At 46.5% G+C, this 67,283-nt stretch overlaps 3 protein-coding genes and 1 non-coding gene across 5 annotated transcripts; 2 read left to right on the plus strand and 2 right to left on the minus strand.

Annotated features, from left to right (window-relative positions):
- Nucleotides 1-6,635: 6,635 nt before the first annotated feature.
- On the minus strand, nucleotides 6,636-23,348 carry MCRIP2 (MAPK regulated corepressor interacting protein 2). 2 transcript variants are annotated; one of them, XM_087728673.1, is made up of 5 exons: nucleotides 23,011-23,342; nucleotides 22,659-22,767; nucleotides 11,802-11,929; nucleotides 8,957-9,058; nucleotides 6,636-7,057 (listed from the first exon to the last, which is right to left on the minus strand). In XM_087728673.1, exons 1-5 carry the CDS (start codon nucleotides 23,063-23,065, stop codon nucleotides 6,987-6,989), a joined length of 465 nt encoding a protein of 154 aa, XP_087584799.1. In that variant the 5' UTR covers nucleotides 23,066-23,342; the 3' UTR covers nucleotides 6,636-6,986. The 2 variants fall into 2 exon arrangements, with proteins under 2 accessions (XP_087584799.1, XP_087584800.1); XM_087728674.1 differs by lacking the exon at nucleotides 6,636-7,057 and adding an exon at nucleotides 7,610-7,644 and having other exon boundaries at nucleotides 23,011-23,348.
- Nucleotides 23,349-31,634: 8,286 nt separating this feature from the next.
- Nucleotides 31,635-31,705, plus strand: TRNAG-CCC (transfer RNA glycine (anticodon CCC)). The gene has a single exon. It is a non-coding gene; the product is annotated as a tRNA-Gly (tRNA).
- A 628-nt stretch (nucleotides 31,706-32,333) lies between these two features.
- Nucleotides 32,334-42,376, plus strand: METTL26 (methyltransferase like 26). Its single transcript, XM_087728778.1, has 6 exons — nucleotides 32,334-32,764; nucleotides 34,566-34,728; nucleotides 37,052-37,111; nucleotides 38,246-38,313; nucleotides 39,342-39,420; nucleotides 40,937-42,376. Exons 1-6 carry the CDS (start codon nucleotides 32,562-32,564, stop codon nucleotides 40,982-40,984), a joined length of 621 nt encoding a protein of 206 aa, XP_087584904.1. The 5' UTR covers nucleotides 32,334-32,561; the 3' UTR covers nucleotides 40,985-42,376.
- Nucleotides 42,377-45,237: 2,861 nt separating this feature from the next.
- Nucleotides 45,238-50,948, minus strand: WFIKKN1 (WAP, follistatin/kazal, immunoglobulin, kunitz and netrin domain containing 1). Its single transcript, XM_087728482.1, has 2 exons — nucleotides 50,730-50,948; nucleotides 45,238-46,737 (listed from the first exon to the last, which is right to left on the minus strand). Exons 1-2 carry the CDS (start codon nucleotides 50,889-50,891, stop codon nucleotides 45,244-45,246), a joined length of 1,656 nt encoding a protein of 551 aa, XP_087584608.1. The 5' UTR covers nucleotides 50,892-50,948; the 3' UTR covers nucleotides 45,238-45,243.
- Between the last annotated feature and the right edge of the window lie 16,335 nt (nucleotides 50,949-67,283).

The following is a 67,283-nucleotide window of genomic DNA, read 5'->3' on the forward strand; positions in this document are numbered from 1 at the left end:
TGGCCCAAAGTCACCCAGTTGGCTTTCATGCCTAAGGTGGGACTAGAATTCACCGTCTCCCAGTGATAGGCCCAAAGTCACCCAGTTGGCTTTCATGCCTAAGGTGGGACTAGAATTCACCGTCTCCCAGTGATAGGCCCAAAGTCACCCAGTTGGCTTTCATGCCTAAGGTGGGACTAGAATTCACCGTCTCCCAGTGATAGGCCCAAAGTCACCCAGTTGGCTTTCATGCCTAAAGTGGGACTAGAATTCACTGTCTCCCAGTGATAGGCCCAAAGTCACCCAGTTGGCTTTTATGCCTGAGATGGGACTAGAATTCACCATGTCCAGGTGATTAGCCCAAAGTCTCCCAGCTAGGTTTCATGGCTGAGGCAGGACTAGAATTCCTAGTCTCCTCGTGTCATAACCACCAACCTCCCTCTTATTGCCCAACCATTCTATTTACTTAAAAACAGTAAAGGGCATCAAGGAAAATCAAACTTCACCATCATGTACTTGGAAGATTAGAAATGGGAGCTGTCCATGTCCTGCTTTTATGTGACTGGACTTTCTATTTTAATAGATTAAAACAGCTAATTCCTGGCCATGAGGTCAACTAGGTTGAACTTTCAATTTAAACCACAGAGAATTGTTTAATGAAAAGAAGGACTTGGGGTGACATGATAGCAGTGTTCCAATAACTCAGGGGCTGCCACAAAGAAGAGGGAGTCAAGCTATTCTCCAAAGCACCTGAGGGGTAGAACAAGAAGCAATGGGCGGAAACTAATCAAGGAGAGAAGCAACCTAGAACTAAGGAGAAGTTTCCTGACAGAACAATGAACCAGTGAAACAAATTGCCTCCAGTAGTTGTGAATGCTCCAACACTGGAAGTTTTTAAGAAGATGTTGGATAACCATTTGGTGTAGGGTTTCCTGCCGAAGCGGGGTTGGACTAGAAGACCTCCAAGGTCCCCTCCAACTCTGTTATTCTATTCTAAAGAAATCAAGTCACTGAAAAATCTGTTATTTCACACTTTTATGCATCATAGTCCAGTCCATCAGCAGGCTATTGATTACATGCAGATGGCTGAAGATGATGAGGGAAACATTTAAGCGATATTTTTTTTCTTTAGAAGTTAGGAAAAGTTCTTTATATTTTTTCTGCAGCAAATACGTGGAATACGTTTGCATCACATGCTTCAATCTGGCTACTGAATTATTCCATTTTCTGGGATCCTGCAACACCTTTTAATAAAATAAAGAGGCTTATTAAGCTGCCCAAAAACCTCTAATCAAGGTTAAAAATAACCAAGCTTATCAGGTCATGGAAATGCCTTTATAAAACCTTCAATTGACCCACTTAAATATGGTGTCTGATTCCGATTTGCCCTAAGTGAACTGGAAAGGGAAATTCTACATCCTTTTTCAGAAGTTCCTGTATTTATGTATCGTATTTTTACCATTTTAGGGAGGTTCTGTTCACATTTTTTTAAATCTTCCAGAACCTTAAAAGAAGAAAGGCCGTATTAACTATGTCTAAGAAAGTCAACGGAACTTGTTTTTCATTATGCTGCTCCAATTGTTCCAAAATGCCCAAAGAACATTGAACATTCTCCTTTTAACTGATTGTTTAAGTCCGTGATGGCGAACCTGTGGCACGCATGCCCGAGGTGAAACGCAGAGCGCTCTCTGGGGGGATATGCGCCATCACCAGCTGCTCTTTCGGTTTCTGGTGCATACATGAATGCCATGGTCTTTGCGGGCACCGGAGCGCTAGAAAATACCCTGAAAAATGCCCCCAAAACAGCCTGAAAAAGGCCTCAAAACTAACCAAAAAACCAGCCTGAAAAACAGGCAAAAAAAAGAGTATTTTTCAAGCCATTTTTCAGGCTGTTTTGGGGGTCATTTTCCAGTCGGTTTTTTTGGCCAAAACCCAAAAATACAACCTGAAAACCACCCAAAACAGGCATGCGCACCCCTGCCAGCTGGTCTTCAGGATTCCAGCCCTCTGGCACGCACACATGCTCACACATGTATGCACATGCGTTCCGATTTGAGCACTCGGTGCCTAAAAGATTCGCCACCACTTGTTTAAGTGAAATCCCACACGTCCTCATGAATAAAACTCCTGCAAAATTATTTTCAGTCTATCAACTGAGATGCAAGTCATCCTTGATGTAACAAGATTGTTTAGTGGTTCATTCCAAGCGACAACGGCACTGAAAACCGTTGACGTACGATTGTTTTCACACTTAACGACCGTTGTGGCATCCCCATGGTCCCGTGATCAAAACTCAGGTGTGTGACCCATATTTATGATGGTTGCAGTATCCCGGGATCATGTGATTTCTCTTTTTTTTGTGTGATTGTCAGCCTCTACCTCGCTTGCTCGCTATCGGCTGCCATAGGAACGGGGAATGAGGCGGTGCGCATGGTATTTGGGAGGGGAAGTGTGCTGGTGGAGACATCTCGGGAAAAGGGAGTTTTGTTCTCCCCATCTTCTGGGCATGCTGTTTGGATTTGGTCAAGGCCAACCGTCTCTGCATACCAGCTGAATGAGGCCACCTGAAGATGCGCCCCACAGGACACCCTTGGGGTTTGGACATTGGGCCGGGGTAATTGCGGGCGGGGGAGGGATTTGGGTAACTTGATATGTACCAGTTCTTTTGCCTCGGATCTTGCTTCACTTTCGCGGTTTGCATATCCAGTAAAAGTACCTTTTCTCTAACTCCTTGGAGTTGAGGGTTTCCCTTCTTGGGTGTTGAATGAGGCAGGCCTGACAGTGACCTTCTAACAAAGCCAGCTTCACATAATAAGCATGTTACTAATGTAACGATTGCTATGATTCACTTAACAACTGGTTTTAGGCATCACGCCCATATTCCAACGGTTCCACCACAAATGCGCGTACGACAAAAGCGTGTGTGACTAAAGCGTGGTGACAAAACCACACCGTCAAAACCGCGCGACAACAGCGCGCCGACAACAGCGCGCCGACAACAGCGCGCCGACAGAAGCGCGCTGTAACATAACCCTAAACCTAACCCTAAACCTAACCCTAAACCTAACCCTAAACCTAACCCTAAACCTAACCCTAAACCTAACCCTAAACCTAACCCTAAACCTAATCCTAAACCTAACCCTAAATCTAACCCTAACCCTAACCCTAACCCTAAACCTTACCTTAAGTTAAATCGCGCTTCACTTGGCGCGCTGTTGTCGCCGCGCTGTTGTCGGCGCGCTTTTGACATCGCGGTTTTAGCGCTGCGGTGTTGTCGGCGCGCTTTTGACGTTCGCGGTTATGTCGTGCCACGTATTCCAACTTGCAAACCTTAACCTATCCCTCGGCATGGGTGAATTTGGCACTCGTGGGCCATCCAAGAAACCATGTTCAAGCAAACCACCATTTACCACCACATCAGCCAAAGGCAAAATACAGCTAGTCTGACTCAGAACCACAACTGAGCTCAAATTTTCTGTCACTAAGCAGGGCAGTTGAGTCAGCTTTGTCCCTTTTTACAACCTTTCTCGCCATAATTGTTAAATCAATCGCTGCCATCGTTAAGTGGGTCACCTGGTTGTTAAGTGAATCCAGCTTCCCCGTTTATTTTGTTCGTCAGAAGGTCGCAAAGGGGGGGGATCATGTGATCCATGGGCACTGCGACCGTCATAAATGTGAGTCAATTGGCAAGCGCCCGGATTTTGATCACGTGATCTTCGGGATGCTTCAACGGTTGCATGAGAAACGGCCCTAAGCTAATTTTTTCAGTGCCGTTGTAAGCTTTGAACAGACACTAAACGAACTGTTGTAAGTCAAGGACTATCGGTTTCCACTTATGGACAAACTGGATGCTCGATCCAGTTTTTGTGACTAAAACCTAAAAAGGTAAAGGCTCCCCTCGCACATATGTGCTAGTTGTTCCTGACCATAGGGGGCAGTGCTCATCTCTGTTTCAAAGCCAAAGAGCCAGCACTATCCAAAGATGTCTCCGTGGTCATGTGGCTGGCATGACTCAACGCCCGAAGGTGCACCTGTTCCCTTCCCACCAAAGGTGGATCCTATTTTTCTACTTGCATTTTTACATGCTTTCGAATTGCTAGGTTGGCAGAAGCTGGGACAAGTAACGGGAGCTCACTTCATTACGCGGCGCTAGGGATTCGAACCGCCGAACTGCCAACTTTTTTCATCGACAAGCTCAGCATCTAAAACTTACAGGGGGAAATTCAAATCCTGTCCAGAGGGGGGGGGAAACGACCCCCCACACACAAATACATGCACTCCATGCATTTGCTGAAGGTATGTTTGGAAGGTGGGCTCCAGGAGGGTTCGAAACCCAAGAAGTCTTGCTGCCAAGCCAACATCTGATTTACTTTTCTCACTTAAATGTTGGGACACCTCAGGGTTTAACCTGCACCCATACCTTTGCCCTAGAAATGGGCGAACCCAGCCCTCAACAGGCTGTTTAATTTCAGGTGAGGGATTTTGCAAGATGGAATGACACAATTCTTCCCAACAGTTTTGGCTGGGCTAGCTTTGCTCCGTGTTGTAAGTGCCAGCCAGGAAAGAAACTCTTCCTCCAAAAAGAACAAAAAAAACTCTACATTTTTGCATGCAAGAACCGAGGGAGTTGCTAAGAGCCACTGGAGGATTGGACCAAAGGACACACGCTGTGTTCTCACAACCCCCAAACCAACTTCTGGGCTAACCCTAAGCTAAACTCAACAGCTTTGGGTTATATTAATATTACATTAAGCCGTAATATAATTTGCAAAGACGGTGGCTTGTACACCCAGGTTTAGGGGTTCTTGTGTTGTTTGAGTCAAGGCATGGGAGTCAAACCCAGCTACCTCCTTGCAAAAATTCAAAGCACCAGAGACACTTTCTGAGCTTAAAGGTAAAGATAAAAGTTCCCTTCACACAAGCGTGCTAGTCGTTTCCGACTCTAGGGGGCGGTGCTCATCTCTGAGCCAGCGCTGTCCGAAGACGTCTCCGTGGCCATGTGGCCGGCATAACTAAATGCCGAAGGCGCACGGAACGCTGTTCGCTTCCCACCAAAGGTGGCTCCTATTTTTCTTACTTGCATTTTGTACGTGCTTTCGAACGGCTAGGTTGGCAGAAGCTGGGACAACTAATGGGAGCTCCCTCCGTTACGCGGCGCAACAGATTCGAACCGCCGAACTGCCAACCTTTCTGATCGACAAACTCAGCGTCTTAACCACTGAGCCATTGCATCCCACAAGCTTGCATTGGCCTAAAGGTTCATACAAGATACTGTATGAACCAGGATATTAGATTAAATCCCAACATGGTTTGCAAAGCCTGTTGTGGCTTGTTCACCCAGGTTTGCGAGGGTGGTGGTGGTCCTGTGCTGGGTGAGGCAAGGCACAGGGACCAAACTCAAACTTCCTCTTTGCAACTGGAATTCAAAGCACTAGAGAACCGAAGGCACAGTGGCGCAGTGGTTAAAGTGCAGTACTGCAGGCAAACTCTGCCCGCAGCCTGGAGTTCAATCCTGACCGGCTCAAGGTCGACGCTTCCTTCTATCCTTTGGAGGTCGACGAAATGAGGACCAGGATTGTCAGGGGCAACAGACCGACATTGTAAACTGCTCACAGAGTGCGGTAAAGAAAGCATTATGGGACAATATATAAAATCTAAATGCTACAGTGGTACGGTGGCCTAGAGGCAGAGTTCTCGCCTCACAATCAGGACTCTGTGAGTTTGATCCTAGGTAGAGGCAGATATTGCTCTGTCTGGGCACGATGAAAATATATCTGCTGAATATATGTAACTCCTCATCGGAGATAAGCAAGGCATCCGGTCAGTAAAAACTTCAGTTGCCCAGACTTCACCCTGCAAGGGATGATGGGGGTCATTAAAGAAGAGGATGACATAAAGTCTAAATGTTATTGCTATCTCCTGTGCCTGTATCAGAGGTTGTATTCAACTAGTTCTGACCGGTTCTGGAAAACTGGTAGCAGAAATTTTGAGTAGTTTGTAGAACCGGCAAATGCCACCTATGGCTGGCTCTATTCGCTGTCTCCCGGCTGATCGGCTCAGTCTTCTCCTGTTGCCCTACACAGGGAATGGGGATTTTGCAGTATCCTTCCCCCAGAATGGGGAGGGAATGGAGATTTTGCAATATCCTTCCCCTGGAGTGGGGAGGGAATGGGGATTTCGCAGTATCCTTCCCCTGGAGTGGGGAGGGAATGGGGATTTTACAGTATCCTTCCCCTGGAGTGGGGAGGGAATGGGTATTTCGCAGTATCCTTCCCCTGGAGTGGGGAGGGAATGGGGATTTCGCAGTATCCTTCCTCTGGAGTGGGGAGGGAATGGGGATTTTACAGTATCCTTTCCCTGGAGTGGGGAGGGAATGGGGATTTCGCAGTATCCTTCCCCTGTCATGCCCACCAAGCCACGCCATGCCCACAGAACCAGTAGTAAAAAGTTTGAATCACACCGCTGGGCTATATTCCCCATATCCTTGACAAAGCTGGGTCTTTGGATGTTTCCCCAATGCCTCATCTTGGCAGCTCTGAATAACAGCAAGCCCGAACTTCCCTCCCCTGCCTCTCCTTGGCATTTCGCTCCCAAGAGAAATGTCCTTGGGGGAGGGAGGCCAAACCCCTCCCAAGAAAACTCCTTTCAGGCAAGAGGCCTTTTGTACCACTGGCAGGGTCGACGTGTTTATTGTGAACACACAGTCTAGGCTCCGGGGCCAAAAATGGACTCGGCGCTGGGTGCCAGGCCCAAGGGAGGAGGAGAATGCCCCCCACGTGCCCCCCTCCCTGGGCACCCCAGCATTCCCACAATGTGTGATCTGCAGGCTTCTTCCAGGCAGTGGAACGGCTCAGCATTTTCAAAGGCCAGCTGAGCAGCCAACTTCGTGCCCCGCCGGCCCCCTCCCCCTCCATTTGTCCGGTACTCGCTGCACTCCGAGGCGCCTGCATTTTTCTTAAGAGTGAAATTGAAAAATTTCTCTTGTGGAGCAGCCTCTCCTGCCTTCCTTAAGAGCCATTCTTGATTTTGGCCAGGAATTGTTGAGCCCACCAATCTTCCAGGTCAATGGGAACAAAATCTAAAAAAAAAGGGGGGGGTGGGGAGAGGAAAAGTTAGACATTTGCAAATTTCCCCACAAAGCAAAGCTGTTTAAGTGTGTCATTTCTTTCCACCCAACCATCAGAGCAGAGGTGGCATTCAGGCAGTTCTCTCCGGTTCGGGAGAATCAATAGCAATAGCAATAGCAGTAGACTTATATACCGCTTCATAGGCCTTTCAGGCCTCTCTAAGCGGTTTACAGAGAGTCAGCATATTGCCCCCAACAATCTGGGTCCTCATTTTACCCACCTCGGAAGGATGGAAGGCTGAGTCAACCCTGAGCCGGTGAGATTTGAACCGCTGAACTGCTGATCTAGCAGTAGCCTGCAGTGCTGCATTTAACCACTGCGCCACCTTGGCTCTTCAGTAGCGGTGGCTGCGGGAGGCTCCACCCACCCGCCCCGACGTAAATGTGCGAGCACTGCGCATGCGCAGATGATGGTGCACATGCATGGATGTGACAGGCACACACGGGCAGACGTGGCGAAATGCGAGCGCGCTCACATTTGCGAACCGGTAGGGAAGATAAGTGAATCGCACCTCTGCTTCAGAGCCATGTTTCTTGACCTGAACGATTTTAAAACAGGTGGACTTCAACTCCCAGAATAGAGTTTTTATTGCTGGCTGGGGAATTTTTACAGGGGTGAGAAACTCTGCTTATGAAATGGCTGTGGAGTTTCTTAGGCATCCAGGTCAGGGTTGTCCCAAAGGTGCTTTTTTAAGAGGCAGCTGGATTTTCTGCAGGTTTTTTTTTAAAGACTTTTCGATTCTCATCCAAGAAGCTTCTTCAGCTCTGACTGGATGGTGGGGAATGGAAGGATTTGCAGACAGCTGGTCATTTGCATCCTTTGGGAGAGTCCTTGAGGCCACATGGAGGTTTGTCTGTTTCCTTAGGGTCACCCGAGTAGTGCAAATGAGTGTGAAGCCTTCTTGTGTTCAACAAGAAGGGACTCCAGGCAGAAAACATCCTGCAGAAAGCAGAGCTCCACAACACACTCCTTTTCAGCAGCTCCAGGCAGTCTCTGCAAAGTTTGCCCAACTCCCTGAGGATGTAGACAAACCTCCAAGTGGCTTCAAGGACTCTCTAAAAGGATTCAAATGACCAGCTCTGTCTGCAAGGAGTATAAATCCTTCCATTCCCCACCATCCAGTTAGAGCTGAAGAAGCTTCCTGGATGAAAAGCAAAACCTCTCCAACGAAAAACCAAAAAGTCCAGTTGCCTCTATTTCTGCTGACTGCCGGCGCTTGCAATTTGGCAGTCCAAATCTCACCAGGCTCCAGATTGAACTCAGCCTTCCATCCTTCTGAGGTGGGTAAAACGAGGACACAGATGGTTGGGGGCAAGGGGCTGATTCTGTAAACTGCTTAGAGAGGGCTGGAAAGCACTGTAAAGTGATGTATAAGTCTAAGTGCCATTGCTATTGCCCTTCCTTCCTTCCTTCCTTCCTTCCTTCCTTCCTTCCTTCCTTCCTTCCTTCCTTCCTTCCTTCCTTGCATCCATCCATCCATCCATCCATCCATCCATCCAGTGGTTAGAATGCAGTATTGCAGGCTAATTCTGCCAGCTGCCAGCAGTTCGAGTCCCACCGGCTCAAGGTTGACCCATCAACCTTCCATCCTTTCAAGGTCGTTAAGCTGAGGACCCAGATTGTTGGGGGCAAATACTCTTGATTCTTCTAGCTGTAAAGCACTGCGAAGCGGGATATAAGTCTAAGGGCTCTTGCTCTTGCTATTTCTCCTATGTTGTAGAGCACTTTTGCTCAACCTTAGCAACTTTAATGCGGGTGGAACTTCAACTCCCAGAATTCCCCAGCCAGATTGCTTCTTCCTGGATTTAGGGAGAAGTAAAGGCTTGGGAATGGATCGTTTCCCTACTCACCTTTCAATTCAGGAGTGGGTGTTTTCTCTGTGTATTGTACTGGGCCAGATCGACCGTCTCCCTGCTCTCGACTGTCCAGTTGCTGTTCCACTTGTTGCCAAGCTAGAAAAGAACGTACAGGATGTCCTCAACTTAGAACTGTCCATTTAGTGACCATGCAAAGTCACGTCGACACTGAAAAAAGCGTCATGCTTACGAATGTTGCAGCATCCCTTGTGGTCCCGATCGAAATTCAAGCGTTGGGCAACTGACTCGTAGTTACGATGGGTTGCAGTGTCCCGGGGTGGTGGTGGTTTGTCATGTGATTCCTCTTTAGTAACCTTCCAACTAAGGTTCACTTAAACCAGTGTTTCTCAACCTTGGCAACTTGAAGATGTCCGGACTTCAACTCCCAGAATTCCCCAGACAGCATTCGCTGTCTGGGGAATTCTGGGAGTTGAAGTCCGGACATCTTCAAGTTGCCAAGGTTGAGAAACACTGATTAACACACACACACCCCAAGTAACTAAGATATCGACCGCAGGGATTCCCTTGGCGAGAAAGCTCGCCAAATGGGGCCAACTCAACTGTCTTGCTTAGCAACGGGAATTTTGGACTCCGTTGTGGTTGTAAGTCAAGGACCCACCTGTTGAAAGGGTCCCCACGCTGATGGATGGTCCCCCTTCCATAAAAAAACCGTTAAGTCAAAAAAGTTTGATTTTGTCGCGCTGTGGTTGTCTTGGTTTCATTTGTGTCTTTTGGCAAGAAAAAAATCAGGGGGAACAACGGCTGATGACCTCTTCTTTTTTTTTTGCAAATAGTTTTTTTTTAAATCTTTTCCCTTTCAAATTCATTCATAGGTATACATTATTATAATTGCTATTTAACATTTGTCTATTCCTCGTTAATCTCTATACTCATTTTTACACACATATATAGAACACAGTTTGGATCACTTTCTTGCCACCCTATGCTGCAACAACTTTCTATCTTCTCAACCTCCTTTCTCTGCCTTCTTCTTTCCTCCTCTCCTTCCTTCATTCTTCTTCCCCTCTCTTTCCCCCCTCTTCCTCTCTTCTCCTCCTCCTTACCCTCTCTCCTACTCTTAGTTCCCCCCTCTTACTTCCTCTGCTTTATCCTTTCTTCCTTTCCCTCCTCATCCTTCCTCCTTTCTTCTTCCCCTCTCTTTCCCCCTCTCCTCCTCCCTTCTCCTCCGTACCTTCTCTCCTACACTTAATTCCCCTCCCTTATGTCCTCTGCTTTACCCTTTCTTCCTTTCCCTTCTCATCCTTCCTTTCTTCTTCTCCTCTTTCCCCTCTCTTTCCCCCACTCTTCCTTTCTTCTCTTCCTCTACATTACCCTTTCTTCCTTTCCCTCTTCATCCTTCCTCCTTTCTTCTTCCCCTCTCTTTCCCCCTCTCCTCCTCCCTTCTCCTCCTTACCTTCTCTCCTACACTTAATTCCCCTCCCTTATGTCCTCTGCTTTACCCTTTCTTCCTTTCCCTCCTCAACCTTCCTCCTTTCTTCTTTCCCTCTCTTTCCTCCTCCCTTCTCCTCCTTCTTACCCTCTCTCCTACTCTTAATTCCCCTCCCTTATGTCCTCTGCATTACCCTTTCTTCCTTTCCCTCCTCAACCTTCCTCCTTTCTTCTTTCCCTCTCTTTCCTCCTCCTTTCTCCTCCTTCTTACCTTCTCTCCTACTTTTAATTCCCCTCCCTTATGTCCTCTGCTTTACCCTTTCTTCCTTTCCCTTCTCATCCTTCCTTTCTTCTTCTCCTCTTTCCCCTCTCTTTCCCCCACTCTTCCTTCCTTCTCTTCCTCTACATTACCCTTTCTTCCTTTCCCTCTTCATCCTTCCTTCATTCTTCTTCCCCTCTCTTTCCCCCACTCCTCCTCCCTTCTCCTCCTTACCTTCTCTCCTACACTTAATTCCCCTCCCTTATGTTCTCTGCTTTACCCTTTCTTCCTTTCCCTCCTCAACCTTCCTCCTTTCTTCTTTCCCTCTCTTTCCTCCTCCCTTCTCCTCCTTCTTACCCTCTCTCCTACTCTTAATTCCCCTCCCTTATGTCCTCTGCTTTACCCTTTCTTCCTTTCCCTCCTCATCCTTCCTTTCTTCTTCTCCACTTTCCCCTCTCTTTCCCCCACTCTTCCTTCCTTCTCTTCCTCTGCGTTACCCTTTCTTCCTTTCCCTCCTCATCCTTCCTTCATTCTTCTTCCCCTCTCTTTCCCCCACTCCTCCTCCCTTCTCCTCCTTTTTACCCTCTCTCCTACTCTTAATTCCCCACCCTTACTTCGTCTGTGTTATCCTTTCTTCCTTTCCCTCCTCAGCCTTCCTCCTTTCTTCTTCCCCTCTCTTTCCCACCGCCCCCTCTCTTCTCCTCCTCCTTACCCTAAATAAGTGGCCGGGTGCCCTTCCTGTCGCCAGTGCGGAGTTTTTGTTCAGCAGATACATTCTCATTGTGCCCAGAGAGAGAGAAATATCTGTCTCTACCTAAAGCGAATTCACAGCCTCCTGATATATACAACCAGTGGTGGAATTCAAACATTTTTACTACAGGTTCTGTGGGCATGGCTTTGTGGGCGTGGCAGGAGAAGGATACTGCAAAATCCCCAATCCCTCCTCACTCTCAAAATTCCCACTCCTGGTTCTCCAGAACCTGGCTGAATACAACCTCTGCATACAACTCAACAGCAACAAGGCATCGGGGATCCATCAGTGTTTTTGCTTCCTCCTAGAACAGCATTTTTCAAACTTCAACTTCCAGAATCCTTCAGCCCACGTGCTGGGAGTTGGGGAATTCTGGGAGTTGAAGTCCACACTTCTTTCATTGGCCACCCTTGAAGACTCCTGTCCCAGAGTCCGCTTACCTTCGTACACAAACCGGACATTTTCTTCGTGAGCTACGGTGTAGTTTTCCTCTATGGTTGTGGGGGGCGAGATCATCAACGGGGGTCTCTTTCCATTGACCCTGTTGAACACAAGCTTGGGAAGGGGGCTGCGAAGACAAAAGAGAGGAGAAGAGGGTTTTATTTAATTCCGTTAGGAATGCGGGTGCTCCTGGACTGACGAACCTGTTGTTTAAGGGCTGTTCAGAGAAGAGAAGGGAAGAGAATAATGGAAATGGAATTGAATGGAATAGAAGGATAGGATAGGATGGGATGGGATGGGATGGGATGGGATGGGATGGAATAGAATAGAATAATGGAAATGGAAAGGAATGGAACGGAATAGAATATAGGATAGGATAGGATAGGATAGGATAGAATCGAATAGAAGAATGGAAATGAAAATGGAAAGGAATGGAATAGAATAAGATAGAATAGGATAGGATAGAATAGAATAAGAATAGAACAGAACAGAATAGAATAATGGAAAGGAATGGAATGGAATATAGGATAGGATAGGATAGGATAGGATAGGATAGGATAGGATAGGATAATGGAAATGGAATGGGATAGAATGAGAATGAGAATGAGAATGAGAATAGAATAGAATAGAATAGAATAATGGAAATGGAAAGGAAAGGAATGGAATATAGGATAGGATAGGAGAGAATAGAATAGAATAATGGAAATGGAAATGGAAATGGAAAGGAATGGAATAGAATAGGATAGGTATAGGTTAGGATAGAATAGAATAGAAGAATGGAAATGAAAATGGAAAGGAATGGAATAGAATAAGATAGGATAGAATAGAATAGAATAAGAACAGAACAGAATAGAATAGAATAGAATGGAAAGGAATGGAATGGAATATAGGATAGGATAGGAAAATGGAAATGGAAAGGAAAGGAATGGAATGGAATGGAATATAGGATAGGAGAGGAGAGAATAGAATAGAATAGAATAGAATAATGGAAATGGAAATGGAAATGGAAAGGAATGGAATAGAATAAGACAGGTTAGGATAGAATAGAATAGAATAGAATATATATATGAGGAAAGGTTGACCATTCATCATCCAAGCTAATTCTTGCACTGGCTGGTCCCAAGGATTTAACAGTTCGTTTATAATCTTTCCTAATCCTGAGTCAGATTAGTGAAAGAGCCACAATCTTTGGCACAGGATGGGTGGAACGTTGCATCAGCCTTCAAAGGAGACGGAGTGGAGCCGTAATCAAAGGAGAATCCCTGGGTTTAAAAATCAAAACAATCACACATCACATCGGAGGCTCCTTGCCTCCCACTCACTCCTCTTCTACCAGAACCATTTTTGAAGGGGCACGGAATTTGCAGAAAATCACTTTGGAATTGCACTTCCAGACCCAAACTGATTTGGAATTCCTAATGAAGCTCTGGATGTGAATCCGGACTGGAAGCGTTCGTGAGAAAAAAATGCAGAGAAGAGCAACCAGGATGATGAGGGGACTGGAGGCTAGAACATATGATGAACGATTGCAGGAACTGGGCCTGGCTAGTCTAGTGGAGAGAAGGACCAGCGGTGATAGGATAGAAGTCTTCCAATATTTGAGGGGCTGCCACAGAGAGGACGCGGTCAAGCTATTTTTCAAAACACCTGAAGGCCAGACAAGGAACAATGGATGGAAACTAGTCAAGGAGAGATTCAACCTGGAAATAAGGAAGAACTTTCTGACAGTGAGAACAATCAACCCATGGAACAGAAGTTGCCTTCAGAAGTTGTGGGAGCTTCATCACTGGAAGCTTTCAAGAAGAGACTGCACTGCCATCTGTCAGAAATGGTGTAGGGTCTCCTGCCTAGGAGGGGGGTTGGACTAGATGACCTATAAGGTCCCTTCCAACTGTGTTAATCTAATCTAATTCTCACTTCCTTTTGAGAATCTGCAAACTCCAACCTCACAGGTTTGCAGTTCAGGTCAATACAATAGGTATTTTCTACTCTACGTACAGGTCCTCGAACACAATCGAGCCCAAAATTTCTGTCGCTAAGCGAGACATTTGTTAAACAAGTTGGCCCCATTTTTTGACCTTTCTTGCCGCAGTCGTTAAGTGAATCTTAGGTTAGTCGCTTTGTTGGGAATCCGGCTTCCCCATCGACTTTGCTTGTCAGAAGGTCGCAAAAGGGGAACATGCCACCCCGGGATGCTGCGACCGTCATAAATACAAGTCAGTTGCCAAAAATCCTGTGGACTGTGGGGATGCTGCAATGACCATTAAGTGTGAAAATCACAGAAACAAGTCACTTGTTCCTGTGATGTCATAACTTCTAAGTGTCTCTGAACAAAGTCAACAAAAAAGCCAACACAGTTCTAAGCTGCATCAACAGAGGGATAGAATCAAGATCACGTGAAGTGTTAATACCACTTTATAAGGCCTTGGTAAGGCCACACTTGGAATACGGCATTCAGTTTTGGTAGCCATGATGTAGAAAAGATGTGGAGACTCTAGAAAGAGTGCAGAGAAGAGCAACAAAGAAGATTAGGGGACTGGAGGCTAAAACATATGAAGAATGGTTGCAGGAACTAGGTATGTCTAGTTGAATGAAAAGAAGGACCAAGGGAGACATGATAGCAGAGTTCCAATATTTCAGGGATTGCTAAAAAGAAGAGGGAGCAAAGCTGTTCTCCAAAACACCTGAGGGCAGGACAAGAAGCAATGGATGGAAATTAATCAAGGAGAGAAGCAACTTAGAACTAAGGAGAAATTTCCTGACAGTGAGAACAATGAATCAGTGGAACAACTTGCCTCCAGGAGTTGTGAATGCTCCAACACTGGAAGTTTTTAGGAAGATGTTGGATAACCATGTGTCTGAAATGGTGTAGGGTTTCCTGTCTAGGCAGGGGGTTGGACTAGAAGACCTCCAAGGTCCCTTCCAACTCTGTTATTCTATTCTATTCTATTCTATTCTATAGTGTTGTACGTTGAGGGCTTACAACTTGCATTGGTGCAAACGAGAACTTTCACAAGCATAAGAATTCAACCTACATTGGCATTCCTCAAACGTGAGTTCTTTTAATTTGAGCCCATCCTTAAGCGAAACAGCCTTAAGTCGAGGACTATCCGCATTCCTTGAATGAAGAGGTGGCTAATTCTACTCCTCTTCCTACTAATAATGTTTGTCCTTTTGTTCAAGCATATGTAAGTCACCATCTAGAATGAGATTCTGGACTTTGTCCCAGTTTCTAAGTTCTCTGGGGCAGGAGTCCAATGCCATATGAGCACATTCTTCCACCTGATCACACTTCCACAACATCAAGCAAGTCACATGTTGTTTACTCTGCCTTCCCAACCCCCCTCCTCCTCCTCCTTCTGTGAACCCATCCAGGCCCTCTCCCAAATTCTCCTTGCAACTGGACACGCATTTTTCCCAAGGTCAGTAGAACAAACGGTCATTGTAAAAAAAAAACGGCCAGCACCAAAGCTGAAAGAGACACAACAAGTTGGGAAATGCAGGAAATGAATCAAAGGGGATCGATAACGCACCTATGTTGATGTGCGTCTCTGACCTCACTCTGGTGCCTTCCCGGCCCAAATTATATATTTTACCAACTGATAACCCAGCGTTGTCCTGATATTTATTTATCCTAATCCTTTATTTATCCAAAGCCTTGATTTCGACAGCAATTAAATTAGAGTAGAGTACGGTAGAAGAGAACGGAATACGGAATAGAATAGAGTAGAATAGAATAGAATAGAATAGAATAGAATAGAGAATCAGGAATAGAGTAGAGTAGAGTAGGAACAGGAATGGAATGGAATAGAGAATAAGGAATAGAGTAGAGTAGGAATAGGAAATAGGAAATGGAATAAAAGAGAAGAGAAGAGAGAATAAGGAATAGAGTAGAGTAGAGTAGAGTAGAGTAGAGTAGAGTAGAGTAGAGTAGAGTAGAGTAGGAATAGGAATGAAATGGAATGGAATAGAATAGAATAGAATAGAGAATCAGGAATAGAGTAGAGTAGGAATAGGAAATAGGAAATAGGAAATGGAATAGAATAGAATAGAGAATAAGGAGTAGAGTAGAGTAGGAATAGGAATGGAATGGAATAGAATAGTAATAGAGAATCAGGAATAGAGTAGAGTAGGAATAGGAAATAGGAATAGAATAGAATAGAATAGAATCCTTTATTGGCCAAGTATGATTGGACACAAGGAATTTGTCTTTGGTGCATATGCTCTCAGTGTACATAAGGGGAATAAAAAAAATACATTCATCAAGAATAAAAAGATGCAACACTTAGTGATAGTCAAATTAGTTCCAAATCTTTTCCCTGTGTCCCCAGAAGCATCAAGAAAGGTGATACCACCCTAATTTCTAATGATGGATTTTCCCCCTTACCAGAGGGAGCCCCCTTGTGGAGTACTGTGAAACCGTTACCATGGTGACTCTACTGTGCTGCACTGTAGAAACCATTTTACGGCAGTACGGTAGAAGCCATTGTAAGGCACAACAGGTTGTATCTTAGCAGAACACTCTCCCCCAAGGGGTATTAGGGATATCTTACCCCCACAGTATTTGTTTCCAGAGGGCAAGTAATCTGTGTACAAAGTTTGAAATTGCTCGAGGCATTCCAGAGTTATGCTGGAACACACGCACATGCGTACACATAGATAGATAGATGATAGATAGATAGATAGATAGATAGATAGATAGATAGATAGATAGATGATAGATAGATAGATAGATAGATAGATAGATAGATAGATTAAATAAACTTTGAGATAAAAGTTTTTATTTGGGGGGGGGGATGAATTGCACTGTTTTCTGTCCCCTTTCCATGCCTAAACATTGCAATGGCCAGATATCTTTTTTTTTACCCCTCCACGAGGTCTAGAATCTTGTGCATAAATAGAAAGAGTAAACTTTGCAAACTGCCACTTGAACGATGTCTATCATACAATGGTACCATAGTCTTAACTTAGCATTAAACGTGATTACTTAAACATGCCACATTTGCAGATTGTACACAAAAGCACTAAGACACATCATGGATTAGTGGCTCACAGTTGGCTAGGCTTATACAACATAAATTAGCCAATCATATCTTAGGTTTTTTTATACCAATTCAGCCCACAGGATTTCTATATACTCCAGCATATTCTCACCAATGTAGACCCCTAAAGAAAACTATAATTCCCTTAACCATGTTCAAGCCAATCCTTCAAATGCAGCTAAGTGAATTTATATATAATCCACCACCTTAAAGTTGCTGTTTATGGCAAAAGCTAATTTCTCTCTAGTTTTAGCATCTAATTCAGACTTTCCAACTATTTTCTGGCTTAGGATCTTGGTTTTAGAGGGGGGTGTGTGCTTTGGTGTCCCCTGGGTTAGTTCATGCTCCCTCAAGCTCTTCCTAGCCAGAAAATGGGTTAATTTTTGTTACATCATTTAACATGTGTTGTGCAAATGCTGCTATTAAGCAAAGAAAGATTTACGAAGCACTTTTTGGACTCTTGCTACATAAGTAAATACACAGGACCATAAATTATATAGACCAAAAGGAAGATAACTTTGTCAATGGGAGGTTGAGTATCTTCCAAGTAGGTGGATTACCTTCGCGGTCTTGCGTAAAAGTCTTTTATTTTAGCAAAGATGGTCACAGCGCTTCAACAACACATTGAATTTTCAAAGCAGTTCAGCTATGGTAATGATAGATACAAACCGGGGGGGTGAAATTCAAAATTTTTGACTACCGGTTCTGTGGGCATGGCTTGGTGGGAATGGCAGGGGAAGGATACTGCAAAATCCCCATTCCCTCCCCACACTGGGGCCAACCAGAGGTGATATTTGCCGGTCCTCTGAACTACTCAAAATTTCCGCTACCGGTTCTCCAGAACCTGCTGAATTTCACCCTGATACAAGCTCAAGGTAAACCGCTCCAAACTCGATTGCAGAAAATAGGATTTCAGCAACAGAATGGTCAATGCCTGGAATGCACTACCTGATTCTGTTTTTGCATCCCCAAACCTCCATAATTTTAACCTGTCTACTGTAGACCTCACCCCATTCCTAAGAGGTCTGTAAGGGGCGCGCATAAGCACACCAGCGTGCCCACCATCCCTGTCCTACTGTCTCCATTTATTCGTACCCGTTTACTGTGTTTATCTTTATGTTTATGCTTATACCGGTTATCTTTTACATGTTTGACAAACTAAATAAAATAAAAATATGGTGAGTTCTAGTCCTGTCTTTGGCATGAAACCAGCTAGGTGATGTTGTGCCAGCCACTTTCTCTCGGCCACAGGAAGGAGGCAATGGCAAATGTCTTCTGAAAAATGTGGCCCAAAAAATTGCAGGGACTTCGCCAGAGAATCGAACACAATGGAATGGAAGCGTGAGGGGGAAGAGTTAACAATGGCTGGGCTTGCAAGTATCCAAACCAGCCAGAAACTAAACCAACACTGCCTGGACTTCAAGCCATGTATAACGCAAAGTGATAATTTGCTTCGCAACACAAAATGGTTTTTCTAAACCCAGGGAAATAGTATTGTCTACTTTTTCAGGGCCCTTTGAGGCGTGGAGAAAGGATTTTGAACCCAAACTCAACTTACGACCACAATCGAGCCCAAAATTTAGCTAGCAAACGAGGCATTAGATCGGTGAGTTTTGACCCGTTTTACGATTTCCCTTGCCACGTGAATCGCTGCCGTTGTTAAGTCAGTCCCACGGTTGTGAGGAGGATCTGTTTTCCCTGTTGACCTGGCGGGTCAGAAGGTCACAAAAGGGGATTCCCCCCCCCACCTCCGGGACACTGGGATCGTCACAAATATGAGTCAGATGTTGAACAGCCTAATATAAATCACGTGACCATGGGGATGTTGCAACAGTCGTAAGTGTGGAAAGAAAGATCAGGAAGTCTCTACTTTCAGTGCCGTTGTAACTTTGAATGGTCACTAAATGAACTGTGGTAGGTCAAAGACTACCTGTGCAGTATTGTAGTTGCGTAATCAAAATTAATGCAGTTGTGTAATGCAAACGGCAGTATCAGGTAAACTCAAGGGTGGATCCATTTCTCACCACAAACAAATTCTATACCTGTGGGATTTTTTTTCAACCACAAAATAGTTTAACACATGCTATAATTTACCCCCAATTACCCAAAGCACAACTGTTGTGTTCATCGAACCAACAATCTATACTTATATATAAATGGCTCTGTGTGTGTGTGTGTGTGTGTGTCTGTGTGTGTGTGTGTGTGTGTCTGTGTCTGTGTGTTCCAGCATAACTCTGGAACGCCTCAAGCAATTTCAACCAAACTTGGTACACAGATGACTTACTCTCTGGAAACAAATACTGTGGGGATAAAACACCCCTAACACCCCTCAATGTGTGTGTTCTGTAAAGATACAGCCTGTTGTGCCTTCAAACAACTTCTACTGTACTGCTTCCGTAAGATGGCTTCTACTGAACAGCAGTGGAGTTGCCATGGTAATGGCTTTACAGTACTCCACATGGGGGCTCCCTTTGGTAAGGGGGAAAATCCAACATTAGAAATTACGTTTGGACCGGACATTGTCCCCCTATGAATAAATACCTGGGCAACGCCAGGGTTATCAATTTGTGCCCAAATAAATGAACAATTCATATTACGGCATGGTGGTGACCAACTTTGGGGGTTTTCAAACATTTTTCAGGCTGCAGCACATGTTCAAAATGGAAATAAACAAGTGGGAGTTTCCTAGATTAAGAGGTGAAGCTCAAAGCTTGCACAGATAATCCTCAATTCACAATCCTTCGTTTAGCGACGGTTCAAAGTTACAACAGTACCGGGGGGGGGGAAGGGACTTGCAACCAGTCTTTGCACCCTATGACTGTTGTAGCATCCTCACAGTTACGCGATTCAAAATTCGGGGGTATGGCATTTGGCATATTATTCACAAATGGTTGCAGGATCCCGGGGTCATGCGTGGCCTTCTCAGCTGGCTTCCCACAAGCAAATTGGGGGGTGGGTCACTGGTTTTGCTTTGCAACTGCATGATTCACTTAGCAACTGGAGAGGTTTTGCTTAACAACGGTGGCATTACTCACTAAACAACTTGCCTTGCTTGGAAATGAAAATTCTGTTCCCAAATTGTCATAATTCGAGAAATATTTGTACAAAATGGGCTACGTTGGAGTGAATTTTTTTTCCATCCTCAATCCTTCCAAACTCACCACTTCCAACACTATTTCCAAAACTCTGTCCTGCTTAGCCCAACAGGCTGAATGGTTGCATTTCCATTTCAGGCTGGATTATATACCACAGGCAGTCCGCGACTCACTAAATGATTCATTTAGTGACCGCACAAAGTTATGATGGCACTGAAAAAAAGTGACTTATGGCCATATTTCACAGTTACAACCTTTGCAGCATCCACATAATCAAAATTCAGAGGCTGGGCAACTGGTTCATTTTTAAGGCGGTTGCTGTGTCCCAAGGTCACTTGATCCCCTTTTGTGATTGTCTGACCAGCAAAGTCAAAAGGGAAGCTAGATTCACTTAACAACGTGGTTACTAACTTAACCCCTGCCATGATTCACTTAACAACTGGGTTACTAACTTGTCAACTTCAGGGGCTCAGTTAACAAGTGTGGCAAGAACAGTCATAAAACGGGGCAGAACTCACTTAACAAATGTCTCACTTAACCACAGAAATTTGGGGCTCCATTGTGGTCATAAATCAAGGGCTACCTGTGAATCCAAGCAGACAGCATATAAACCCAAAATCGAATACGTTTGAACAAAAGATCTCTGCAATTAGCCATCCAATTACTTCTGTCTAGTCTAAAAGATAAAGGTAAAGGTTCCCCTCGCACATATGTGCTAGTCGTTCCTGACTCTAGGGGGCGGTGTTCATCTCTGTTTCAAAGCCGAAGAGCCAGCGCTGTCCGAAGACGTCTCCATGGTCATGTGGCCGACATGACTCAATGCTGAAGGTGCACAAAATGCTGTTACCTTCCCACCAAAGGTGGTCCCTATTTTTCTACTTGCATTTTCAGAAGCTGGGACAAGTAACGGGAGCTCACTCCATTACGCAGGGCTTGGGATTCGAACCACCGACCTTTCTGATCGACAAGCTCAGTGTCTTAGCCACTGAGCCACCGCATCCCTCACTGTCTAGTCTAGTGGACTTCAACTCCCAGAATTCCCCAGCCAGTGCCTACAGATCTTTAAAGCTGTTATGGTTGAAAAACAGGAGTCTAGACGCTGGCTGAGGAATCCTGGGAGTTGAAGTCCACCTCTCTTAACCTTAACTTTGAGAACATCCCTTTTCCTCCATCTGGGGGGTGGGGGGAGTTATCCAAGCCAAGTACCCAGAAGAGCAAAGACAGCCTTGCTGGGTGGCTCAGTGGCTCAGACACTGAGCTTGTTGATCAGAAAGGTCAGCGGTTCGAATCCCTAGTATGGGTCTCCTGCATGAGCAGGGGGTTGGACTAGATGACCTCCAAGGTCCCTTCCAACTCTGTTACTGTTAAGAGTGTGCCGGGGCACCCAAAGGAATGCAAAAGAGCCCCAGTGCTCAGCATCTCCTCCCCGCCCAATTGCAGAAAATATGCCTTCAGCAGCAGAGGGGCCCATACCTGGAATGCTCTACCTGACTCTGTGGTTTCTTCCCCAAACCCCCAAAAATTTAACCTTAGACTGCCTACCATGGACCTCACCCCATTCCTAAGAGGTCTGTAAGGGGGCGTGCATAAGCGCACCAGCGTGCCCACCCTCCCTGTCCTTTTCATTTGTATCCTTTCATGTATTCAAAATCATGTTTATGCTTTTATCTGTTATCGGTTTTTTTATTTAATTTTCCAGTAATAAACACACATAATTTGTGGATATTGCATTGACTGGGTCAAATCTTTTTGGAACCCCATTAACAATAATAATACAAACAGTATGTGAAATTCTTATCTTCCAACTTCAACTATATTGATCTCCTTTCATATTTCTTTTACATCCCCCCCCCTTTAATTCATTTAAAAATAAACAACTTTTCTTTGCCCCCCCTATATTTGTTATCCCTTCCTAGGAATTTGGCCTTCCACATTATGAAAATCACTCCTTATGCCACCATAGCTTCAATGTTCCAAAAGCGTGGGATCTTTGATCTGTTATCTCATATATGCATGACAAATCCATTGCAACTCCCTAAAATTGTAGCCTAAGGAAGGCGGGCATTGAACAGGTTTAGCCCGCCTCCTTCATGCTCCTGCACCCCCCCCCCTTACACACACACCTCTTCTCCTCTGCCTTGCCCTTCTCTAGTCTAGGGCAAAGGCTGCCTGCTGGGCACCTGCCCCCACCTCTCATCTCATGACATCATTTGACGTCACCTGCCTACTCCCCCTTCCCTCCCCCAAAGGAGATTCCCCTCCCTCCAGGCGGCACGTGGGAGCGGGTTGTCCTTGCCAGCCACGTGGCTCGGAGGGGGTGATAGCCGCCGGGTGGAGGGGGTGGGGGGCGGGCAACCCCCCCTCTCCTTCTACCACACCCCCTACCCCCCTCCTCCCTCTTCCCCCCGCCCCTTGGGAGCCATGTGGCCACAAGGACAGCAGGCAGCCTCCCCACAAGGTCACCTCCACTTCCCTTCCGGGGAGGCTGCCAGCCGCTCTGCCCGAGACCCCAACCCGGACCAGCCTGGCCGTCCAGGGGCGACCCTCTGGCCTCCACCCATCGCCCCCCGCCCCGGGCAAAGGGGACCGCGGGCGGCGGAGCCAGCCTGCGGGCAAGCAGCGCGCAAGGTCACCGGGCAGAGGGGGGACGTCCTCTCGCCGCCGCGGGGTTGCCTCGCCGGCCTGGACGACCCCTACCATCACGGGACCCCCGCCTCACCTTGCAAGGGGCCACGAGCCCAGCTCCGGCTGCTGTTGGTGCTGCTGTTGCTGCTGCGGCCGCCGGCATTTCAGATCGACCAATTTGCTCTCCACCTGCTGCGTGGGACCTGCGGGGGCGAGAGAGAGAGAGGCGCGATCCGGACACCTGGCTGGGCCTGCGGAACGGCCCGACACTTGACAGCCCGTCCGGGATGGGAGGGGGGATGCAATTAAAGGAGGGGTGGGCGCCTTTTGCAGAACGAGCAAGGGCTGAGCTCGCAGATTTTCCTAGATGGGGGGGGATCGCGGCTCCCGATCTTCCCCCTGGTGGCTGGGGATGATGGGCATTGTGGTCCGGGGTACTGCCTTACCTGTCCTCCTCTGCGTGGCTAGCTTGCTCGGGCCCTTGGTAATGGTGTACATCATCGGCGTCCCCTCCGCCGGAGCAAGGCTGGCCAGGCGCTCAAGTGTTCCCGATCCTAAGGCAGGGGATCCAGCTCCCTGCTGGGCATTTCCCGGGAGCCGGGTTCGAAAGAGGCTCCTCCCGTTGGGGAGGGCCGCCCCGCCTTTCGGCCACAGTCCCCGCACCGCTTGCAGGACCCCAAGGGAGACGGCCAGAGAGATAGAGAGACTTCCCTTCGCCGGCCTGGGATTTTCACTTGGCCGGCCACAAGGCGCCAGTCCCCTTTAAGGCCGCCCAGCGCAGGGCCGGCCAGCCGGAGCTTCCCTCCAGCACGCCCCCCTCCCCACCCTCGTGGCTGCGCTTTTTTAAAGGCGCCGAGCGCTTTTGGCCGGGACTCCAGGCTTGGGTTGCGCAAGGGAGGCGCCCCGTGGGAGCTTGCCTGCCTGGATCGGCTCCCGTGACGTTCCCACGTGGGTTCCGAGCCCGGGCAATCGCGAGATAAAGAGGGGCAGGGCAGCCCGTTGCAAGCTTACTTATTTATGTATTTGCTTATGTATTTATTATTTATTTGTTGTGTTATGTTTTTTTTTCATTTGTTGCAAAAGGAAAGGTTCCCCTCGCACACACAGTATGTGCTAGTGGTTCCCGACTCTAGGGGGCTGTGTTCATCTCCATTTCAAAGCCGAATAGCCAGCGCTGTCCGGAGCTGCTAGGTTGGCAGAAGCTGGGACAAGTAACGGGAGTTCCCTCGTTAGGGATTCGAACCGCCGAACTGCTGAACTTTCTGATTGACAAGTTGTGTCTTAGCCACTGAGCCATCACGTTCCTTTATCTATCTATCTATCTATCTATCTATCTATCTATCTATCTATCTATCTATCTATCTATCTATCTATCTATCTATCTATCTATCTATCATCTATCTATCATCTATCTTTTTTCTATTTCTTTTTTCTAATTTCAGGTTTTCCATTTTACATCATGTTGTCTTAAACATATTCCTCTTTGTTTCATAATTTCTCATTTTTACAATATATACATGGTTAGCCATTATGGATGAGATGGGCATCTAACAAGCTATTGCTGGATGCCCATCTCATCTATAGAATAGAATGGAATGGAATTGGGAAAGACTAGAGAATAGAATAGAATAGAATAGAATAGAATAGAGTTCTTCATTGGCCCAGTGTGATTGGACACACAAGAGCATGGTGCAGATGCTCTCAGTGTACAAAAAAGACAAGATACATTCATCAAGAATCATAAGGTACAACACTTAATGATAGTCATAGGCAATATGCAATCAAATCATAGTAGGAAACAATATCAATATAAATCATAAGGATACAAGCAACAAAGTTACAGTCATACAGTCACAAGTGGGAGGAGATGGGTGACAGGAACGATGAGAAGATTAATAGTAATGCAGCCTTAGTGAATAGTTTGACAGTGTTGAGGGAATTATTTGTTTAGCAGAGTGATGGCGTTTGGGGGGAAACTGTCCTTGTGCATAGTTGTTCTGGTGTGAAGTGCCCTGTAGCCTTGTTTTGAGGGTAGGAGTTGAAACAATTCATGTCCAGGATGCGAGGGGTCTGTAGATATTTTCACAGCCTTCTTTTTGACTGGTGCAGTGCCCAGGTCCTCAATGAAAGACAGGTTGGTAGCCATTGTTTTTTCTGCAGTTCTAATTATCCTCTGAAGTCTGTGCCTGTATGACTTGGCTACCCTTTTCTGCAGTTGTTTGCCAACTTCAGCAATTTTTAGAAGGGTGGACTTCAAGTCCCAGAATTCCCCAGCCGACTTTAAGATGTGTGCACTTTTGCACCTCTTCAAATGGTCAAGGTTGAGAAACAATCTTTTCAAATGGTCAAGGTTGAGAAACAATCCTCTTATTGGTTGCAAAGTACATGGAACAAAACAAAAAAGTATAACATGGCAACAACAGTATATATAAATGTGTGTATATAAGGTGTGTGTGTGTGTGTGTGTGTGTATGTATGTATAGATAGATAGATAGATGATAGATAGATAGATAGATAGATAGATAGATAGATAGATAGATAGATAGATAGATAGATAGATAGATAGTCTGGGCAACTGAATGGAGCAAGCAGAGTATTTAATGGCCAGATGCTCTTCCTGTTGCCAATGTGGAGTTTTGTTCAGCAGATATATTCTCACTGTGCCCAGAGAAGAAATACCTAGGATCGAACTATATATGTATATGTATATGTATATGTATATGTATATGTATATGTATATGTATATGTATATGTATATGTATATGTATATGTATATGTATATGTATATGTATATATATACATACTTTTAATATATACATACTTTTAATAAATAGCACGTATACATTTTAATACAGTATGTTTTACTCTTTGCAGTTATTTTTTAATATTTATTTTAATATCTGCTATTTTTTTACCCTCTGGAATGCGGTAGTTTATAAATCTTATACATTAAATACATACATGGTTTCATTCATGAACCATAGCCTATGAAACTCAAAGCACAAAACACTTACCGTTGTTTTGCTCACTAAAGCAGAGACTGGTGATTACATCAAAATATTTATAAACGTGTCAGGGTTCCAAGAGCATCCAAAATTAAATCAGAGCCCAAGGCAAAGGATTCCTCAAAGTTCCAATTTATTAAGAGAGCCACATTGGCACATCTGGGAAAACCCAAATCTGAAAGCTTCCCAGTTGAAAGTTCAAGATCTTGTCCCCACACCCACCAGCCCATCACGTGGTCGAATCTCCCACTGCCATGCTGGCAGCTTCCACCCATCCAATTCCGGTCAGGTGCAGAGGTTCAAAGACAAAGGATGACCTTGGCTTTCTAGAAAGAATGTTGTTATGGCTACATAGCATCTAACTCCGTACAATCCATTTTCCCACGATTGAAAATGCATAGTAGAATAATAGAAAGTGTAGCAGACCAAAGATCCAAAAGAAAAGATGGCTGCAGACCTGACGACGTGTCAATTGCTGTTGCGATTTAAAAAGTCATAAAATTCACACGGTTTAAGTTACGCGAATGGCTTTGCTTTAAGAACACGCAGAAATCTTTTGCTTTTTGTGTTCAAAGACTGCCTCATGTCTATCTCTTGGACAGCTTCATTATTTTGGCACCGACGCTTCTGCCTTGGTGATCCAGTGATGTGTTTTGAAGGCAGGTAGTCCTCGATTTATGACCGCCGCTGGAATTAGAATTCCCTTTGCTAAGCTGGGAGGTTATTAAAGTGAGCTTTAATTTCATAAGCTTTAACCCTGGTGGTTAACATTTTCTTTTAATGTAGGCCGATTAGTGTACCTTCAAAGTGGCAATGAACTGATTGTCAGTTTATTTGAATAAAGAGGCTTAGAATAAATAAACTTAGAATAAGTCTATTTATTCAAAGTCCATTTATTCAAAGTGAAGTCTAAGCAAATCGCTGCCGTTGTTAAGTGAATCGTGCAGCCATTAAGCGAATCCAGCTTCACCCATTGATTTGGTTTGTTGGAAGTAAGCTGGGAAGGTCTCAAAGAGTGATCACATGGCTCCCGAGGATCTACAACCATTGTGAATACATGCCCATTGCCAGAAAAACCTGAATTCTGATCACATGATCCTGGGGATGCAGCTTAAGACATTATTTTTAGTGCCGTCATTCCAAACAGTCACTAAATGAACTGTTGTAAGTCGAGGACCACCTGTACAGGTAATCCTTGGTGGGTTTAGAGACTGTTCAAGATTACAACAGCACTGGGGAAAAAAATTAATTCATGACTGTTTTCACCCTGTAGGGAGTTAGAGCCTACCTTTCTCCTAGAAAAATGAAATATCCTGGGAAATATTGAAAAGGCAGATTATTATATTTCCCTGGATCAGAAATGCAGAAACATGTTTTTTAGGAAGGAAACAGGCTCACTCTTAATAGCCCCCACCTTTCTCAATGGGCCATTAGGGGCTCTGAGCTAATCTACTCTACATAACAAAGATAGGAGTAGCCTTCAACATAAACTCACCACATGGCATTTGGAAACACAACCAAACTTGGACTCAAAACACAGCCTAGAGAGTTGCCCCTGCATGGCCCCGCGGGAGTCTGACGACCAATCAGAATATATTTCTTACACGGGAACAGGAAACAGAGAGGTGGGGCCGAACAGAGAGTATAAAGCCAGAAACTTTCAGCATCTCGCTCTCTCTTCTTCTTAACCCAACATCTGGAAGCATGTGACACTCCCCCCCCCCTTTTCTGTTCAGGAGCTCAAGCCATGCGATCCTGTCCACCATTAAACCATCTTTCCAAGCAGCCTCCATTATTTCCAATGTCATTTTCTCCACTTGGAACTGAACCCAGAAGGATACTTCTTCCAACAGCACTTAAGACCGTTGCAGCACGTGATCAGAATTCAGACTTTTGACAACTGGTTCATATTTATGACGGCTGCAGTTTCCCCACCCATCCACGGGGTCATGGGATCGTCTTTTGCAACCTTCCGACAAGCAAAGTCGACCGGAAATCTAAATTCACTTCTCGCTGGTTCTACTTCTTCAGTTATAGAGAAATTATAGAGAAGAACTTAGGGAAGCGGTGATGAACTTTTTCAGCACCAAGTGCCAAAAAGGTCGCCCGGAAAAAGCGCACATGCATTCACTCATTCGTCAGGGCCACACTCTTATAAAACTGAACTTCTGGGTTCTTGAGCATATGCGTGCCCGATGATCAGCTGGCTGCTGGGCATGCACAAGCCAGTTTTGGGCACTGCCACATGGACAAAGGGATCGCGCTGTGGAAAAGCCGAATTTCCAGGTTCTGGCATGCATGCACGCCCCATAACGAACTGGCCAGCATACATATGCATGCTGGTTTTCGGCACTGCCACATGCATTAAGGACAGCTGATCGTATGCACGCCAGAAACCCGGAAGACAAACAGGCAAGGCCGCACTTTTGGCACCCGTGCCACAGCTTCGCCATCACGGACCTCGAGAGTTCTTAGAAAGGCAGGATGGTGTAATGGTGAAGGTGTTAGCCTAGAAAGCAGATGTTGAATTCTGGTCCCTGCCTTTGACGTGAAAACCGGCTGGGTAACTTTGGGCCAGTCCCTTGCTCTCTCTCTCATGCCAACGCACATGCAGGATTGTTTCTATGGAGAAAATAGGAACAAGGGGCATTAGGCATGTTTTTTATAATAAAAAAAAATAAGTAAATATAAATATAAAAATAATTTTATAAAAATGATAAAGGCGGGATAAAAATCTAAATAATAATAATAGTAAAAAAATCTACTTTTGGGGAAAGTATAAATTTCTTCTTGCAGCTAGCTAGCTAGCTAGCTCTCAGTGCCCCCTCCTTCTAGGAAAGCAGTTGCTTTCTTCATTTTGCAGAAGCTAATATTGGATGCAAAGGGACTTTCAATTTTTCGATCACCGATCTTTCATCTCACTGTAGAGTCAAGACATTTTAAACCTGGAGAGTGAAAGCAAGGCCCTTTCTTCTCCCATTTTTTTTTTGAAAAACAAAGTAGTTATTTTTTTTTTTAAAGGCTTTGTTAAAGGTTTTTACAAAGAAGATAAAAACACACAGAAACTACAAAAAGCAGGAAAGGGAAAAGGGAAGGAAGGAAGAAAGGAAGGAAGGAAGGAAGGAAGGAAAAGGGAAGGAAGGAACGGGAGGGAGGGATGGAGGAGGGAAGAAAAAGAGAAAGGGATGGAAGAAAGAAAGGAAAGAAGGAAGAAAGAGAAAGAAGGGAGAAAGGGAAGGAAGGAATGAAAGGGAGGGAGGGAGGAAGTGAGGAAGAAGGGAAGGAAAAGAGAAAGCGAGGGAGGTAGAAAGAGATAAAGAAAGGAAAGAAAGAAAAAGAAGGAAGGGAAGGAATGGAAGGGAGGGAGGAGGGAAGGAAAAGAAAAGGAGGGAAAGGGGAAAAAAGGAAAGAAGGAAGGAAGGGGCGGGGGAAGCTATCCTTAGTGATTAATACCTTTGCACTTCCAGTTTCTAAGCAACAATACTGCTGGGATTTGATTTCACTCTTGCATTGACTGTGGGGAATAATGTGAATCAAGTTAGCTTAAAAAGAAGGAAAGAAACGAATTCTTAGGTTGATAAACACATGAAAGCCATTTCAGTACCAAGGAAACATTGTCACTCCATTCCAAAACTCTAACACAGCCACCACTCCAGAGTGTATGTTCCCTTAACAATAAATAAATAAATATACCAGATACGTGCTTGAAAATGTTTTCCTGGGAGAGAGATCCGTAGCATTTTCGTCCTTAAAATACACCCTCCGGGTGTGCAACGTCCATGCCCTGCTGCAAACCCAACTTGCTTAAGTTAAGGATTGACCTACAAATGGATTTAATGTCTGGGTCATAGGTGAGAAGAATGTGCTGGAAGATTATCCCGGGCGAACGGACAGGCTCTGCTCGAATCTGTCCCTCTTCTTTCTGCTTCACCCCACAAGAGAAGGTGAACTCCCACAGAGAGAACACAAACCGCCTTTTAAAATTATTAGTCCTCGACTTCACAACTGCAGTTGGGAGCAGAATTGCAATGGTTCCCCAGCCCCAGGCAGCATGCTTAGCCACTGCAAAGAAAGATGGATAGGATAGGGTAGGGTAGAGTAGAGTAACAGTAGAATAGAATAGAATAGAATATTGGAATGAAAAATAGAATAGAATATAGAATATAATATTGGAATGAAGAATACAACAGAATATAGAATAAAATTCAGAATAGAATAGAATAATAAAATAGAATAGAATAGAATATTGGAATGAAGAATAGAATAGAATAAAATAGAATAGAATATAGAATAAATTAGAATAACAGTAGAATGGAATAACAGTAGAATGGAGTAGGATAGAATAAATAGAATAGAATAGAGAATAGAATAGAATTTAGAATAAAACAGAGAATAGAATAGAATATAGAATAAATTAGAATAACAGTAGAATAGAATAACAGTAGAATGGAATAGGATAGAATAGATAGAATAGAATAGGGAATAGAATAGAGAATAGAATAACAGTAGAATGGAATAGGATAGAATAGAATAGGGAATAGAATAGAGAATAGAATAGAGAATAGAATAGAGAATAAAATAGAAAATAGACTAGAATAGAATACAGAATACAGAATAAATTAGAATAACACTAGAATGGAATAGAATAGAATACAGCCGTGATGGAGAACCTTTTCGGGACTGAGTGCTGAAAGGGGACCATGCACTCATCTGGCGTGCAACCTGGAAGAGGAGCTGCCCAGGGGGAATGCATGCGCTGGAAATTGAACTTTCAGTTTCTGGCACGCGCATGCACGCCAGCCAGCTAGTCTTCTGCTTACTGGTGCGCATGCGCACCCAACAATCAGCTGGCAAGTGTGTATGCTCATGCAGGGAAATGGAAGACCAGCTCTTCCAGTTTCCAGCACTGCCGCACGTACAAAGTCCGGCTAATCATCGTGCGTAGGTGTGCAAGAAACTCAAAAGAGGAACAGGCAATGCCACATGTGCCAGGCAACATAGCTCCGCGTGCCACTTCAGGCAGGTGTGGCCAGAGGTTCCCCATCACAGGAATATAGAATAAAATAGAATATAAAATAGAATAGAACATAGAATAGAATATAGAATAGAATATAGAATAAAATAGAATAGAATTGAATATAAAATAGAATATAAAACATAGAATAGAATATAGAATAGAATATAGAATAAAATAGAATTGAATTGAATATAAAATAGAATATAAAACATAGAATAGAATATAGAATAGAATATATAATAGAATAGAATAGAATGTAAAATAGAATATAATATAGAGCAGAATAGAACATAGAATAGAATATAAAATAGAATATAAAACATAGAATAAAATATAGAATAGAATAGAATGTAAAATAGAATAGAATAAAATAGAATATAGAACAGAATAGAATGTAAACTAGAATAGAATATAGAACAGAATAGAATATAGAATAGAATATAAAATAGAATAGAATATAAAACATAGAGTAGAATATAGAATAGAATATAAAATAGAATATAGAATAGAATATAGAATAGAATGTAAAATAGAATATAAAACATAGACTACCATATAAATTAGAATAGAATAGAATATAAAATAGAATAGAATATAGAACATAGAATAGAATAGAGAATAGAATAGAGAATAGAATAGAGAATAGAATAGAGAATAGAATAGAGAATAGAATAGAGAATAGAATAGAATATAGGATAGAATATAAAATAGAATAGAAGTTGGAAGGGACCTTAGAGGTCTTCTAGTCCAGCCCCCTGCTCAAGCAGGAGAAACTATACTATTTCAGACAAGTGTCTACACAAGTGGTAGACAATTCTGCTCCCAACTGTCTGCTGGGGATTTCTGGGATCCCCCTCCTCTTCAAGAGCTCAGGGACGAAATAATGCAGCCTTAATCTCACGTCATTTGACGCTTTGCAAGAATTCATTCCTGCCTTTTTTTCAAGATGCGGGGCATCGCGGCTGGTTCCTGTTGAAGAATTGCACGAGGGAAGGAAAGGCCGCTCGCGAATTTCAAAAGGATTTTGAACGAGATGGCTTTCCCAGCCGCGCCGCTGGTGTAGTGGTATCATGCAAGATTCCCATTCTTGCGACCCGGGTTCGATTCCCGGGCGGCGCACAAGCCCTTTTTTCTTGGTTGTTGTTTGTTTTGTTTGCAAATAGTTGCAAAATCTTTTGCAAAATCTCCCTCCTTTGCACAGCGCAATGCATCACTAGTTTCCTGCTTTCCCACGCGTTCCCTTGCCTCGGGGTGGGGGGCGCTTCCCTTGCAAAAGCGTGCAAATGTCATGCTGCTTTCCTTGGTGCTCCGGCACCCCTCTATTTTTATGTATTTATTTTTTATTATTTTTTATTATTATTTATTTTAAGAAAAAAGTTTTGCAAGGAAAAGGCTCTCCTGCAGACTTCAGAGAGCGCTTCCGTTGGAACAAGCCTCCCGGCTGCGGGCAAAGCATGCCAACGCCTCCTGAGGACTAGCGCCTTGGCTTCTGAGTCCCATGCTCCCATTGTTGCAACCTGGCTCAGCACTGGGCTTTTTTTTTTTTTTTTTAAGGAAAAACTGGAAATATTGATAAAGTGAGCCCCCATGGCACAGATGAGGGCGCAATGGATGGGTGGGTGGCATTTCTTCCACTCCCCCCCCCGCCCCGCCCTGGAGAAACTTGAATGGCAGGCCACGCCCCTTCAGATCCAGCCAATCACAACCAGTCACCGCCCCACAGCCTTCTGGGAAACGTAGTCTTTTCTGCCCTGGCATTGGTCGGTTGCAAGAGGAAGGGAAGGTGGGCAGAGGGGATGCTGGCGCCTGGCTGGCATCCTTCGCCCACCCAGGCAGACTGGTGGCCCCGGCTTCTCCAGCCTTCCTCCTGCGCGCCTCCTGCGCCCGATCCCGGCTGGGTTGGGCTGCCTGCTGGCTCCCCCAAGCCAGGGCGAAGCCAAGAGGGTCCGTGGGAAGAGGGCTTCTCCCGCCAGCCATGAGCAGGCACGGCTCGGGCTCGGCGGCGGATCGCAACAAGGAGCCCATCCTGGCCGTCTTGCGGGCTTACGTGGGCACCGGGCACCGCCTGCAGGTGCTGGAGGTGGCCTCGGGCTGCGGGCTGCACGCGGCGCATTTCGCCCAAGCGCTGCCCAACCTGGAGTGGCAGCCTTCCGAGGTGGATCCCCAGGCCCTGGCCAGGTAGAGAGGGGAGGGCTTGGAGAGGGGGGGGGATAGGCAGGGTGGGAGAAGCCCCTCTCGGCTTCCCCTGCCTTGCTTCCCACGCTGGTGGGCTCTCTTTCCCTTGGAGGCAACACAAGGCCTTCCCTTCCTTTCTCTTCTCTTCCTTTCTCTTCTCTTCTCCTCTCTTCCCTTCTCTTCTGTTCCGTTCCTTTCTCTTCCTTCCTTCTCTTCCCTTCCTTTCTCTTCCCTTTCTTTCTCTTCCCTCCTCTCCTCTCTTCCCTTCTTTTCTCTTCATTCCGTTTCCTTCTCTTCCTTTCTCTTTTCTTCCTTTCCTTCTCCTCTCCTCCCTTCCCTTCCCTTCTCTTCCTTTCCGTTCCCTTCCTTTCTCTTCCTTTCCTTCCCTCCTCTCCTCTCTTCCCTTCCCTTCTTTTCTCTTCATTCCAATCCCTTCTCTTCTCCTTTCTTTTCTCTTCCTTTCCTTCTCTCCTCCCTTCCCTTCCCTTTTCTCTTCCTTTCCCTTCTGTTCCTTTCTCTTCCCTTCCTTCTCTTCCCTTCCTTCTCTTCTCTTCCCTTCCCTTCCTTCTCTTCTCTACCTTTCCTTCTCTCCTCATCTCCCTTCCCTTCTTTTCTCTTCCGTTCTCTTCCATTCACTTCTCTTCCCTTCCTTTCTCTTCCTTTCCTTTCCTCCTCCTCCCTTCCCTTCTTTTCTCTTCATTCCATTCCCTTCTCTCCCTTTCCTTCTCTCCTCCCTTCCCTTCCCTTCTTTTCTCTTCCTTTCCCTTCCGTTCCTTTCTCTTCTCTTCCTTCTCTTCTCTTCCTTTCTCTTCCATTCGCTTCTCTTCTCTTCCTTTCCCTTCTCTTCCCCAAATTTGCAAGTTTCGGTGAGGAGGGGGAGAATAGCAATAGCACTTAAGAGTTATATACTGCTTCACAGTGCTTTATAGCCCCCTCTAAGTGGTTTACAGAGTCAGCCTTTTGCCCCCAACAATCTGGGTCCTCATTTTACCCACCTCAGAAGGATGGAAGGCTGAGTCAATCTTGAGCCTGTGAGGATCGAACTCATAGCAGTAGGCAGAGTGAGCTTGCAATACTGCATTCTAACCACGAGGAGGGAGGGAGTAATAGCACTTAGGCTTATATCCCACTTCACAGTGCTTCACAGCCCTCTCTAAGCGTACAGAATCAGCCTGCCCACCCACCCCACCCTCCGCCAACAATCTGGGTCCTCATTTTACTGGTTTTACTGGTTACTCATTCTACGGAAGGATGGAAGGCTGAGTCAACCTTGAGCCTGGTGAGATTCGAACTGCCAAATTGCAGTCAGTCAGCGGTCAGCAGAAGTAGCCTACAATACTGCAGTCTAACCACTGCGCCAACATGGCTCATTCCCCCCCCCCCCCCCGGGATGTAATGCTCCAACACCGGAAGATTTTAAGAAGCGGTTGGATAACCATTTGTCTAAAGTGGTGTGTAAGCACTGCCACAAAGAAGAGGGAGTCAAGCTATTCTCCAAAGCACCTGAGGGCAGAACAAGAAGCAATGGGTGGAAACTAATCAAGGAGAGAAGCAACTTAGAGCTGAGGAGAAATTTCCTGACAGTCAGTACAATTAATCAGTGGAACAACTTGCCTCTAGGAGTTGTGAATGCCCCAATACTGGAAGTCTTTTAAGAAGATGTTGGATAGCCATTTGCCTGAAATGGTATAGGGTTTCTTGCCTAAGCAGGGTGTTGGACTAGAAGACCTCCAAGGTCCCTTCCAACTCTGCTATTCTATTCTATGGTGGTCAACAGATTCTCCTTTCTCTTTTGTCTTCGTAGCATCTCAGCCTTTATCCAAACTCTCCGCCTCTCAAATGTCAAGCCGCCCATCTACTTGGACTCCTCTCAGAGCTGGGAGACCTGGGGAGGTCTACATCCAGATTCTTTGGATCTCATCGTCAACATCAACATGATTCACATCTCAGAGATGAAGTGCACCCAGGTGGGGAATCGAGACTTTACAAAGATTGCTCAGCAGCCCTTAAATCCCTTTCGTCTGGCTGGGATTTATGCTGGGCTTCAGGTGGTTTCACTTGGGGGATCTCCAGCTCTGTTGACTGCAACACAGAATTTATTATTTATTTACTTACATACTTATTTAGTTATTCATTTATTTAATTATTTATTCAGTTAGTTATTTAGTTATTTAGTTTGTCAAACATGTATGCAATAACAGGTATAAGTATAAACATGGACATGAACACAGGAAATGGGTACGAATAAAAGGGGACAGTAGGATAGGGATGGAAGGCACGCTGGGGCGCTTATGCACGCCCCCTTTACGGACCCCTTAGGAATGGGGTGAGGTCAGGGGTGGGTTTCAACCGGTTCGCGGCGGTCCCTGCGATCCGGTTGGTCGCCGAACCCGGAAGTAAGTAACTTCCGGGAACGGCGAAGGCCCGCGCCCGCGCCCGCGCGCCCGCGCCCGCTCCTTACCCGGTTTCGATAATTCTGCGCTTCCACGCATGCGCAGGACGCATACAGCGCCTGCGCGATCCTCCAGGAGCAGCTGGAGCATCGCACAGACGCTAGTACGCATGCGTGCGCCGCGCGCATGCACGCGCACGCCGCACACGTGCGCGAGGACGCCGCCGGCCTCGTTCCAACCGAACCGGTTGGAACGGGGCGAGAAACCCACCCCTGGGTGAGGTCCACGCTAGACAGTTTAAGGTTGAAGGTGTGGCAATTTGAGGATGTAACAACAGAGTCAGGTAGAACATTCCAGGCGTTGACCCCTCTGTTGCTGAAGTCGTATTTTCTGCAATTGAGTTTGGAGCGGTTTACCTTGAAGTTGTATCTATTGTTTTCCCGTGTATTTTTGCAGTTGAAGCTGAAGTAGTCGTTGACAGGTAGGATGTTGTAGCAGACAATTTTGCGTACTATGCTTAGGTCAGACTTTAATTGGCATAGTTATAGGTTGTCCAGGCCCAAAATTTCAAGCCTGGTGGCCTAAGGGATTCTGTTGTGAGTAGAGCAGCGGAGGAATCTTCTCGTGAAATGCCTCTGGACTCGCTTGATTATATTAATATCCAATATACGGTGTGGAATGTATATGAATGGCAAAAATAAAACAAAAAACCCACCCAGAAATCTGGTAGCACTTTTTCCGACGAGCAAATTCTCTTTAAAGGGAGTTGCTTTCACAAGCTGTGATTTGCCTCATTAGGTGCTAAGAGAAAGGTGGTACCGGACCTGTGAGTTTTTGCCACATGGATGAATGGGTCTCTCTTCTTACCGTTGAATGTACAACTGAAGCTTTGTTTTAACCCACTTAATTGCGGGGAAGTTTGGTGTCCCAGTTAAGGCGCCAGGCTAGAAACTGGTAGATGATGAGTTCTAGTCCCAACTTAGGCACGAAAATCAGCTGGGCGATTTGGGACCGATCACTAGGAGATTGAATTCTAGGATGCAGCGGCTCAGTGGCTAAGACACTGAGCTTGTCGATCAGAAAGGTCGGAAGTTCAGCAGTTTGAATCCCTAGTGCTGCATAATGGAGTGAGCTCCCGTTACTTGTCCCAGCTTTTGCCAACCTAGCAGTTCGAAAGCACGTAAAAATGCAAGTAGAAAAATAGGAACCACCTTTGGTGGGAAGGGAACAATGTTCTGTGTGCTTTTGGCGTTGTGTCATGCCAGCTACATGACCACAGAGACGTCTTCAGATAGTGCTGGCTCTTCGGCTTTGAAATGGAGATGAGCACTGCACCCTAGAGTCGGGAACGACTAGCACATAGGTGCGAGGGGAACCTTTACCTTAAACATGAAAGACAGCTGGGTGACTTTGGGCCAATCACCAGGAGATGGTGAGTTCTAGTCCTATCTTAGACATGAAAGCTGGCTGGCCGACTTTCCAATCACTGGGAGATGGTGCATTCTAGTCCAATCATTGGGAGACAGTGAATTCTAGTCCTGCCACAGACATGAAGGGAGGCTGGGTGACTTTGGGCCAATCACTAGGAGACTGTGAATTCTAGTCCCGCTTTGGACATAAAAATCAGATGGGTCACCTTGCCTCACCTCCTCAACTCTAGGAAGGCGGCAACGGCAAACTTAACGAGAACAGCAAAAAAAAAAAAAAACACACATTGTAAAATTGAACACAATCACCACCAAGTTCCGGTCCCAGTTATAGTTGTAAATCATGGACTAGCTGGATTAAGTATTTTGCTTTGAACAATGTTGTATTTATGTTGTGACCCTAATAGACATTTTTTCCAGGACTGACAGCTTCTTCTCCTCTCTTCTCCTCTTGGCTTCTGTTTCTCCAGGGCTTGTTCCAGGGAGCTGGAAAACTACTCAAACCCAAAGCAGTGATGATCACCTACGGAGTAAGTGTTTGCTCCAGGATGCTATAAATTGAGTCATCAAAAAGCAGAGGGAGATTGTTGCTGTTGTTAGTTGAGAAGTCGTGTCCAACCCATCGCGACCCAATGGGCAACGTTCCTCCGGGCCTTCCTGTCCTTTACAATCCTCTGGAGTCCATTGAAGCTCACGCCGACTGCTTCGGTGACCCCATCCAGCCAACTCCTCCTCTGTCATCCCCTCCTTCTTTTGCCCTCCATCGTTCCCAGCATGAGGCTCTTCTCCAGGGAGTCCTTCCTTCTCATTAGCTGGCCAGAGTCTTTGAGTTTCCTCTTCAGGATCTGGCCTTCTAAAGAGCAATCAGGATTGATCTTCTCTAGGACTGACCGGATAGATGGCCTTGCAGTCCACGAGTCTCGCAAGAGTCTTCTCCAGCACCAGAGTTCAAAGGCCTCCATTCTTTGGCGCTCAGCCTTTCTTATGGCCCAACTTCACAGCCATCCATTGCAACTGGGGAAACCATCGCCTTGACTAGACGCCCTTGTGTTGGCAGGGTGATGTCTCTGCTTTTTAGGATGCTGTCTAGAGTTGCCATCGCTTTCCTCCCCAGGAGCAAGCCTCTTTTAATTTTTTGGCTGCAGTCCCCATCTGCAGGGATCTGCAGAGCCAAGGTGGCGCAGTGGTTAAATGCAGCACTGCAGGCTACTGCTAGATCAGCAGGTCAGCGGTTCAAATCTCACCGGCTCAGGGTTGACTCAGCCTTCCATCCTTCCGAGGTGGGTAAAATGAGGACCCAGATTGTTGGGGGCGATATGCTGACTCTGTAAACCACTTAGAGAGGCCTGAAAGGCCTATGAAGCGGTATATAAGTCTACTGCTATTGCTATTGCTATTGGAGCCCAGGAAGGTAAAATCTGAGGGAGATAAGCTACGCCTCTTCCACACGAGGTCAACGCAAGGAGTTTGGAGTCTGGCCTTTTGTCTTGCCCTTCGTTAATTAATTTAAATTAAATCCCTTGCTTCTATGTTTTATTTGGATTCTGGAGGGCATAGGTGCTCTCTGTAGGGGCAGAGACACCGCCCCCCCCTTTGCTGGGGTAGAAAGATAACTTTATCTAACAAATGGTCTTCTCTTTGTTTTTTGCTTCTGTGCTCGACAGCCCTACGCAGTGAATGGTTTAATCACTCCACAAAGCAACGTGGATTTTGACTACAGGTTAAGGCGGAGGTGAGCAATGCAAAGTTTGGCCAGGGGAGTGGGTGGGAGGAGTAGAAGTGAGGGGGAGGTATAGGGGGGAGGGGAATGCAAAAAAGTAAAAACGACATTACAACTATGAAGAAATTGCTTTAGGTTGCAGAATTATTATTTTTAATAGGCTAATGATCTCCCTTCCTTCCTTCCCTTCTTCTCCTCTTTCTTCTCCTCTTTCTGTTTTCTTTCCTTCCTTCTTTTCCTCTCTCCCTCCTTCCTTCTTCTCCTCTTTCTGTTTTCCTTCCTTCCTTTCCTCCCTCCTTCCTCCTCTCCTCTCCTTTCTCCTCCTCCTTCTCTTTCCATTTTCCTTCCTTCCTCTGCTTCCTTCTTCTCCTCCTTCTTCTCTTTGTTTTCCTTCCTTTCCTTCTTCTCCTTCTCTTTGTTTTCCTTCTTTCCCTCCCTCCCTCCCTCTCCTCCTTTCCCCTTTCTCCTCTTTCCATTTTTCTTCCTTCCTCTTTCTCCTCCTCTTTGTTTTCCTTCCTTCTTCTTCTCTTTTTGTTTTCATTCTTTCTTCTCCTTCTTCTCCTTTCTGTTTTCCTTCCTTCTTTCCCTCCCTTCCTCTCCTCCTCTCCTCTTGCTCCTCTTTCCATTTTCCTTCCTTCCTCTGCTTCTCCTCCTCTTTCTGTTTTCCTTCCTTCCTCCTTCTCCTTCTCTTTTTGTTTTCATTCTTCTCCTTCTTCTCCTCTTTCTGTTTTCCTTCCTTCTTTCCCTCCCTCCCTCCTTCCTCCTCTCCTTTCTCCTCCTTCTTCTCTTTCCATTTTCCTTCCTTCCTCTGCTTCCTTCTTCTTCTCCTTCTTCTTCTCTTTCTGTTTTCCTTCCTTTCCTTCTTCTCCTTCTTCTATGTTTTCCTTCTTTCCCTCCCTCTCCTCTTTCTCCTCTTTCCATTTTCCTTCCTCTGCTTCTCCTCCTCTTTCTGTTTTCCTTCCTTCTCCTTCTCTTTCTGTTTTCATTCTTTCTCCTTCTCTTTCTGTTTTCCTTCCTTCCTTCCTCCCTTCCTCTACCAGCAATCCAGCTTGGGGTCTCAGGGACACCACTGTTCTGCAACAGCTTGCTGAGGCCAACGGGATGCAGTTGGAAGACATGGTAGGCCGAATTGGGAAAGGTCTCCCGTTCTGTTTCCAAGTGGGAAAAAGAATGCTTTTACCTTTGGCTGCAGTTTTACTTTCAGCTTCAGCTTTCCTGTTTTAAGTCTTAGTTTTGCTCTGGTTTTTAATTTTGCTTCAGGTTTTACATTTTTTGCTTCAGATTTACAATGTTAGCTTTACAGTTTTAGTTTCCGCCTTCGCTCAGGTTTTACTGTTCTACAACGTTAGTTTCCATCTGGACAGGCAGGGAATGTCCCAAAGTCAAGATGGCAGCCATGATTGTGTGATTGACATCTCCATACCGCCGCCCCCTTGATTATTTTGACCAACCCCTACACACATCCCTGCCTGAATGACCCTCCCCCCTGCGCAGCCCAATTTCTACTGGCAATTTCACCTGGCAACAGATGCGCCTCCTCCAATTGGCTATTTTGAGTTCACTTTTTGCCTAAAAATAAGCTGAGCTTTTTCCCCATCCTCTGACCAATCCTTTCCCCGGCTAAATTCTTTGGACTCCAGCTCCTTCAGCTGATCTCCAGTGCAACTGGGGGTCAGCAAGAAAAATTTGGGGGTCTGCAGAAAAATTATTTGCATTTTTTTATGTTGCACTAAATCAGGGGTCCTCAAACTACGGTCCCTGGGAGGGATCCGTGCAATGAATGCTTCTGTTGCTGCAGAGAGTCTCCCCCTTCGGGGTCTTTTTGTGTGGGTTGGAGGGGGACAGAAATTCTGACGGGGTCTGTTTCAGCCTCCTGTTGAGGGGCTTTGGGCGAAGGCTGGAGGGAAGTGTTGCTGGTGGTGAAGAGCCAGAGGGCCTCGTTCCAGTGGGACAGCATCGTGGCCTGGAACTGACTGACCATCTCAGGCCGCTGAGCCTCCAGGCACCTGTACCTGACCATGCACTCCCGCAGGCCTTCCCTCTGCTTGGAAAGCCTATGCTCCTAGTCCTCGGTGAGGTGCTTCTGCCAAGCCTCCTTCTCGGTCAGATCCAATTTGAACTGAGCTGTTTTGCCAACTCTTTCTCCTGGTGGCTGCTCAGCTCTAGCAACTGCTTCCTATTGGGATCCTAAGGAGCCTGGCCGGGTAGGTGAGGAGTGGCTGGGAGGGGAGGGGCGAGTAGAGGCTGGTGGGGGCACCCCTTGACATGAGTGACATCTAGTTCAGTGTTTCTCAACCTTGACAACTTGAAGATGTCTGGACTTCAACTCCCAGAATTCCCCAGCCAGCGAATGCTGGCTGGGGAATTCTGGGAGTTGAAGTCCGGACATCTTCAAGTTGCCAAGGTTGAGAAACACTGATCTAGTTGACCACACCCACCCAGTCACATGGCCACCTAGCCACACCCACCCAAACAATCACTAGGCAGATAATATTAGTAGTCCACGGGGATTTAAAATTATACATTTAGTGGTCGCAGAGGTCCAAAAGGTTGGTGACCCCTCCTGGTACGTCAATAGCCTGGCATCTGTTACCATTTTATTGCCCAGAATAGCCACAACTGTTTCTGCTTCCAGGTCGACATGCCGGCAAACAACAAATGCCTCATTTTCCGCAAACATTAAAGTCGCCGGATGGCTGTCTGCACGAGGGAACTTCATGGAGCACTTCAAGGTGCGGTGGAGATCTTCTTCCCCCCTTCTGCAGGATTTCTTCTGCTTTTCTCCTGCTGAGCTCTTACTTCTCGACCCATCCACGAGGAAATCCTTACCGCGGTGGTTGGGACCAAGTGCCATAATCATTTCATAGCTGGGGAAGGAAACATTGCGGAAGAACCGTGGCCCAGCAGAGATGGTGGGTCATGTTGATCTTGACTTTTTTCTGGTGGAGAGATAGGCTCTTCGTGCCTCTTTGGAGTTGGGGGCTAGATGCTTGCGTTGTTGGACAAGGGAGAATTTGTGGACCACTGTTGTACATGCAATGGCTTGACTAGTGTGGCTATCATGCATTTTATCTGCCTTGGACATGATGCTTCAGAATCAGTTTTAGCTTGTGGCCCTCACATCACACATTTAGAGGCCCCCCTTCAGCCTCAGAAACAGGGTATGTTTCCAGGGTACATTAAACAAACTCGGTTAACGAAACAGAACCTCTACCAGGTGGCTTGCTGGTCCTCCACAACAGCCCCATAATATGGTGGATTCAGAACGCCGCACCATTTTCACCAAGGTTTGAAATCCTGGGATTTCAAATATCAGGACGCCTTAAATGCCTCTGTGGGTTTTGATTGGGAGAACATGGCAAGCCACAAATCCTGGTTAATACACGAGGGCTGGGCTTGGGAGGGGAAATGAGCCATTTTGCTGGCTGTGGTGAGGTTGCGGCTTCAGAGGAGGGCTATGAGGAGAGGCCGCAGGAATGAGAATTTAGGAATAACGCTTCAAGACAGGGCAAACTTTAAGACTTGCGGATTTCAACTCCAGCCAGCAGAATTCTGAGAGTTGAAGTCCACAAATCTTAAAAAGTTGCTTGAGTTGGACAGTCCGGCTTTAAGAAGTCTGGGACATAATTTATTTTTTCCTGATAAATTACTAAAACATTTGATGTTTAAGTGGAAGGAGAGACAAAACGCCTGTAAGCTCCCCCTCTCCAGTTGAAAATATACCATATTTTTTGGCTCCCTCTCTGCCTCCGATACAGAGCCCTCATCCAAGCCTTCTCCAGACTCCAGGACTGGCCCATGGCCCCCTCTCTCCCCCAACCTCCTCACTGTCTGAATCTGCTGCCAGCTCCACTGGCCCAGTTTTCTGCAGGAAGGAGGAATGGGTTGGTTTGCTTTTGAACCTGGTGAATTGCACACCGCTTCACACCGTGTGAGGGGTGATAACTTACAAACTTTTTTTGCTGACATAACTAAGTGCTTGGGTTAATTGTTTACAATCCAGTGCTTTTTGCATGTCTCTAGGCCAGTGTTTCTCAACCTTGGCAACTTGAAGATGTCCGGACTTCAACTCCCAGAATTCCCCAGCCAGCATTCGCTGGCTGGGGAATTCTAGGAGTTGAAGTCCGGACATCTTCAAGTTGCCAAGGTTGAGAAACACTGCTCTAGGCAGATAAGAGTTCCCTTTAAAGCTGATAAGTGATTTTTAATTATTATTTTTTCTTGCAACCTCTCTTCCAATGTTTTCATTTTTTTTCTTTTTTTAAAAAAGAGAGAGATTAGGGTCTTTTCTATGTCCAGGAGAAGAAAATTAAATCCCTGTCTCTCTAATTTGTATGTAGAATACGATTTTCCTCTAGTGGTGACATGTGTTATATCCATGTTTCTTTCATTCTTATTTGGATGGTGTGAGAACACTCAGAAAAGATCCTTGGCTAAGAATCAGGATAACAGCAGCTTACATAATCTGTGTTGCATTTGGGTGCAAATAAATATTATGTTTCGGCACAACTACACAAATATCACTTGGTTTTTATCTAGTTCACAATCTGATAGTGTGTCACTAGGGGGCAGTATTGGATCACGCTTGTCTGGTTTCAGAAGCTAAGCAGGGCCAGTCCTGGTTGCAACTTGGATGGGTCTCCTCCAAAGGACTGCCGGGAAACAGTAAAACAGCCTGAAAAAATGTGAAGAAAAGCACTTTCCCTCCCTCCTCAATTTACATAGGTAAAGGTAAAGTTTCCCCTCGCACGTACATGCTAGTCGTTCCCGACTCAAGGGGGCGGTGCTCATCTCTGTAACTAAGCCGAAGAGCCAGCACTGTCCGAAGACGTCTCTGTGGTCATGTGGCTGGCGTGACTCAATGGCAAAGGCGCATGGAACGCTGTTACCTTCCCACCAAAGGTGGTTCCTATTTTTCTACTTGCATTTTTTACATGCTTAACGGGAGCTCACTCCATTACGCGGCGCTAGGGATTCGAACCACTGAACTGCCGCCCTTTCTGATCGACAAGCTCAGGGCCTTAGCTACTGAGCCACCACGTCATAGTTTACATAGTCCTTGATTGATAATCTGTCAGTTAGCAACCTTTCAGAATTATGACAGATTCCCCCACTCCCCCCCTAATAAGAGTTACTTATGACCTGATTCTGAAGTTCCAGTGGATGGGAAGTTGGACAGGGATGGACGGGCGGACACACCCCCTACCTTCCAGTACATGACAACATTTTAGATGCTCAGCAACTGGCCCCCTTTACGACCATTTTCAGCATCACATGACCATTTTTTTTTTTCTGCTGGAAACTGCCCGCCCAGGCTAGGAAGCTAGTCCTCAAGAACAGTGAGAAATTTGTCTAAAGGGAGAATTCGCCATCCCGAAAGGATTTTTAAAAAGCTACTATTGACCTGCGCTGTAGGATTGAGAAGAAACTTGGCTTGTTGGTTTAATATAACGAGTCTCAATTTCACAAAAGATCGGAGCAGCTGAGAAGGAGGTACAGCAGTGGGGCCTAGAGGTTGCGGATAAATTACGGTGCACACAAAATTGAGACGGAAGACGGATCCGAACTCTTAGCCGGCCCTCGTCAGGGTAAGAGTTCGGATTGTGGCAGGACAATATTTTAAAAATAAATAAGAGCTGGCCTGGACTGAAGATGGGAAATGTGGAATTTCCCTTTATTGACTGTTTTCACCCAGCACATTAAACCAGGTCACTTCACAAGCCTCGTGCAGCTAGTCCTCAACTTAAAAACGGTTCATTTAGTAACCGAAGTTACCATGGCACTGAAAAAAAAGACACTTTGGACCGCTGCACGTCTCCCCGTGGTCAAAATGTAGACACTTTGACAAATGGAGCCCATTTAGGATGGCTGCAGTGTCACGTGATCACCGGGGGTGGGGTCACATGACACCCCCCCCCTTTCGGACAAGCGAAGTCCACAGGGGGAAGCTGGGTTCACTGAACAACTGTGTCGCTGACTCAACAACTGCAGTGATTCGCTTAACAAATGGGGCAAGAAAGGTCGTAAAACAGGGCAAAGCTCACCAACTGTTTTGCGTAGCAATGTGCACCCAGTGCTTGGTTTCTATAACAATATAAGCAAGGGTGAAATCCAGCAGGTTCTGACAGGTTGTGGAGAACCAGTAGCGGAAATTGTGAGTAGTTCGGAGAACCAGCAAATACCACCTCTGACTAGCCCCAGGAGTGGGGAGGGAATGGGGATTTTGCAGTATCCTTCCCCAGGAGTGGGAATTTTGCAGTATCCTTCCCCAGGAGTGGGGAGGGAATGGGGATTTTGCAGTATCCTTCCCCAGGAGTAGGGAGGGAGTGGAAATTTTACAGTATCCTTCCCCTGGAGTGGGGAGGGAATGGGGATTTTGCGGTATCCTCTCCCTGGAGTGGGGAGGGAATGGGGATTTTGCAGTATCCTTCCCCAGGAGTGGGAATTTTGCAGTATCCTTCCCCAGGAGTAGGGAGGGAGTGGAGATTTTACAGTATCCTTCCCCTGGAGTGGGGAGGGAATGGGGATTTTGCGGTATCCTCTCCCTGGAGTGGGGAGGGAATGGGGATTTTGCAGTATCCTCTCCCTGGAGTGGGGTGAGAATGGGGATTTTGCAGTATCCTCCTGGAATTGGGAGGGAATGTGGATTTTGCAATATCCTTCCCCTGGAGTGGGGAGGGAATGGGGATTTTGTAGTATCTTTCCCCAGAAGTGGGGAGTGAATGGAGATTTTACAGTATTCTTCCCATGGAGTGGAAAGGGAGATTTTGCAGTATCCTTCCCCTGGAGTGAGGAGGGAATGGGGATTTTACAGTATCCTTCCCCTGCCACGACCACCAAGAGAGAACTGGTAGTAAAAAAAAATTGAATTTCACCACTGAATATAAGGCTGGCTCTGCCTTTGAGGAGGGGGGTCTCTCTTGCCCTTCCCTCGAGCCCACCTTAGTCCTGAAATCGGTTGAACAACTCGCAGGTCTTCTTCTCCAGAAGCTCATAAATCTTCTTCACCCGCTTGTCGTTGGCAGTCCGGACATAGCTGTTGGGGTCCAGGACAGCCATGCCGTCGTGAACTTCCCCCATGATGATGAGCGGGCCGTCCTCCGTGGTCATGTTGGGACAGGGGCAGTTCCAGTCCATGTCTGTCAAGGTGACTTCCAGATACTTGATGTCGAAGAACTTGAGGCCCATCTTCTCATCCTTGAGAACGTCATCCAGCGCAAAGCGGGCAATCCCGGACTCTTGGTCCTCGAGGATCTCCATCAGCCGCCCCACGATGGCAAAATCGCTCCGGCAGAGGCTCGGCACCATCTTACTTTTCAGGCGGCACGCTTTGCACAGCAGAGCCTTGGGGAAGGGGCAGGCGTCCTCGCAGCCCTCCTTGCTGTCGAAGTTGTTCTCATTGCCCTCGCAACCGCCGTAAATGAAGGAGTGGCACTGCTTCATCAGGTGGTTGTAGGCCCAGCGAGGCTCCCAGTTCTTACAGGGTCCTTGCACCATGGGGAGGGTACACAGGTTGACCGTGCTACTGACACAGGCCAGTTGACACTCCTCGTAAGTGTCGAAGCGGTTCTCGTTCGCCCCGCAACCGCCGTAACGGAAAGTAACACAAGAGCCTTTTTTGGACTCAAAATACCAACGGGTTTGGTAGGCCTCACAATCCTGCGTATCGGGTTCCCTCAAGCACTCGTTGGACGGGATCTTCGATGTACTGGAAACTCTCGGTTCTCCCCGGGAGTATTCCTTCTTGACGACCGAGAGTGGGAAGTCCGCTCGCAGGAGACCGGCCGAATTCCTGGCTGTACATGTGTAGATCCCAGCATCGTCCGGCTGAGCATTGTAGATGACCAACTGGCCAATGTTGGTCACCACCATGTTGCCGTACATCTGGTCGGGCCGCATGATGAAGTTCTCCTGATGGTCGCTCTGCTTCTCCCAGGTGATGTCAGGACGAGGACGCCCGCTCACGTCGCAGTGGAAGCTGACGGTGCCTCCCACGTAGACGAGCTGGTGGAAAGGGTTGTTGTAGAGAGCCGGCGGGATAGGCAGCTCCGGAGATGCCCCCGGGGTGGGGTGAGTCGTGGTCTCCACTGGCACCGGGCTTGTATTGGGCCAGGTGAAGATGTACTTGCAGGGTACCACGGCCAGGCTGATGCCCCGGATGCAGGCCTCGGCATCCATGTAGCACTTGTTGTAGTAGGTGAGTCCGTCAGAGGCGCAGGTGAAGTTGGGGTCCTTCTCACACCTGTCCTTGCACTTGCAGACGGGTTGCCCATCCCAAATATCGCAGTCCGAGCCCTGCTGGGTGCAGACGAAGCTCTCGCAGGTGGCTTCCTGCACCAGCTCCAAGGAAGAGATGCTTCCGTCGGCGTAACGGGCAGCCACGCAACTCCGCAAGCCGCAAACGTTGGTGCAGCATTTCTCAAAGCCTTCGCAGTCCTGCCGAGGGAAAAAAGAGAAGGGGTGTTCAAATGCAAGGATGCTGTTTCTTGGGAAGCTCATCACACAGGTAGAACCCACCTTGTCCCAAGTCTAACAAGAGTCTCTACCTGTTGTAAGGGTTGGTGCCAAGCCCATTGGGCTCATCAGTAACTGGCCAGATTTACAGGATTGCATTATGCTATTTGCACGGCATCCTGGATGTTTCACACAACAGCAGCGAGTTTTCACTTAGCATATTGTACCGATAGAAGGTATGAATGTGTGTGTGTGTGTGTGTGTGTGTGTGTGTATGTATGTATGTATGTGTGTATATATATATATATATATATATATATATATATATATATATATATATATATATATATATATATGTATATATATGTATATATATATATATATATGTATGTATATATATATATATATATATATGTATGTATGTATGTATGTATGTATGTATGTATGTATGTATGTATGTATGTAGTATTTGTGCTGATAAATAAATAAAGGAAGACTTTATATATATATGAATGTATATACAAATAAGACCTAACCCCACTCCCTTCTAGCACTGAAGATGTAACCTAGTTTGGTTATGAAATGTCTGCAAGAAAACCTTAACCACCTCTTCTTCCTCCTCCTCCTCCTCCTGTTCTCCACAAAACCCACATTCCTTTTAGCACGGATGATGTTACCTAGTTTGGTAATGAAATGTCTGCAAGAAAACCAGCAAAGCTCAGAGAGCACCAAGGAACCCATAGTCCTCCTCCTCCTCTTCCCCTTCCTCCTCCTCCTCCTCTTCCTCCTCCTTCCTCCTCGCCACAGATCTGGCTCCCTTCTAGCACTGATGATGTTAACCTAGTTTGGTAATGAAAGAAAACCAGCAAGCTTAGAGAGCACCAAGGACCCCATAGTCCTCTTCCTCCTCCTCTTCTCTTCCTCCTCCCCCTCCTCCTCCCACCTCTCCACAAATCTGGCTCCCTTCTAGCACGGATGATGTTACCAAGTTTGGTTATGAAATGTCTGCAAGAAAACCTCCAAGCTCAGAGAGCACCAAGGACCCCATAGTCCTCCTTCTCTTCCTCCTCTTCCTCTTCCTCTTCCTCTTCCTTCTCCTCCTCCTCCTCCTCCTCCTCCTCCTCCTCCTCCTCCTCCTCCTCCTCCTCCTCCTCCTCCTCCTCCTCCTCCTCCCTCTCCACAGATCTGGCTCCCTTTTAGCACTGATGATGTTACCAAGTTTGGTTATGAAATGTCTGCAAGAAAACCACCAAGCTCAGAGAGCACCACTTTAGCAATGTTGTCTAAATCCAGCCACTTGTTGCTCTAAATTTGAGTCTTGCTGAATGCCTCACCTTTCACTGGGTTCACATTACGCAGCCTTAAAGAATTATTTTCAAACCACACCGGGCTGGATTTGACCACGCTGGGTGACTGGGTGGCTGGGGAATTCCGGGAGTTGAAGTTGCACGTTTTTCCAAGTCTCCAAAGTTGAACACTCTTTGCCATTCTACCTCTTACCCAAGCAAACGCCCGGATTGATAAGAACTCCCCCCACCCTCTCCCCCAGCCCAGTTTGCACCCAGACGTCTAGTCTCCTTAACACATCGCTGAGAAAACAAAAAATTCATTTTCTTCTCCTGCAGCTGCTGCTCATTACAGGGAGCTTCCTCACCTCCTGCCCTCCAGCATGGACCCGGCTCCCTTCGGCCCTTCCTTTAATTCCTCCTCCACCACCACCGCCAATCTCCACCACCTCAAGATCCTCGCCAGTAGCTCTGCTGGCGAGAATTCTTCATCCTGTAACGTCTGTCGGGGAGGGGTGTAGCATTTCACCCCACTCCACAACTATGCTGCTATGGCTTTGTACAATTTCTCCCCGAAGCTTGCTTGTAATCGGGTTGTTTGGGGAGGGTGGAGAAAGAAAATGTGGGAAGAAGATGGGGCTGTAGAAGGAGAGAGGACATCTCTTGGTGACCCCCACAGCCGTCTCCGTCGGTAAACCTATCGAAGGGTTTTGCCACTGCTTTTTTCCATTTTTTTCCCTCCTCCACTTTCCATGGGTGCCAGTCCTTAGGTGGGCAGTTTCAAAAACTGAGCGGTATTTTAAAAAAGGGAGAATCTTCCCTCTTTTGTTTAAGTATAAGCGCATATCTTTCGGCGCCCAGGAAAAACCACCATAACCTTCTAAGAACTCTGATAAGGACATCGGTCTCAGATACAAGGTTAGAAGAGAGCTTGTGAAGGCTACTGACCAGACACAATCAGGGCGAATGGACTCTAGGGTTCCCGATTCGGTCCTGGGAGCAGAAGATTTGCCTGAATGCCTAACAGGAGGACCCAAAGCGACCTTACTAAAGGTTTACACGTGCCTTGTTCTTCAAATGTGGCCCCGAATGCTTTGGAGAGCTTGAAACATCTCCCTCCTCTGAACATATTCAAAGCTGTGGTCTTTTGTCACCGAAAAAGAAAATCTACGGCGTTCTGGTCCCAGTGAACTGCCCGGCAGGCAGTGGGCGGTGGGTGAGGAATCGACCCAGGGTCTCCTGGAAATTCATTTCTGGGATCCGTTTTAAGGAGCCTCTTGAACCAAAGGATGTGAGGATGAGGAGGGAAAGGAAGAAAAGGGTAAAGCCGAAGAAGTAAGGGGGGAAGCAAGAGTAGGAGAGAGGGGGAGGAGGAGGAGGAGAAGAGAGGAGGGGTGGGGGAAAGATAGGGGAAGAAAAGAGGGAAGGAGAGGAGGCAAGAAGGAGGAGGAGAAGAAGAGAGATGGGGTAGGGGAAAGAGAGGGAAAAGAAGAAGGGAGGAAGGATGAGGAGGGAAAGGAAGAGAAGAAGAGTAAAGCTGAGGGAATAAAGGAGGGGAATTAAGAGGAGGAGAGAGGGGAAGAAGAAGGAGGAGAAGAAGAGAGGAGGGGTGGGGAAAGAGAGGGAAAGAAGAAAGGAGGGAGGATGAGGAGAGAAAGGAAGAAAGAGTAAAGCCGAGGGAATAAAGGAGGGGAATTAAGAGGAGGAGAGAGGGGAAGAAGAAGGAGGAGAAGAAGAGAGGAGTGGTGGGGAAAGAGAGGGGAAGAAGAAGAGGGAAGGAGAGGAGGCAAGAAGAAGGAGGAGAAGAAGGGGGGGAGAAGAAAGGATGAGGAGGGAAAGGAAGAAAGAGTAAAGCCAAGGGAGTAAATGAAGGGAATTAGGAGGAGGAAAGAAGGGAAGAAGAAAGAGGAGGAGGAGAAGAGAGGAGGGGTGGGGGAAAGATAGGGGAAGAAGAAGAGGGGAAGGAGAGGAGGCAAGAAGAAGGCAGAGAAGAGAGGAGGAGTGGGGGAGAGAGAGCGAAAGAAGAAGGGAGGAAGGATGAGGAGGGAAAGGAAGAAAGGGTAAGGCAGAGGGAGTAAAGGAGGGGAATTAAGAGGAGGAAAGAGGGTAAGAAGAAGGAGGAGAAGAAGAGAGGAGGGGTGGGGGAAGAGAGGGGAAGAAGAAAGGAGAAGGAGAGGAGGAAAGAAGAAGGTAGAGAAGGGAGGTTGAGAAGATAGAAGGAACAAGGTTGTGGCAGAATAAAATGGAGACATAGGGTGGAAATAAAAAGTGACCCAAAATGTACTTTATAATTTTGTAAGAAGATAACGATAAACATGAATAGTTAACAGATAAATGTTAGTGTATATTTGTGAATGAATTTGAAGGGGGGGGGGAAAAGACTTGAACCAGAGACGTTCAAGGCTCAGCTCTTCCACCTGCTGCATTAGCGAGAACTTAAAACCCCCCCCCCACAAAAAACACGTCCAACTTGGAGAGAACCTTTTCACCCCTTCTGGGCGGAAGCTGCTGCCCTACTCCAGCCCTCGCCACCCCATCCTCTAACTTTACCCCCCCCCCCACACTCCATCCCTGTTTATTCCCCCCACTCCGCTCCTCCCCAAAAGAACGACCCAGGTGTTTCTGCTCCATCCAGGGCTGAAGATGCACCTGGGGAGCAGCGTCCGCCGCCACGCGCGGAAGTCTCACCTGATCGGTTTGGCACTCCCGCTCGCAGGTGCTCTGTGCATCCACCCACAGGTTTGGGTTCAGCTGGTTGGGACACATCCCCAGGTGGTTGGTTCTGATTGGCTGGAGGCTGGCCCCTTCTGCCAGGACAGAGACCAGAGAGAGGAGAAGTGAAGGCAGCATGGAGCCTAGAGGCAGCCCTGATGTTCCCAGTGTTTGCAGGCAGCCCTCCTGCCTTCGGTCGCCTCCCTGCAGAAGCCCAGAAAAGCACGCGGCTGTGGCAGGCTCCTATAACCTATCTCTCTCTCTCTCTCTCTCTCACCCTACCAGGAACAGTCTTCCACTCTGCCCTGTGTGATAGACAAAACAATCACATTTGCAAAGAGAGGAAGGGGGGGAGAGAGAGAGAGGGGGAGAGAGAAAGAGAGAGAGAGAGAGGAGGTAGCCGTCTGGCAAAGGAGACACCCAAATCAAAATAAAAGTGCTTCTTTCTCTCCCCCCTCCCTGGAGAATCTTCTCATCTTCTCAGCATCCTCTCCGGTCTACGGGTCATGCCAGGCAGCGCCCCAAAGCTCGCCGGGCTTTTCCCAAACGGGCATCTTTTGACCCAGGCCCACCCTTCACAAGACCTGCCTCCCAGCCGGACGCTGCGGGTTTTCCAACTTCACTCCGTCTCGCGCCTCCTTTGTGTCTTTTTCTCTGCCTCTCAAGAGGGTCTTCTCATGTGCATTGGGGAAGCCTCGTGGTTTGAAAAACAACAACAACTAGGGTTTGTCTGTCGGGGTGGGGTGGGGGGGAGGTGGTTCTTGGATCCGAGTCACCAGCAAATCAAGAGTTGGGTTTGGAAAAAAAAAAAAAAGGAAACAAACAGGAATCCTCTCCTAGATTTTGGGAGCGGATTTTGGGGAGCGTCGAACAGACACATCCGACGCCTGGCCAGTTGCTAACAGGGTTATAAAGCTCTTCTGTTTGTGTGTGTGTAGGGGGAGAGCAGAGCAGGAGGAAGAGGAGGAGGAGGAGGAGGAAGGGGGGGGTCATGTAACCTGAATCTTTCCTCCTCATCCGTGTTTAGGATTTGGGAATAGAAGAGAAGTTGACCTCAGACGCTAACCCTGTCTGGGTTGACCAACTGAGCAAACACGAGCAGAAGATCAAAGTCGGGGGAGGAAGGAGCCGTAGGGAGACCTCTGGCTTCCCAAAAAAGACAGCGAGACCCCCCCCCCCTCTCTCTCACATACACACACCAGGGGATTGAATTTTTTCAAGATGAGAGAACACCAGAAGTTCTCCCGTCCTTGGGAAACGAGGCTGGCCATAGGAAGGTTTGGACAAGACTAGGCCTCTTGTCCACTGTTGTTGTTGGTTGTGAAGTTGTGTCTGACCCATCGTGACCCCATGGACAACAACGTTCCTCCAGGCCTTCTTGTCTTTACCATCCTCTGGAGTCCATTGAAGCTCACGCCGACTGCTTCAGTGACTCCATCCAGCAACCTCATTCTCTGCCATCCCCTTCTTCTTTTGTCTTCCACCTTTCCCAGCATGAGGCTCTTCTCCAGGGAGTCCTTCTTCCTTCTCATTAGGTGGCCAAAGTACTTGAGTTTCCTCTTCAGGATCTGGCCTTCTAAAGAGCAGTTAGGGTTGATCTCCTCTAGGACTGACCAGTTGGATCACCTTGCAGTCCAAGGGACTCGCAGGAGTCTTCTCCAGCACCAGAGTTCAAAGGCCTCTTGTACACTATCTGGAGGTATTTTTAGATGGAGAAGCGGGAGGAAGGGGTGTTTCTCTTCTCAACCTTGTCCTTGAAAGCAAGCTCTCCCAAGCCAAGTTGGTGAACATCAGTTTCCGCTCCAATGAAAGACATGGAGTTGAGAAGGTGGCAGATGATGGAAGCAAGGAATGTCTACTTCCTAATTATCACGCTACAGGAAACCTTGGTATGGACTCCGGTGGTGGTGGTGACAGAGGAGGAGGAGGAGAAGGAGGAGGAGAAGAAGAAGAGGAGGAGGAGAAAGAAGAAGATGATCATGATGATGAAGAAGAAGAAGAAGAAGCAATAGAAGCAGAAGCAGAAGCAGAAGCAGAAGCAGAAGAAGAAGAAGAAGAAGAAGAAGAAGAAGAAGAAGAAGAAGAAGAAGAAGAAGAAGGAAGAAGAAAGAAGAAGGAGGGAACTGAAGAGGGTTATGCACAGGATATGCCCTCGCAATATGACGGATTTGAAATAACAGAGTTGGAAAGGACCTTGGAGAACTTCTAGTCCAACTACCTGCTCGAGCAGGAGACCTATGCCAATTCCAGGCAAACGGTTGTCCAGTCAAGCCTCCAGTGATGGAGCACCCACAACTTCTGAAGGTAGGATCGAACTGCTGGCGGTCGGCAGAATTAGACTGCAATACTGCCGCCTGGCCCCTGTGCCACCATAGCTTCAATCGGAGTTGAAAAGCTTCTTCACACGGCGGTCTCTGGCGATGATGAATTGATTCTCGCCTCTGAGACACCTTGTGAGCTTTCTGGAAGAGCAGAGATGGCTGCACCTGTTCTCCCCTATTGTGGTGCACACCAGTCAGGCTTCCCTCTCCAAGATTCCCTCACACAAGGGCTTCCCACCGGGACAATTGTGATGGTGTCCGTCTTTACAATAATTCATGCACCCTGACTTGAAGTCCTGTCGCAGGCAAATCCGCAATGATGCCAGTTCAGTCTGGACTTCTTGGGCATTGGCTGAGAGCTGCATGCCAAGCAGTGGTGGGTTTCAAAAATTGTTGGAACCTACTCTGTGGGTGTGGCCTCCTTTGTGGGAGTGGCTTGCTGCCCATGTGACCGGATGGGAGTGGCTTGCCGCCCATGTGACCGGATATGAAGATGCCGACGACACTTGTCAGAACCACCTTAAATTACCTCACACACAGCACTGGCATGCATGAGAATATGATGTCAACTTGTTTTTTAAAAGGCATTTTTGGTTTGCGTTAAAACAACTACAACACACGCAATGTTCTGATTGCACCACAAACGCAGTAGTCATCCTTACCTTTCACAGAGGCACTGAGTTTTATAAATAGGAGCATGATAGTGTAGAATAATCCTATCCAAGGACCAGTGGTGGGTTTCAAAAAAGTTTGGAACCTCTTCTGTAGGTGTGGCCTGCTTTCCGGGTCCACTGGTGGAACCTCTTCTAACCGGTTCGGTAGATTTGACGAACCGGTTCTACCGAATAGGTGCGAACTGGTAGGAACCCACCTCTGATGCCAAGGGACAGAAAGGGTCTCCTTAGTTGTGTATGTGTGTGGTTGTGCTTGTGTGTTGAAGCCTCCTTTGCCATTTCTACTCACCACAGTTATGACTTACGGGCCTGTAGCACTGACTTATAACAAGCCCCTCCCCTTTTATTTCTGGCCCCACCCCATTAATTGGGGTCCCTTCCTCATCCTTGTTGTCTTCTAAAACCAATCCCAGGACGTCTATGGAAATTCTCAGTCTTGGTTGTCCCAAAGGTACTTTTTAAGAAAAATAAATAATATTTTTTACATTTTCCAACGTTTAAAAAACAAAACACAACAGACACATTTACACTTCAACAGCTTTTCCATGTCAATATCCATATTTTCCGTAAGAATCCTGTTTACAAACAATTCTCTCTCTATATCACTAGCCTAAGTTACATCCTTATTTCAATTCTATATATTATACTTTTGCCCTTTATACCTTAAGTTTTACGTTTACTCACAAGCCAGGAATGCCACCTATTCCAAATTTGATAGTGCTTGGTTTCTTCCCTCTCCTTCGTTCCCATAGACAATCTATCCGTTTCTGCACATTCATAGATTTCCCTTCTAATAATCGGGTCTGGGGGCCCGACATCTGTTTGTTTCCAGTTCTGTGCTAGTACAATTCTACTTGCGGTTAATATGTGTAATACTATGCATTGTGATTTTTTCTCCCTTTTCCCATCAAAGATTCCCAGGAGAAACAATTCCAACTTCAGCTCTATCCTTTCCTCAGTTATCTTTTCCAGCCACTTTCTTATCTTGCGCCAATACTTTTTTTCAAGAGGCAACTGGGACATTCTGGTTTTCCTTTGAAGATGTTCGCTTCCCATCCAAGAAACATTTTCAGTTCTAACTGGACGGTGGGGCAACGGAAGGATTTATACTCCTTGCAGACAGCTGGTCATTCGCTAAAAGGATGCAAATGACCAGCTATCCACAAGGAATATAAATCCTTCCATTCCCCCACCATCCAGTCAGAGCTGAAGAAGCTTCTTGGATGAGAAGTGAAATGTCTTCCAAGAAAATCAAGAAAGCCCAGTTGAAAAAAGTACCTTTGGGACAATCCTAGGACCTCCAAAAGAAAGAGAGAAAGGGAAGTCCTTTTATTAAATCGGTATACGCTGCCAGAGAGGTACAGAATTTCCTGGGTGCAGAATTTAGGATGACAAGAGCCGATGCCTGTATTTTGGAATATCAGATTTGAAAAACTTCTTAAATCAAGTCTACTGACATGGCATTCAGATATCTCAGGGGCTGCCCCAAAGAAGAGGGAGTCAAGCTATTCTCCAAAGCACCTGAGGGGCAGGACAAGAAGCAATGGGTGGAAACTAATCAAGGAGAGAAGCAACTTAGAAATAAGGAATGCTTTTCTGACTGGGAGAACATTTAATCAGTGGAACGCCTTGCCTCCAGATTGAAGGTGGGTTGCTACTGGTTTGCACTGGTTCGGGCGAACCGATAGTGGAAATTGGGACTGGGTTGCTGAACCGGTAAGGATGGCAGGATGGCCACTCCCCCGAATCAGTTTCACGGTCTCCACTGCCATTGCTGGTTTGGTTTTTTTAGTCATTTTTTTCATGTTCTGCGCATGCGCAGAACAATTTACACTCAACTGTGCCCACGCACCCTTGCAAAATGAACCGGTAGCAACATCGGCAGCAACCTACCCCTGCTCCAGATGTTGTGGGTGCTCCCTCACGGGAGTTTTTCAAAAAGAGACTGGACAGCCATTTGTCTGAAATGGCATAGGGTCTCCCGCTTGAGCAGGGGGTTGGACTAGATGACCTTCAAGGTCCCTTTCAACCAATGGTGAAATCCAATTTTTTTTACTATTGGCTCTGTGGGCGTGGATGGGTGAGTGTGGCGTGGCTTGGTGGGTGTGGAAGGGGAAAGATACTGCAAAATCCCCATTTCCTCCCGATCAGCTGGGACTTGAGAGGCAGAGACTAGATGGGGGCGGGGCCAGCCAGAGTTGGCATTTGCCGGTTCTCCGAACTACTCAAAATTTCCACTACCGGTTATCCAGAACCTGTCAGAACCTGCTGGATTTCACCCCTGCTTTCAACTCGGTTAGTTTAAGTCAGATTTTAACTCATTTGGTTCATGGACACTATAAGGCCCCAGATTTAACTAAATTGCTTCTTCAGCAAATGAATCCAAGCTTAGCATGGAAGGCAGACAGGCGGGCAGGGAAGCAACTCTGATTGTAGAAGGCAGTATATAAGGAAGCATCTTAGGGGTTAAATATAAGGTTGGGGAAAGCTAATGGATTTCTTTTGGACCTTTGAAGTCTTCTGGGCCACCAAGGTGGCAACCTATTGCGGGAAGAACAAGAGTCAAATCAGAATAACAGAATAGCAGAACTGGAAGGGACCTTGGAGCAGTGGTGGGATTCAGCCAGTTTCCACCTATTTAGGAGATCTAGTTGTTAACTTTCTAAGCAGTTGGAGAGAACTGGTTGTTGGAAGAAATCTCCTTTTGTTTTTCCCCACTTTACAGGGCTAATCCTGTAAGGAAGGCAGGAAGGAAGGAAACGTTCTGGTGTTGTTTCTAGCCTCATCTTTATTGCCCTGCTTACAGAATCTGACTCTCTGGTTAACCCTTATGACACTGTCACAGTGAAGTGCCCATCGACGTGAGTGATGTCGTGTTGGCCACGCCCACCCAGTCACACGCCCACCGAGCCACGGCCACCCAGCTGGTCATTAGGGCAGAGAGCCGGTTGTTACATTATTTGAATCCTACCATTGCCTTGGAAGTTTTCTAGTCCAATACCCTACTCTTGCTGGAAACCCAATACCATTGCAGACAAATGGTTATCCTACATCTTCTTAAAAACCTCCAGTGTTGGGGCATTCATAACTTCTGGAGGCAAGTTGTTCCACTGATTCATTGTTCTGATTGTCAGGGAATTTGCTCCTTAGTTCTAAGTTGCTTCTCTCCTTGCTGAGTTTCCACCCATTGCTTCTTGTCCTGCATTCTGGTACTTTGGGGGATAGCTTGGTTCCCTCTTCTTTGTGGCAACCCCTGAGATATTGGAACACTTCTATCATGTCTCCCCTGGTCCTTCTTTTCATTAAACCAGATGGACAGGGCATGTGTGTGTGTGTGACATGATAGCGATGTTCCAATATCTAAGGGGCTGCCACAGAGAAGAGAGGGATTGGGAGGCGCTCACAAAAGGATTGGGAAATCCTCTTGTGTGAGTTTTGTTAAGCTTCTCAAAAGCTGTCATGGAAAAAAAAAAGTCTAGCACCAGGCAGTACACTGAACAGTTGGTGGAGCTAAAATAAATCCTCACCGAGAATTGTGTTGCTAGGAAGAAGAATCAGCCAGCAAATTTTGGACCACGTTGGAAAGGTTGGTGCTCTCTGTAACCACATCTTTGCCAGGAAAGGCCAGGAAGCAGGACGTTTCAGAAGTCCCTTTCAATTTCAATTTGATTTAAATTCCTTAACTGGGAAAAAGAAAGAGTTATGGACTCAAAACACACACACACACACACACACACACACAAACACTGATCTTTGCCATCTTAATAGAAGCCACGGCAGAATCGCAGCAAATCACAGAACTATTTGGGAAACCTATTCATGCATTTATTAGTGATGGATTGAATTAAAACATTTATATAGCTGCCGGTCTATGGGCTGTTCCCAAATATTTTTTTTAAATCAAAGCGTTTTAAAAACTAGAAAACACAAATGAAAACACAACACACTAAAAATGACAAAAAAGTGTCACAGACACTTCTAACAGACCATCATCTTATCTCCCAATGCTGAATTGAAATCTCTCTCCGTCTGTGTGTCTCTCTCTGTTTCTCTGTGTGTGTGTCTCTGTCTCTCTCTTTCTCTCTCTCTGTCTCTCTGTGTCTGTCTGTTTGTCTGTCTGTTTGTGTGTGTGTGTGTGTGTGTGTGTCTGTTTGCACATGCGTGTATTTGTGCATTCAGAATACTGTAGACTTTTATTCCCACAGAGGAAGGGAAGCAAAGTTGTTATATATAAAGAACTGACTATACTCTATAACAGAAGGGGAAAAAAGCAACACAAAACTAGGAAAATAGTCCGCCATCTTCTTTCATTATAACAAGTTTTGATGGTAGAGGCATCCCTTCCATTTCTCCTTCCTTGCTATTGTAATACAATAATACAATTGTGCGTGTTCTAATCTGGCGTTTCTCAAACTCGGCATTTTAAAGACATGCAGACTTCAATTCCCAGAAGTCCCCAGCCAGGAGTTGAAATCCACGTGTATTATGGCTGCCAACTTTGAGAAACTCCGTCCTACGCCTTTGTAAAGTCAAATGGTCCACCCCCCCCACCTTACTCCTCGAGCTAAATTCCAGGGATTGCTCAGGGGGCTAAATTGGACCCATAAACTAGATGTGTGTCAGCTTTAAACTAAATGACACCCCAGGAGAAGAGTTCTTTTCACACATCTTCTGTTTGTTCAGCTGCTGACTTCTTCGTCTTCTTGAGAACGCAGAATCCTAGGATGGGAAGAGACCTTGGAGGTCTTCTAGTCAAGGGGTCACCAACCTTTCGGACCTCGGAGACCACTCAATTCAAAATCCCGCGGACCACTAATACATTCTGACTGGCTGGATGGGTGTGGCTAGGTGGTCATGTGACAGGGTGGGCATGGCTAACTGGATGTCACTCACATCGAGGGGTGCCTCGCCTGACTCTACTCGCCCCTCCCCTCCCAGCCACTCCTCGCCTGCCCTGGCTCCTTAAGGCCCCAACAGGAAGCAGTTGCTGGAGCTAAGCAGCCACCAAGAGAAAGAGTTGACAAAACAGCTCAGTTCAAATTGGATCGGACCGAGGAGGAGGCTCGGCAGAAGCACCTCACCGAGGACTACAAGCATAAGCTTTCCAAGCAGGGGGAAGACCTGCGGGACTGCAAGACCAGGGACCGGTGCCTGGAGGCTTAGCAGGCTGAGATGGTCAGCCAGTTCCAGGCTGTGATGCAGTCCCACTGGAGCGAAGCCCTCCGGCTCTTCACCACCAGCAGTGCTTCCCTCCAGCCTTCGCCCAAAGCTCCACACCAGGAGCCGAAGCAGACCCCAAGTTGGAATTTCTGCCCCCCTCCGAGCTGCACAAAGACCCCAAAGGGGGAGACTCTCTGCAGCAACACAAACATTCATTGCACGTATCCCTCCCAGGGGGATAGTTTGAGCACCTTTGATTTAGTGCAATATAAAAAATGCAAATAATTTTTCTGCGGACCACCCAAATTTTCCTGTGGGCTACCATTGGTCCACGGACCACCAGATGATGACTGCTGCCCTAGAGGTCATTTGTTCCAGCGGGGAAGGCTCCTCTTCTTCTGCTTCCCAACAGTTAAGATTTCTTTGCCCAGCCGGATTCTGCTGTCATGAGTTGGCCTGTTTGAAGCCAGATGAGATTAGGAATGGCTTGTTCAACTTGAGTAGTAGCTTCAGTTTCAGCACTTCCAACTTTTTACTACTGTTAGAAGACCGCAAACTGTTCCTTGGGAGTGTGCTGAACTTCTCAAAATATCAAAGGCTGCCAAGCTGCTTTCTTTGGAAGCTTGATGGCTAATAAATCAGAGCAAGGACTAGCAGGAGTATCCACTGACTCAGTGTCTCTGCCCTAAAAGATTGGCCAAAGCAATAATTGGGTTTCTTGCAGCTGGCCTTGGCCAACGGGAGGGAGGGGGGCATGGCTGGGCCAGGCAAGCTTTGGAGGAGAAGGGGGAGAGCAGCAAGAACTCAGCACCAAATTTCATCTTTAGTCGCCGCTCAATTTTCCACCACCACCACCACCCAAGATCGTGACACCCCCCTCCCCTCAACCCAACACACACACTGAAAGACATCTGGCTGGAAACAGAATGTACAACACCCGTCAATCATTCGTCCCTGCTGTTTGTTTCTTATTTGCACCTGAAATTACAGCAATGCCTGGCGTGGCGTGTTTGGGGCACCGAGAGAATTCTCCAGGCAATTGTTTGTTGATCCTTCCCAATTTTGTGTGTGTTTGTTTTGAGACAAAGAAAGCAAACATGGAAGGTTTTCTCCCCCCCCCCCCCCCGTATTATTCAATCCTTTGACTTGACTGATTGGTGGTTGCTTAATTGGAGAAAAGACCAATTGGAGGGATGAAATTCTTCCAATCGGCCAACTTTTGCTCTCCTTGGTTCCCGGTGGATCAGCAGGATCAGAAAAGATCAGGTGGGAATCAATGGCTTCTCTGTTCCTGGGGAGGAGACAAAGGTTCTCCCCAAAACTGAGCTTGAATGGCTCTGTTATCCTTGGATTTGGGCAAAATTTTATCTTGTCGTGGGAGCGACGGTGGACAATCTGCAGTCCTCAGAGCACCAAAGCTGTTCCAGATGTCTTTAGATAGAACATGGGATGGCTCAAAAATGGATTCTAGAGTTATGGTTCTCCTGGTGTTGGAAGAAATATCCTTCTGGGTTCAGTTTCAAGAGGAGAAAAAGACCCTGGATTCATGGAAGTTGCTTTGAAAGGTTTATTGATGATGGACAGGATCACATGGCTTGAGATTCTGTGCAAAAAAAGGGAAGAGAGGCTCAAAGTGCCTGGGTTTTATGCCCTCTATTGGGCTTTTGAATTTGAACTTATGTTCTGATTGGTTGTCAGACTTCCATGGAGTCATGCAGGGACAACTCTGTAGGCTGTCCTGAGTCCCAAGCTTGGTTGACCCTTGCTGGGTGATGATGCAATGGAAGGGCTTTGGGATTCCTATGATGGCTCTGCCTGAAGGAGGTAGATCTTTGTTAGGTAGAATACGCTGGCCCAGGCCTTAATGACCCATTGACAAAGGTGGGAGGGGTAAGTTTCTGCCCCCCTTTTAGGGGAAAATATTTTGCCCTTTTAATAATTCCTAAAATATCTCCTTTCTCTAGGAGCTCTTGACTCAGATTTAGTGGCCATTTGATTGGAAATGGCACCCCAAAAAGTGACTTGTGACCGCTCTTTTCCACACTTACAGCCATTGTAGCATTCCCAGGGTCACGTGATCAAACTTCGGAGGCTTGGCAATTGACTTGTATTTATGACGGTTGCAGTGTCCCAGGGTCCCGCGATCCCCTTTTGTGACCTTCTGACCAGCGAGGTCAACAGGGAAGTCCGATTCACAACCGTGTTACTAACTTACCAACTGCAGTGATTCACTTAACAACCGTGGCAAGAAATTATAAAATGGGGCAAAGTTCGCTTAAGAACTCTCGCTTCACAACAGAAATGTTGGGCCCAATTGCGGTGGTAGGTTGAGGACACGAAATGGCCTGTAGTCATTTTCTTGCATTTGGAGAGCTCTTTGTTTAGTTGTGGTTTAGCCATAACACTAGCACTTAAGACTTATATACCGCTTCACAGTGCTTTACAGCCCACTCTAAACAGTTTACAGAATCAGCCTCTTGTCCGCAACCATCATTTTAACCACCCCGGAAGGACGGAAGGCTGAGTCAACCTTGAGCCTGGTGAGATTCGAACTGCCGAACTGCAGCTAGCGGTTAGCTGAAGGAGCCTGCAGTGCTGCACTCTAACCACTGCGCCACCTCGGCTCTGGTGGCGGTTTAGGCGAAAAGCTGAACTCCTCCCACCCTTTTGTAGCATTGTGTGTGAACTGGATTGTTGTGGTTTGCGCAACCAGCCATGGTTAAAAAAAAAACGTTCCAGTCCCGTTAGGAAAATCTCTTGAAATATCATCCCTCCGAAGACTAATTTGGGCCATCTCTGTTGACCCATCCAACACTGTCAAACTATTTACTAAGTCTGCATTACTATTATTATTAATCTTCTCATTGTTCCTATCACCCATCTCCTCCCGCCTATGACTGTATATCTTTGTTGCTTGTATCCTTATGATTTAATTGTTTCCTAGTATGATTTGATCGTGACCCGACAAATGCGCGCATGACAAAAGCGCGGCGATGAAGCCGCGGCGAGAAAACTGCAACGTCATAAACGCACCCACAACAACGCGCCGACAAAACCGCGCCCACAAAAGCACGATTTAAGTTAAGGGAAGGAAAGCGCAATTTAAGTTAAGGGAAGGGAAGCAAGATTTAAGTGAAGGGAAGCGCAACTTAAGTTAAGGTAAGGGTTAGGTTCAGGTTTAGGTTCAGGGTTAAGTTTAGGGTTAGGTTTAGGGTTTATTAGTTCTTTGTTGAAGGTGCGCTTTTGTCGGTACGCTGTTGTCGGCGCGCTTCTGCGCTCATTCATCGGCACAATTTCGAATTTGCGGTTTTCTCGCCACGGTTTCGTCGGTGCGCTTTTGTCAAGCGCGCATTTGTCAGTGAACCTGATTTGATTGCTTATTTGTACACTCCGACTATCATCAAGTGCTGTACCTTACGATTCTTGACGAATGTATCTTGTCTCTTATGTACACCGAGAGCATCTGCACCAAAGACAAATTCCTTGCGTGTCCAATCACACTTGGCCAATAATTCTGTACTGTTCTATTCTACTCTTGATTCTTTGTTCTGTTCTATTCTACTCTATTCTACCTTGAAGATTGCCTGTGTTCACATCTGGGGCTGTAAATGTATGAATGATTTTTTTATCATTTCCCCCAGTTGCTTTATGGTCTGTGTGTAATGTGTGTGTCTTGTTAGCCAGCTAGAGTTCTGTGTTTGAGATGGGCTGGCATATAAATATCCTGAATAAACGAGTAAATGAACAAGTAAACAGAAGTTGTGTCTACCGTATTAACCCAGTTTAGTGTTACGTATTATTACGTTTTCTAACAGGAACACTAGAAATAGAGAAAGACTTTATAACTTTCAAGATTTGTACGATGGGCAAATTACTGATCGGTTACTGAAATCTCAGGCAAGACCGTGAAATAAAACAAATTGCATTAAAGAAAAAGCTTTTCCAGGATTTCATATTAAAGATTCTGATTAAATAAGTCAGCCTGTAGTTCAAATGGAAGAGTCCTGTGGTTACAAATACTCTCTGCTCCACTTCAACAACAAAGCTGTGTTATCAGTACTGACTGGATAAGCTGGGTCATTGCAGGGAATTCAAATATAATTCTGAAAACTATTCAAATACACATATTATCTGCTCCTCTGCTGTGTAACAAACACACAGTGTGACAATCTTGTCCTGTCTACAGAAAAGCTCCACAATTTGGGACCCATGATAAAAGATGTTTTCAAAGACACAAGTTATCTTGTAAGGTTTCTTAAGTGTCTGCATCAATAAATGTTTCATTGAAGAGATTATTAAAGACTTCGTAAATAATCAAGCACAATTTGACCATGGTATGATACAAGCCCTGAGATGGGGCTAAGTAAGAGGGCCCGGATTAATGGCCAAAAAGCTTCGATATTTGCTACTATGTGCCATAAGAACGAGGATACAAACTGAATTGCAAAAAAGGCAATTTTTCTTAATTTCTTGAATCTAAACGGTGACTTTGGTGGTTAAAGCATTAGGCACAAAATTGAAAGACAGTGGATTCTAGTGCTGCTTAGGCACAAACGCCAACTGGGTGACTTTGAGCCAAGCACCAGCAGATGGTGAGTTCTAGTCTCACTAGACTAGACATTTGGGTAACTAGATCAATCACCAGATGGTAGCAATAGCAGTTAGACTTATATACCACTTCATAGGGCTTTCAGCCCTCTCTAAGTGGTTTACAGAGTCAGCATATCACCCCCACAGTCTGGGTCCTCATTCCACCCACCTCGGAAGGATGGAAGGCTGAGTCAATCTTGAGCCGGTGAGATTAGAACCGCTGAACTGCAGATAACAGTCAGCTGAAGTGGCTGCAGTACTGCACTCTAACCACTGCACCACCTCGGCTCTAGAACCTCTGGTGAGTTCTAGTCTCACTAGACTTAGGCATGAAAGCCTTCTGGATGACTTTAGATCAATTACCAGGAGATGGCGAGTTCTAGTCTCACTAGACTCAGGCATGAAAGCCATTTGGGTGACTAGATCAATCACCAGGAGATGGTGAGTTCTAGTCTCACTAGAGCTGGGCACAAAAGCCAGCTGGGTCTCTTGGGCCAATCACCTAGGTAACAGTGAGTTCTAGTCTCGCCTTAGGCATGAGAGCTGACTGGGTGACTTTAGGCCTGTCTTTCTCTGTCGGCCCAACCCACCTCAGATGGTAGTTGTTGAAAACAACAAGAAGGGGTATTAGATATGCTTGTCTTTTTTCCTAAAATCAAGGCAGGGTATTTCTTTCTTTATTTTTTGTAAATAAAAAAAAATGCCTTTTCTCTTCATCAACGCCGCAGTTCTAGCACTAGAACACGCTACTTTCTAAAGACGCCGAAAAGAAAACGAAGTGTCGCCAAGGGAGATGAATGTGTTGTTGTCTTAACTTTCTCAGGAGGTTCTTCTCCAGAAAAGTTCCAAATAAAATCTATCGGCAGGACCCAGGAGGGAGCTGCAGGCCGGTGGGTGTGAGCCCCCCCCCCCTTTGCGCTTGGCACGGAAGGCAGATTCTTTACCTAGCGAAGTGCGGAGAAAACATCCCTCTCCTTTTGATGCGGCTCTTAAGTCCCTCCTGGCCGCTTCAGATGAGATCGTTAATCAAGTGCCTTCCACTGTCCGCTCCTGGGAATATCGCATCCGCCCAAGCTCCCTTAATCCCTTTAAATCCACCCTGCCCATCCTTTGCCCTCGCCCTGTCCTTCAACGTCACTCTTTGAAAAGCAGCGCCATCTAAGCTCATCCCCGGACAAAAATTCCGCAGCCAAGAAGGATGGTTTTTCCAAAGAAAAGAAGACGACAATATATATATATTTTCCCCCTGTGATGGTGTGTTTTAATTTATATAAAAACCGTCACTTTTAACATTGACTGTACAAAGCCATTAAAAACAGGAGGAAGAGTGTCCCACAGCAGCGAGTTTTTTTTTTCCTTTAGTGTTTGATTCTTCGGGTCACATTCTCGGAACGTTAATAAAATAAGGTTACAAACAAAACCCAGTTCGGATCGGGTCGGAGCAAGCGTACTGGAGCAAGGCACCTCTGCAAAAAGTCTGCCCGGATTTAAAATAATAAAATAAAATGCATAGGGGAGGATAGAGGGAAATCCGCAGAAGTGAGGTTGAAACGATTCTCGCGGGATCCGAGGGGAAAAGGAATAAGAGGCAATCGGATCTCGATTCTCCCATATGTAGCATCTTTTTGACTTTCTGGACGGGAAAACAGCCGTAGCTGCTATACCTCTTGGGATCAAAGGAAGACCGCAGGAGGAGCGGGGAGGGAGTGCGAAGTGCCAACCCGCACGGGCTGAGGATTCCCTGTCATTCTTCGGAAGAAACACACAATGCACATTCCCGGGCTGTTTTAGGAAGGGGTTATTTTAAAACCCAGGGTGGAAAGATGGCTGCCTCCTGGATCACCTGTTCCTTGCCTCGCTCCAGAATGCCAGGCCTTTGAGTCAGCGATTTGTGTCCTGCTCCCTTTTGAGCAGACGGCAACAGGTGGCTGGGGCTAGGCGGACATACCCCGTAAATCTCCCATGCCCTTGGCTTGGCACTCGCTTTCTTCGTGGGCCAGGAAGAGGCCGCCGGAGGCTTTCATCCCCACTGCCCTTGACCCGTCCCCGCCACCTGGCTCGAGGCGGTGTGAGCGCTGGGACTCGTTCGGTGCCTCGGTGCCAAGCGATCTCCGAACAGCCGAGGGAGGCATGGAGGTGCCAACCAGGCGCTTGTCAAAAAAATAAATAAATTTCTGGAACAAAATGGGCAATCAGCTGCACCCTTGGGTGCTGAACAGCGTCATGTGGCCCACTCTGTCCGTGGCACGGTGAGAGGCCAATTCCTCTAGGTGGCAGCTGCAGAGAGGGAAGGCAGCTTGGCGAAGATGCTAATGGGCAGCCATGAGGATTGGAGTAGGCGGAAAAGGGGGTATTGGGTTGGGTGAACTAGCTAAAAAAACTCCCCCAAAGGACTCCTTGCATTGGTGTCATCCAAATTTAAGTGCTGGCTGGCTTTTTATCACTTTCCCTTCATTTCTTACCGGGTTCTTTCAGCGTCAACACAGGTTAGAAGGACTTGAGAACATCCTTGGCGACGTTAAGACTAGTGGATTTCAGCTCCCAGAATTCCTCAGCCATCATGGCTGATGGGAGGCGGGGGGAATGCTTGGAGTTGAAGTCCATAAGTCTTAACATTTGCCAAGGTTGGAGACCCCTGCTTTAAAAGACTTCTAACTTGGGTTAGAAGACCCACATCTGCAGAGGCAACAGCTTGGCTGGCATACAAGACGTAAAACTAGCCCAAGTCAACCTCTGGCCAGAGGGCACCAGAAACAGCCTAGAAGCCACACACACACACACACGCACACACACACGAGCAAAGCTGCAACTCAGTCTGAAGAAAGATTCTGACATTGGAACGAGAGGACAATATTGAAGGAAGCGGATTAACGGACAGACGCGATCTGGTTGATTAGGGTATTTTTTAGGCCACCTCAGCTTGAAGGATCTGGGTGACTATTGGCACCTCCTTCCAATGTCTCTTCCAGTTTTCAAGAAATCTACGCCTGGGCCTATTCTTAGGAGAGGTTCCCACTACTCCAGAGGGCTTCTTGGCCCAACCTGGAGTGGCCATGTGGCGGAGTTTTTAACAGATTCACAGAATTGGAAGGGACCTTGTAGTAAGTCTTCCAGAGTCCCTCAATTGCTATGGTCATCTTGATGTCTCCTCCAAACAGGTCTGAATTAGCCACCCCAGCCGGTTGCAGCATCACCAATGCAATCTGCCAACACCCAAACATGCAAATATTTCTGTACGGGGTCGAAAAAATTGCACTAAAGAGATTAAGCCAGGAAGCCTGGTTGGTATATTTTGCCCTCAACCTCTCAACTATGCTAAGACACAGAAAAGCAACTGGGGGAGAATTATTCTGTCCCTCTCAACTTCTGCGACTCACGAATTCTGATACGTCCAACCTTTGTGCCTTCCTTCTCTTGAAGGCAGGGAGGGCTCCAGCGTGATCTGCCGCTAACCAACTCCAGATGTGGACGATGTTAAATCCCCCCCCACCTCTGGCCCCAAGCAGGTAATCCCCCATTCAAGGCCTAACTTTTTGCTGTCTGTCTGAGCTGTGCACTTGCTACCAGGAATGTCTGGAAAACTCCAATTTTAAAACAAAACAAAACAAAAAAAAGGGAAAGGAAAGGAAAACCTTCCCTCTTCCTTTAAATTTTAATCTTCATCTGCTCTTTCGTAGAAGAAAGAAAAAAGGAAAGAAAGGAAAGAAAGAGAAAGAAAAAAAGTAAAAGGAACAAAGAAAGAAAGGAAAGAGAAGGAAGGAAGGAAGGAAGGAAGGAAGGAAGGA

Source organism: Thamnophis sirtalis, unplaced genomic scaffold, assembly GCF_051295495.1.
Source record: "Thamnophis sirtalis isolate CommonGarterSnake01/CBP01778 unplaced genomic scaffold, rThaSir2_p1.2 scaffold_14, whole genome shotgun sequence".
Taxonomy (NCBI): Eukaryota; Metazoa; Chordata; class Lepidosauria; order Squamata; family Natricidae; genus Thamnophis; species Thamnophis sirtalis.

What these genes read in the sequence shown, in the direction of transcription:
- MCRIP2 (XM_087728673.1), bottom strand. Translation starts at nt 23,065, where the DNA reads ATGATGTACACCATTACCAAGGGCCCGAGCAAGCTAGCCACGCAGAGG. An exon ending in GGCTCGTGGCCCCTTGCAAG is followed by an intron (nt 11,930 to 22,658) that starts GTGAGGCGGGGG and finishes TTGTCTTCGCAG; the next exon opens with CCCCCTTCCCAAGCTTGTGT. An exon ending in TGTCCGGTTTGTGTACGAAG is followed by an intron (nt 9,059 to 11,801) that starts GTAAGCGGACTC and finishes GTTCTTTTCTAG; the next exon opens with CTTGGCAACAAGTGGAACAG.
- METTL26 (XM_087728778.1), top strand. Translation starts at nt 32,562, where the DNA reads ATGAGCAGGCACGGCTCGGGCTCGGCGGCGGATCGCAACAAGGAGCCC. An exon ending in GATCCCCAGGCCCTGGCCAG is followed by an intron (nt 32,765 to 34,565) that starts GTAGAGAGGGGA and finishes TTGTCTTCGTAG; the next exon opens with CATCTCAGCCTTTATCCAAA. An exon ending in GACTACAGGTTAAGGCGGAG is followed by an intron (nt 38,314 to 39,341) that starts GTGAGCAATGCA and finishes TTCCTCTACCAG; the next exon opens with CAATCCAGCTTGGGGTCTCA.
- WFIKKN1 (XM_087728482.1), bottom strand. Translation starts at nt 50,891, where the DNA reads ATGCTGCCTTCACTTCTCCTCTCTCTGGTCTCTGTCCTGGCAGAAGGG. An exon ending in GGGAGTGCCAAACCGATCAG is followed by an intron (nt 46,738 to 50,729) that starts GTGAGACTTCCG and finishes TTCCCTCGGCAG; the next exon opens with GACTGCGAAGGCTTTGAGAA.